The sequence below is a fragment of the Squalius cephalus genome (genome assembly GCF_949319135.1).
Source record: "Squalius cephalus genome assembly, chromosome: 2".
NCBI classification, from domain to species: domain Eukaryota; kingdom Metazoa; phylum Chordata; class Actinopteri; order Cypriniformes; family Leuciscidae; genus Squalius; species Squalius cephalus.
In genome coordinates, this window is record NC_137123.1 from 23,515,123 (window position 1) to 23,587,211 (window position 72,089).

Below are 72,089 nucleotides of genomic sequence, written 5' to 3' on the forward strand. Positions count from 1 at the left end.
AGGTGGCCATGGTGGAAAAGACCCTTCAGGTGGCCACGGTGGAGAAGACCCTTCAGGTGGCCATAATGGTGAGGACCCCTCAGGTGGCCATGGCCCCTCGAGTGGCCAGGACGGAGCCCTATGGCCCCCCCCAAAAAAATACTTGGGAAAAGTCCCGGGTACCAGAGAGGGCTCGGTGCTGGGCAGTGATGAGGGCTCGATGCTGGGCAGATCCAGCGACGAGGGCTCGGTACTGGGCAGATCCAGCGACGAGGGCTCGGTGCTGGGCAGATCCAGCGACGAGGGCTCGGTGCTGGGCAGATCCAGCGACGAGGGCTCGGTGCTGGGCAGATCCAGCGACGAGGGCTCGGTGCTGGGCAGATCCAGCGACGAGGGCTCGGTGCTGGGCAGATCCAGCGACGAGGGCTCGGTGCTGGGCAGATCCAGCGACGAGGGCTCGGTGCTGGGCAGATCCAGCGACGAGGGCTCTGTGCTGGGCAGATCCAGCGGTGAAGAAGGCTCGGTGCTGGACGGGACCAGCGGTGAAGAGGGCTCTGGGCTGGACGGGACCAGCGGTGAAGGCTCTGGGCTGGACGGGACCAGCGGTGAAGAAGGCTCTGTGCTGGATGGGACCAGCGGCGAAAAGGGCTTTAAGCTGGACGGAACCAGCTGTGAAGTGGGCTTTGAACTGGACGGAACCAGCTGTGAAGAGGGCTTTGAGCTGGACGGAACCAGCGGTGAAGAGGGCTTTGTGCTGGACGGGACCAGCGGTGAAGATGGCTTTGTGCTGGACAGGACCAGCGGCGAAGAAGGCTCTGAGCTGGGCAGGATCAGTGGCAAAGAAGGCTCTGAGCTGGGCAGGACCAGCGGCGAAGGCTCTGAGCTGGGCAGGACCAGCGGCGAAGAAGGCTCTGAGCTGGGCAGGACCAGCGGCGAAGAAGGCTCTGAGCTGGGCAGGACCAGCGGCGAAGAGGGCTCTGAGCTGGGCAGGACCAGCGGCGAAGAGGGCTCTGAGCTGGGCAGGACCAGCGGCGAAGAGGGCTCTGAGCTGGGCAGGACCAGCGGCGAAGGAAGCTCTGAAAAAAGGTCAATTAAGTCCTTCTCGTCCGGACTCTGGCTGAGGACAGGAACAGGAGACACTGGGCGGACAGTCTCTGGCTTGGCGGGCACGGCGCATACTGCTTTGGACTCGGCAGATCTAGCGTGAAGTGCGGGCTCGGCTGGACTGGCGTGAAGTGCTGGGTTGGGTGGTGTTCTGGACCGGGTCGCAACACTCTCCAGACACCGGGTTACCGTCTCCTTCCAACTCAGTCCGGTGGTGTCTGGGAGGTTGAGAGGACGATGGAAAGAGGCCCTGATCCAGAACAGGGTGCTGAGGGTTTCGTCCTTCAAAGAGCTTAAGAGGGCGAGCTGCCAAAACTCCTTGGCAAAGCTCAGGATGTCGTGGTTCTCCTGAGCCACGAGGATGAATTTGAGGTGTTCATCCATTACCTTGGTCGGTCAATCTGTCAGGCTTCCGGGTGGATGAAGTAGGAGACGAACACGAAGATGAAGGATTCCAAGGATTTAATTCTCAATATTAAACAGATACAAACAAAAGGGAGCGTGCGCTCAGAACAAGGATAACCTAACAATAAACATTGACCGACACAGAAGACTGAAAGACAGGAACTTAAATACACAGATGACAACGAGTGAAGACAGGTGACGGTGATGAAGAACAATGGCTAATAACTAAACACAGGTGATGCAGATGATGATGATGATGAAGACCAGGTGCAGGTGATGATGACTGGGAATTCTGGGAAGTGTAGTGCAGACAGGACGATGACAGACGGTGAATGTGACAATATCGATTAAGATCTAGTGATGTACTACTTTTTAATGTACCAAGAATGAGGACAGAAGCAGGAAAGAGGGGTCTGTCATTCTATGGTCCTTCGTCCTGGAATGAACTACAGTCTAGACTTAAGTTTGTTGCGCTAATTTCATTAGCTGCTTTTAAAAAAAGAATATCGGATATGCGGACGGACATGTGTAATTGCTTTAATTAATGGTGGGTGGATATTGACTTCTAGCCACTATTTTCGTTTGTTTATATATTTTAAACTCACTGCATCTTCACATGCAAATATTTTGTAAATTTTGTGTAAATCTGCATTGTATTTTATATTGTTCGTTAATTTATTGTCTTGTAACCTATGATTGAACGTGCTATACAGGACTCCCTTGTAAAACAGACTGTGTCTCAATGGGACTTTTCCTGTTTAAATAAAGGTTATATATATATATATATATATATATATATATATATATATATATATATATATATATATATATATATATATATAGTAAATAACTACTTACTGCCAGTGTTGGGGTAGTTACTCAAAAAAAGTAATTAGTTACTAGTTACTAGTTACTTCTGTAAATTGTAATGAGATTACTTTACTAGTTACTGCATTTGAAAAGTAACTTCACTACTTATTACTTTACCTTCCCGTTTCTTAATTTACCGTGTAGATACATGGACAAACATCATAGCCCTATCATCACTTAGCCTGTCCGCATAGTGTTTATAAATGTAGCCTATACAAAATGGCATGTAAAACCATATGAAAGAACAATATCCATGTCTGTATAGAAATATGCCTCACTGTAAAATCCACAAACAACTGGATAAAGGATAAATGTCCGCGGTGGTAGACACATAATCAGGGCTGGACTGGGACAAAAATAAATCGGCCCTGGCATTTTGGCCATAATAATAATAGCACACTAATAGACAAATATTGTAAAACAAATGCACTGAAAAATAAAGGAAACTTTCATAATTAGTTTTGCACTAATTTCTATACTTGAAAGAGATATAAGCACATGATCTTTTATTTTGACGGAAACTGCATCAAGCTTTTATTTTGGCGGAAAACATGGTTTATGCGTCTCATTAAATTTATAGTAAATTACGGTAATCGTCAACTATGCAGATGTGGAAATAATGCGTTACTGGGTAATGGGTTCCTACACTCATGACATAGCCTAAGTATTTTGAAAGTAACTGTTAGTTCTGCTTACCGCAGGCTCTACACTTTCTCATCTCTGTCCTGATCCTCCTCACTATCCTCATCATCAGCCACAGGAGCTGATGAAGGTCCTGCTGCTGCAGAAAACATTTTGACACATTTTACAGTGTCTGCTTGAAGGGCCTGTGTCTATTTTTCACACTATTTCTCTGCACATTCCTTGCGTTTCTTCTCCATATCTCAGACTATTTTGACAGATACACACTGACACACTGCACGCTCGCTCAAAGCCCAAAGGGGGAGGTGTTTAAAGATGTGATTGGACCAGCCCAGTGTCAATCAAGAAAAGATCCAATGGGCCAAGGTGTTTCATGGGCCGGTCAGCTAACTTATCAGGAAAAAAAACTGACGCAGACTTTTTTTTAACTAATTGATACTTTGCACGTGACGTCACAAGTACTGGCTGGCGGGCAAGAACGTCGTTCTCCAGCAACGAAACCCAGTAAACTAATCAAGGGTCGCCAGTTTTATTATACAAAAGTTGGTGTTTTGAGGTGTAAACGACATGCCAGATAGTTGTTGTGCAATTGGATGGACTAACCGCAGATGAGATAAGCAACCTTCACAGTAGCCTATACACACGTGTGTGCAAATTACCATCAAAGGTAATTTCAACATTTGTTTGAATACAATGGGTGTATGATCATGTAATTAATCGTGTCTTTAAGTTACTGTAGTTTTGTCAATCAACACCACCAGTATTCACCAGTTGGTTCGGCGAGTCAGCTGTTTGTGTTATGAGTCTAAGCTAGACTAACTGTAACGTTAACGTTACGTTCACACCGCCGCCGGCGAGAGCGGCAAAATTCTTTGAAAATGAATGATTTCCGGGCACTTTGACGCTCTCGCCGGTGGCGGAACAGTAACAGCTGTCGTCTTTTGCTAACAATAACAGAAGTGTGTGATAGGTTGTTTTGAGGTTTGCGATATCTATGATTTTCAATGAGAACCAGAGATGACCCAACAGTAGCGCTAGATTATTTATGGAGGAATTATTACTGCTCGATTATCTTTAAAAAAACTTGTCTGCTTTACACAATTTATACCTTGGAGTTAATCCTAGTCCATAGTTATGCAGCTAGCTCGCTAACAGACTTGATAGCTACTAGAAAGACCTGGAACTACAGGACTCAACGTTGAAAATACCCGTTTGTTGCCCGCCAGGTATCCGTGGTAGTCACGTGACTGCAAAGTATCAATAGCCTACATTACACCGGCACGCACTTAACCCAGCGCCGCCAATTAAGCAAAACGAATGGGCCGCCGATGTACGAGTTTTATGGTCCGTTAAGACAAAAAAACATAAAAAGAAAAAAAGAATGATATGTCGGCCCAAAAGGCACGTCAGCCCACTGAATCTCTCGGTAGTCCCGATGGCCAGTACTTGTTGCCTGGGCATAGAGTGCATTTCACGCGAATATTTTTGTCCTTTCGAGCAATAAACTGAAAGTAATGTGAACATCACACTGGCCGAAACCCCCTGTCTCCGTCTCCGTCTCCATTTCCCGCTCCCCTTCGCACCAGCAGCTACCGTCACTCAAATCGATCTCTATGACAACGGTGCCCAGGGAAGCACACACACACACAGGCATGCACGCACCACTTAAACAGATCAGGGGCCTCATTTATAAAGCTTGCGTACGCACAAAACGGGGCTGAAAACATGCGTACGCCAGTTCCTGCGCAAAAGGTGGGATTTATAAAGAAAAACTTGACGGGAAAATTTGCGCACCTGCACGCAAACTCTGACCCATGCGTACGAACGTTTTGGAGATGGAGCACTTTGGCGACACCGATGGTGAGCTGGAGTTAAATGTATTTTTGGTCACTTTAATACAGAAAATCTAAAGAAAATTAAACATGTACAGAAAGATTATACAAATACAATTTCAATCACCAAGCCTGTCACTTGAAGCAAATATCCATTCCTTCTTAAATGTCCGCGGCAGCGAGCGTGTTGAGCCGTTTAGTGAAACTGACGCAAATAACAGTTTAAATAAATAAAATACTTCTGATACATTTATATTAAATATGCCATTCAAATTAATGGAGTTAAACACTTAAACATGAAATCATTACTGAAGTTACAACATTTTTTTAAATTCAATCATTAGATATATTTGTTGTGGATGTGATTGTTTTTGAACACTTTTCCTGTGGCGTGCTTTAATGTTTTAACCACAGAGATCTTATCGATCTTATCATGATAATACCAGATTGTCTGAGAAAATAGTTTCGTGCAAATAATGCCCAAGGCCTATCTGTTTCCATTAAAAATATAAATCAATTAAAAATACAATTCGGCAAGTGGAAAAGATTGAGAAAAACTTTCTCTGAAATGTATTTTACACTTGATTTATGTAGGCTATTCAAAAACAAGGCAAGGATAGACAACTACTTGATTTGTATTAATGTAATGTTTCTTGTACCGTTTATATCATTTGCATATGATTATTCATCCACGTGATAACGTTTAAGTTATCACGTGGATGAATAATCATATGCAAATGATATGTAGATGAGGATCTGCATAGTAAAACTAGGCGTTGTAAGCTCCATATATGGTTATTTCGGGTGGAGACGCATGTACGCACAATCTTCCGCTGACTGGGATTTATAAAGTGAATTCTGCGCAGGTTCTGGCGTACGCACGGTTTTATAAGTCTGAATATTTTTTGCGTACGCCATTTTTGGCTTTCGGGCGCACGTACACTTTTAGTAAGGTTCCTACGCACAGTTTTATAAATGAGGCCCCAGAGCTTTACACGCAGGCAAACACGGCTTAGGTAATGCAGGAAAGCGCGTTCCTATAGTCTAGTAAAGTAGTGTAGTTACCTATATTTTTAGTGTAATGCGTTACTTTACTTCGTTACCCAAAAAAGTAATATCGTTACTGTAATCCGTTACTTTGTAACTCGTTACCCCCAACACTGCTTACCGCTTGCTGGAATATAGTTGAAATTGCCCCCTTCGTCAGTATGAAACGCTGAGAGAAGCCTGCTTGATATTATCCCAGGTTAGAAAAACAGTCCGTGGTGAAATAGCCAGAGCAAACTAACAACTTTGAATTAAACTTTTGCGGTATCCGATTATAGATAAACATCAACCACGCCTGTTGACATTTCGCCATCAATACGCCTGTATTCCTGTGGGCGGAGGTTAGTCAAAAAACGGTTCTAATGACGTCATTAAAGAAGGAAGTAGAGGGATGTAGTCCAAACTGGGCGTTCGATGTAGTCGACTTCTGTTAAATAAAATATCTCGCTTGGCATTGAACTTTGAGCTTTATAATTTTACAGATATTATTTATACTCTAACAACAACATTACACACTAACTAAAGTTTGAAACATGGGATTACGAAGAACGGGTCCTTTAAATAAAATGATTTAAAACACAGTAAAGATTTTATAAAATAAAAGATAAAATAAAACACACACACACCTGAATTTCACAGAGGAAATGCACCAATTCTGCGCCGCTGAGAAGAGAAGAGAGAACTGTTCTGGAGACTGGAGAGACTGGAGAGAGTTCAAACAGCCCGCTCTCACTCAACCATTGAGTTGTCATCATGTCAGAGGGTGGGGGAGGGGTGCATTGTTTTAATTGAGTAAATTGACTCTATTTCTTAAGAGCGTGTTAAATATATGAATAATATTGATTTGAATTAGCCTAAGTAATATTTGTGGTTCTTGAAACAGAGCAGTTTAATTATCCATTGTCAGATATTTTGATAGAAATTTCACAAATATATTAAGTGTATTATAAATAAATAATTGGTTAGTCAAATACTAAATTCCTTTAGTGAATTTTTTTATATAACTGTAAATTTTAGATAAAATTAACTGTTGAATTTTTTGTCAATTATTTTGGTATGGTTGTGCTCAGGGTTCTAAATTAACACCCGCCAACCCGCCAAATGCGGGTTAAAATTCATTTTGGCGGGTGTTAATAAAAACTTACTAGCCAGTTTGGCCGGTGATGTATGAGGCATGATACATATAAGGCTCTGTTCCGCTCTGTTCTCGGTCATTTATCCCCCTGGCAGTACTTCCTACATTTCCCATGAACACTGTGCCGTAATGCTACGTGATGACGTTTCATACGCCCATTGGTTTCGCGCAGTTTGCAGTGAAACCAGCGCGAGAAACCATGGAAACGAACGGACACAGAAAACACAAGAAATAAGACGAACGGAGTTGGTAGTAAAGTAGGTTAATATTAAACGAAATGCGGCGGTGGTTGGGACAGACTTCTGGGGGCGAGAAGAGGAACGAGGCAGGGGATGAGGAGGGTATCGACAGAGAAACTAAGAAAAGAACATTTAATGCCAAATGGCTGACGGGTCGTGAATCCAATACAGAAAAAAAAATATATTGAAATATATTTTAAAGTGTCAAAAATATATGTGGCATATATTCCAAATACATTGAAATATATTTGCATTGTTGTTCACTTATATTTATCATTTTGAAATATATTCTGAAATATAACTAAAATATATTTATTGGGCCAATTTCGAATATTTGTATTTATTCCAAAAATATATTTCAAATATATTGTGAAAACATATTTCAAATATATTTCTTTTGTGTATGGGATGGCTAGTGTTTGATCACAATAATATCGTCATGTATTGTCATATACGCAAAAGAAAAAAAACAAAAACATTTTCGTAGTAGGCCTAGGATCTAATAATTTTTAAGTAGAGGCAGTAAGGACCATGAGAGTTCCCGAAGTCATCAGGAGAGCCTAAGGATTAAAACTGCCAAGACAGATCGTATTGCCTTTCTGTGTATATTTTGTTGTATTGTACTTTGTGTTTTTTATGGAAGCCCGTTTCCGCCACGTTGAGTAAAAAAAAAAGATTCTTTAAGTCATAATAATGAGAAACTTTCTCATAATAATGACTTAACATCTCATAATAATGAGAAACTTTCTCATAATAATGACTTAACATCTCATAATAATGAGAAACTTTCTCATAATAATGAGAAACTTTCTCGTAATAATGACTTAACATCTCATAATAATGAGAAACTTTCTCGTAATTATGACTTAAACATCTCGTACCCAGATAGCACACGTACGTCGGGCCGACGTTGGCCCGATGTACAAAGTTCCATCGGCACGATGTCGCTCAGAGATCGTTTGCTCATCGGCAATATGTCTCCTCGACGTCGGCCTTTGATCGCAAATGATCTCCGGCCGATGTTTGAACGATGCAAAGCTGTAAATCTTTTGGCAGCTCTGCATGGGTTTTATAGGACCTTTATTTATAGGTCGGACCTTTCGGGCTACTCTTTACATTAGACACCATGCGCTGCTTTCATTGACGCACGCACTTACGAACACACACACACACACACACACACACACACACAGAGCGGAGATCGCGCTGCAACACTCACTCAGCAGCACATAAACTGTAGTCAACATTGCCCCGAGACTTAAATTGATAAAATAGCTTTGATACTGAACACATGCAACTTTCATCCCTCAAAATGGCCATATTCAAGAAAAAAAAGTGGAGTAGTTTTACACTTCCATCTTACCTCGCACTCTTTCAACGTTAAACTGATGAAATACATGCTCTGCTTCTGTGAACAGTAAACCCCGCCTTCTATGATTTGATTGGCTATCTATTTGGATGGTCTCTGTAAGGTAGACCAGCCTAAAATGTAACTTTTAAACCTTTTTGCCATCCTAAAAACAGAGCGGAGCAAGAATTTCCAATATTGAATTTCCAGTTTGGCCATTTCTAACTATTGACATACTATTGTTATTATTGACGTATAATTATACACTGCAAAAAATGCTTTTCTTACTTAGTATTTTTGTGTTGTTTCCAGTCCAAATATCTAAACATTCTTAAATCAAGAAGCATTTACTAGAGAAGTAAAATAACATAAGAAATTCTATTTTGTTTTCAGATAAACATAAAGTAATTTAAGTAATTTTTGCTTAAAACAAGATAAATTATCTGCCAGTGGGGTAAGAAAAAATAATCTTGTTTTCCAATTGAATCAAGATTATTTTTTCTTACCCCACTGGCAGATAATTTAGCTTGTTTTAAGCAAAAATTACTTAAATTACTCTGTTTATCTGAAAACAAAATAGAATTTCTTATGTTATTTTACTTCTCTAGTAAATGCTTCTTGATTTAAGAATTTTTAGATATTTGGACTGGAAACAACACAAAAATACAAAGTAAGAAAAGCATGTTTTGCAGTGTAGGACTTGTCCCCCTCAATGTCTATGTACATATATACAGCCCTGGAGTTACTTGACTATCCAATATGAAAAAAGTAGGCTATACTGACATTGAAAAATATCTTCTTAATTTTGTGTGTAACTGTCTCTAGTATAATGAACAGACACAATTCAAGTTAAGACATTTTAATGACACCAGAAAGAACTCCAGTAGAAAAGGGATCAAAAAGGAACAGCAACAATGTACAGAAGGATTCTTCCTGGCAACCTGTAACAGAGTGAAAAACATTGAGAAAAAGCAGTTAGGACTAAAGCTAAGAATAAAATTGTCATTACACTGGATAATATAATTAAAAATCTAACAACAATCAAAGGTACATCAGCTGGCAAACCATTTAATAGTTTAATAGGTTTAATAGTCTATTTAAAGGGAATGATTGTTGTGGGGAGTTTGCTCAAACTATGGCAGCGATACAGCGAATAGCTGTTCTAAAAGACGGCGCCGTCCGCGGAGTGCTTTCAAAGGCCAGTGAAAGCATACTGTCAGTTAAATTGTAAGTAGATGCTAACTGTTTCTCATGGGTTCGTATGGTATTTTAAACATTTACAGGGGTAAGTCTGTGATTTTATTGCCATCCGAATCCATAATGTCAGTGTTTATTTTCACCCAACCCGCGTACATTTCTTAATTGCTTTTATAAAGAACACCGCTTTCTCAGTTAACGCAGTGAAGCAGCCCCTGCACGAGAGAATAATTGATTCTCGAGCCATCGATATCAGCAGATTCAGCAGCATCGCCACGGGCAGCACTGGGTAACGTCACACGGAAGAAGGAATATCTTTAGCAGCTTTCTAAGGTATGGTTCGGGGAACACGCCTATAAATGGTATACCTTTAGTTAAGTTATACCTTAAAGGCCCGTTCACACCAAGCACGATAACTATAAAGATAACGATAAAGATAACTATATATGCGTCCACACCAACGACCGATAACGGTCTTTTTATTCTAAGCACATGCGCGCCCGGATGATCCAGATCCATTTTAAATGCGCGAGACCTTTAAGGGCCCTTTCACACCTACCTTGTTTGGTCCGGACTTTCGGACTTTTCAGTTTGGTCCGAATCAAAATTACAGGTGTGAAACCTCCCCCGGACCACGGTCCGGACCAAACAGACGAAATTTGGTCCGACGAAAAGAGGTGGTCTCGGTCCGGATCAAACTGTTAAAAGGTTTGGTTCGTTTCTAGCGTGAAAGCATTTTCTGTATGGTTCGGACTTTCGGACTATTTACAGGAAGTCCCGGTGGTTCCCGCGTGGCCTAAACAACTGAAGAAGAATATTTATGTGCAGATCTGTCAGTCCTGCCCACAGCGTTTCTTCCAGCTGATTCGCGTGCGCGCGCGCGCACACACACACACAAACACACATTTGTCCAGCGTCCTGTCGGCGATGATGAAATGTTCGCACAACGAGGACGTTCATTTGGATTTGAATTTGAACTAGCCTCGAGTATAGTTGGTGCTGCAGGGAGTAATGCCATAATAATAACAGTATAGTGGCAACGATATGCATCTGTTCATTCATTCTTGTCAAAGTTTCCCGCCGAATTGACAACACGCTGACGTCAGACGCACGTCCGTTTACAACCCAATCAATGTCAATATGCAGCCATGTAGATGATGACGACAGGACGCAAGTACGTCATGAAAAGTTCTTTATTGCGCTCGCATAATTGCAATGTGAAACCAAACCAAAACTAACCAAATGTATACAAAGTATCAAAACATGAACTCTGGTTCGGACCTTGGTGCGGACTTGCAGGTGTGAAAGGGCCCTCAATTAGAGTGGATTCTGATTGGCTGTCAGTGTTTTATCGTTTGACAGCTGGAAAAAAATCGTTCTGAAAGTGATCCCAACAATATCGTTCCTCATATCTTTATCGTTACAGTTGTGGTGTGAACTCTGTTATTCTTTAATATGGAGAACGATTTTTAGAATTATATCTTTATCGTTATCTTTATAGTTATCGTCCTTGGTGTGAACGGGCCTTAAGAGTCTTCGTAGCATGCTAAGAGACAACGCTATCGGGAAACCCAGCCCAGGTGTTTATGAATGAGACACTGAATTAATTGTTTTTAAAAGTGTTTGAATTAATGATTCAATTGAGTATCTTTTTTTAAGTAGACTGAAACATGTTATTCTGATGTATGTTATCGTGATCTCCATTTTAAACAAAACAAATATGATTTTAAACCAAATAGATTCTCAGTTTACCCTGAATTAGGGGCCGTTCACATATCACGTCTAAAAACGTGTGGAAAGCGCTCTCTCCTTTCTACAAGCTCTTGCGCTCCCGTGGCGTCTGTCGTTGCTATGCAACCATGAACTGCGCTCTCCATGATGACAAGGAAGTATCAGCAAAGGATTAATTGATTTCTAGCCCTTGCATTAGCTTTACTACTAGATATATTTATGGAGATGAGAAATAAAAACTCGCCCTGTACAGCTATGATCGGCTGTTCGGCCGAGTTTTCCATGTTGTTACGGAAAGGCCAAAGCTGATCGGTTGGTTTTTGTCACATGACCTGCGGTGCGCTTGTGGCATTCTGAAAAGTTGAGATGTTTTCATCTCGCTGTGGCATATGCGCGCCTGGAAAAACGAGCACGCTGCATCGCATGCGCGTCACTTCTATTATGGTATTACCGGTGTTGTCACACTTTGATTAACCGGTGGGGAAATATCCGAACGTATGACTTACAGAAGGTACAATTAACTAAGAACGTTTCGGGAAACACGTATTAACGATAAGGTACAGTTTAAGGTATAACTTAGGAATGACGTAGCGTTAAGAAGGTTTCGGGAAATCCAGCCCTTATCATAATTAAAAACGTGTTTCCTGAAACGTTCTTAGTGTTGCGCTTTTATTGAGCAGGTCATGCAATAACATAAATTAGTTATTTACACCAATAAGGTGATGCGGCTGCTGGGCAATCTGGTGAGTTTTGGAGGTGGAGCATTGAAGAGAGGGGTGTGTTTGTTTGGGTTCATTCCAAATATCAACAGTGTCCAACAGCGTTTTTGAAATATCGCTTACCCCACCTTAATATCTGGCAGTTTTGTGTCCATCTATAGTTGCCATCATCTGAAGTCTTCACAAGTGAGGCTGGATCCAAACTGGAGCTGCTGTAATCTCTAGTGAACTTGCTGAGCATCCTGAGATAGAAACAGGGAAGCAACAGGAGAAACATTAGCATAGCTGCAGTTCATATTATTTCAGGCAAAAGATGATCATGTGCACTTTTTACTACTTCATCACATATTAACTGTAAAACAAGATTATGAGATGTGTTAATTGAATGCTTGGCTAAAGAGTTGTGTCTTTAGTCTAGATTTAAATTGGGAGAGTGTGTCTGAGCCCCGAACATTATCAGGAAGGTTATTTATGAAAGTAAAAGAGTAGCAAAACTCAAGAGCATAAAGATGTGAATTTGAGAACTTGTCCCCTGTAAAATACCAAAGTTCAAAGTTGAATTTAGAGATTTGCACTTGCAGAACGTGACTTAACGCATAGACAGTGATATTAAAATAAATAAATGATAACTCTGTAAACACCATACTAATTAAAAATAGACTACTATGTACAGTTAAGCGTTTTCCTCACATAGAAAACTGGTATAAAACACTTAAAGGTTGCATGGTATGAAAATGTCACTTTATGAGGTTTTTTAACATTAATATGAGTTCCCCTAGCCTGCCTATGGTCCCCCAGTGGCTAGAAATTGTGATAGGTGTAAACCAAGCCCTGGGTATCCTGCTACGCCTTTGAGAAAATGAAAGCTGGTAATAATCATACATTTTTCTTGAGCGTCAAATCATCAAATTAGAATGATTTCTGAAAGATCATATGAAGCTGTGATGCTGAAAATTCAGTTTTGATCACAGGAATTAATTACATTTTACAATATATTCACATAGAAAACAGTTATTTAAAATTTGTTATATTATTTCACAATATTATTGTTTTTAATGCTGTCTTGGTGAACATAAGAGACTTCTTTCAAAACATAATTTTTTTACCAACACAATTAGTGCATGTTAGACATTAGTGTATGTTTGAAGTTTTACTTACTAATCATATGGTTCATAGCGCCTTAGAGATGATGATCCGCCCAACTTTGCTACGGTGGAGGCCAGGGCATCAACATTGAAGGATCTAGGAACACAACAAACCATTTGTCACAGAGCCAACAATATTATTATATAATGCCAGGTTTATTACAAGTAAGAAGCTATAGCTAAGCTATATTATATATAAGCTACAGCAGAGGTGAAATGCTTTTCTGAGATGAGTTTCTGAATCTATTTGACCTGCATCTGGGCATGGAGTACCTACGGCCTGAGGGAAGTAGCTTGAACTGGCAGGACAAAGGATGACTAGGGTCAGCTGCAATAGATAGTGCCTTCTTTGCCACTCTGTTGGAGTAGCTGCTAAATGTGTGAGAGAGGGGGAAAGTTAAAGCCTGCAATCTTGCTACACGTCCTAACAATACTCTCTAATCGTTTTTTGTAGACAAGGAACCAAACCAGCAGATAAAACTGAAGGTTAAACAGACTGAATAAAACAAGAATAAAACATTCTCATCAAAGTGGGGTCAATGTTAAAATTCCTCAGTCTTCGGTAAAAATACATTCGCTGCTGGGCTTTGGCACAAACAGCATCAGTGTGTGATTCAAAACATAGCTTACTATCAATTATTGTGCCAAGGTTGTATTCTTGTATTATCTCAATAGGTTATGATAGTGAGGGGAAGAGGGGGACTCTGTTTCCTAAAATCAGTAATTAATTCTTTAGTTTTGGATTTCCTAACGTTACCTACCTACCTGTATTTCCTACTTCTCCAGCAGTAGCTTTCTTCAGAAATGTTGAAGTCGTGGAGCTTTCCCTCTGTTATTTTGTTGCTGCTGAAATCACAGAACATTTTTTTTAATCAATATTTGTTTACCATTGAGCTAGTTTCAACCATGTAACTTAAGTGTAAGTTCTCCATGTAAGTGACGTCACCGATTACATACGTTTATGTTTACGTTTGTGTAAAATAAATTAGTTCACTTCCAAGTAAAACCTTTACAAAACCTCTCATATACACATAAGAGGTGATTAAAAGCCCAAACTTTCATAAACAAAAGCTCAACCGAGTCAACGTTAACTTAGCTTAACTCTTCTGAAAACGGTTGAGATGCTAACGGACTTTTTCCGAAGACACAAAGCCATGTCTATAAAAGTAAATATTCAACATAAGCGTATCAATTACAAGTAAGAGATGTGTCAAGAACAGTTGTGTGTATTATCCGTGTGATTTTAGAGACTAATATCACCTGAAAGCAGTGAATTTGAAAACAACAGCGAGAGAGGGAGTTTTCCTGCTTACCAGTCAACAGTGGTCCCGCGGCGTTTCCATGGCAACTCTGCGCCGCGGCCGCTCCAGTGTTTGAAAGCGACTTGAAAGTTCACAAGCACAACGCGACATCGGCCTCCCGTATAGTGGGCCGACCTAAAGCCGACGTAACGGAGCTGGGAAATAGAGCACTGACTGACAAGAGATCTGCCTACGCCTGGCCGACGCCTTTGCGATGTTATAGGGAGGGAGGCCGACGCTCGATGTTGGGCCAACGTCGGCCCGACGTACGTGTGCTATCTGGGTAATAATGAGAAACTTTCTCATAATAATGACTTAACATCTCGTAATAATGAGAAACTTTCTCATAATAATGACTTAACATCTCATAATAATGAGAAACTTTATCATAATAATGACTTAACATCTCGTAATAATGAGAAACTTTATCATAATGATGAGAAACTTTCTCGTAATAATGACTTAACATCTCATAATAATGAGAAACTTTCTCGTAATTATGACTTAAACATCTCGTAATAATGAGAAACTTTCTCATAATAATGACTTAACATCTCGTAATAATGAGAAACTTTCTCATAATAATGACTTAACATCTCGTAATAATGAGAAACTTTCTCGAAATAATGACTTAACATCTCGTAATAATGAGAAACTTTCTCATAATAATGACTTAACATCTCGTAATAATGAGAAACTTTCTCGAAATAATGACTTAACATCTCGTAATAATGAGAAACTTTCTCGTAATAATGACTTAACATCTCGTAATAATGAGAAACTTTCTCGTAATAATGACTTAACATCTCATAATAATGAGAAACTTTCTCGTAATAATGACTTATTTTCTCGCACTTCTACGCATGCGCAAAGCAGCGGAGCAGAAGGGCGTGCCACACTAGCGACATCCGCTGGTCAAAGCCGTGTAAATGCATCACAGCAAACTTGGCACGCTCTGCAAAACAGTTGTTTTCATTAAAGTCAGTTTGATCTACTAAGTGCAATCTGTAGTATCATTAAATAACATCATCAGTAGGCCTATCTTCCATACTTTTCCATGCGCACGATAAGGTGTAAAAGTGGAATGCAGAAGCAGGACGGTTACCATGGTAACGAAGGACGCCTGCTTGTGCACACCGATGGAAATTGTAAACATGAATTTACAAAACTATCAGATTAAAGTTGGAATATTACATTTATTCGTCAAGTTTAAGTGTAACACATATGTGTGTTAATATAACACGTATTTTGCAGATGCTTCTAGGATATTTGATGTGCAGGTTCATCTGGAAGATATCAATACAGAAATCACCTTTAAGATGTTTATGACTTTGGGGACATTTAAACATAAGTGGGCAGTGGAATGGGGGAAAACGCAAGGTCGAGACGTGTTTTTAAAAGCTGAACTTCTTTTCAATTTAGAACGCCGTGTCATGCGCAAGATTGCTGCAGAAGAGCGAGCGCAACGTCCGTCTAGTGCGCGTTTGCCTAGAAAAGCAATGAAAAAGCGCGTTCTGTATGAACGGACCCTTACACAGATTTCCAGATGAAGTGTTCTTAAACAGATTTGGAAAGGTGTGCTGTCATCCCTCCGTCTATTTGAAATCCATGGATCACCCTTGTATTGCTGCTTGTTCATACACAAAAATACAAATGAATATTACAAATGAATAAAAGACTATCTAGTATGGAAGCCTGTCTCATATACTGATCATTTATCTTTAATGTTATTCACTGCAGAGCGTGCCAAGTTTGCTGTGATGCATTTACACGGCTTTGACCAGCGGATGTCGCTAGTGTGGCACGCCCTTCTGCTCCGCTGCTTTGCGCATGCGTAGAAGTGCGAGAAAATAAGTCATTATTATGAGAAAGTTTCTCATTATTACGAGAAAGTTTCTCATTATTACGAGATGTTAAGTCATTATTATGAGAAAGTTTCTCATTATTACGAGATGTTAAGTCATTATTACGAGAAAGTTTCTCATTATTACGAGATGTTAAGTCATTATTATGAGAAAGTTTCTCATTATTACGAGATGTTAAGTCATTATTACGAGAAAGTTTCTCATTATTACGAGATGTTAAGTCATAATTATGAGAAAGTTTCTCATTATTACGAGATGTTAAGTCATTATTACGAGAAAGTTTCTCATTATTACGAGAAAGTTTCTCATTATTACGAGATGTTAAGTCATTATTACGAGAAAGTTTCTCATTATTATGAGAAAGTTTCTCATTATTACGAGATGTTAAGTCATTATTACGAGAAAGTTTCTCATTATTACGAGAAAGTTTCTCATTATTACGAGATGTTAAGTCATAATTATGAGAAAGTTTCTCATTATTACGAGATGTTAAGTCATTATTACGAGAAAGTTTCTCATTATTACGAGAAAGTTTCTCATTATTACGAGATGTTAAGTCATTATTACGAGAAAGTTTCTCATTATTATGAGAAAGTTTCTCATTATTACGAGATGTTAAGTCATTATTACGAGAAAGTTTCTCATTATTACGAGAAAGTTTCTCATTATTACGAGATGTTAAGTCATAATTATGAGAAAGTTTCTCATTATTATGACTTAAAGAATCTTTATTTTTTTACTCAATGTGGCGGAAACGGGCTTCCATAGTTTTTCATGCCAGCAATTCTAATAAAATAATTAAATACATTCAGTGGCACTTATAATTTCTCTTATTTTCACCGGAAAAAAATTTGGCTAGTGGATATTCAGATTGGCTGGTAACTTTAGAAATTACCAGCCACATTGGCTGGTGATCAAAAAAGTTAATTTAGAACCCTGGTTGTGCTATATAAATAATAGCTGACTTGACTGGACTTGAAACTGCCACTGAATTACAAAAAAAAAAAAAAAAAAAAAAAATACACAAAATGATGGATTTAAAGTTATTGTACAAACAGCTTTGCGTGTGTGGCCCCTTTAAGACTTGTTGCCCTTTTAATTGATGCCGCAAAGTTTTCTGTGAGGAAGAAATGCGAGCCGATCCGAGTCGGAGTGTTATATGTGTGCGTGCATCCTATAAAGTGAGTCGATTCTTGTTAATATACACTTTAGAGAAAGTTCATGTTGTGATCTTGCATATAATTCTTGATTATTGAAGTTATAACTAAATTCAAATGTGTTTGATCGTGTCTGAATAACGATCGTTACATGCATGATCATATTCACATCTGCCGTCGAATCATGCAATCATTTGTTATAATGCTCTCATATTTTATGTTGAGAGAGATCGTTTTGCATGTTTAAGATGTCGTTAGTAAATTGCCAGTATAAGTGTGAGTTGATTTAGTTAAATTAGTTAGAGATTATAGTTAAATGTCCTATTCAGATGCTAATATGGCGAATAGAGAAGCAACATACAGATTGTACTATTGTTTACTATATTAGAATGTTAAATAATTGGATCTTAAATATGTATTTACTTATTGTAATTTTTATTTATCTTTGTACAGACCACACACAAACATGCTTCAGTAAAGACATCAAAGGAAATAACTGTGGTTGACTGAGTTTCTGGGTTCTGATAGGCCCTTCCAGGGCGAGTGTTGCCTATCCTACAGTCCTTAAAGGGGCATTCCACCCATTTGAACATTGTTTTTTATTTAAAGTGGGTCATATATGTAGTCGAAATGTAAAATAAATTTTGAATTTGGTGCCTTCGTGACCGAGGAAAGACAAAAAATAACTTCAGGACGCATTTGTATGAAAGACAACAACTCCCACAATGCACCGCATTGCACAGCTCCGCAAGCCACTCCCACTAATCCAGAAAGCGCATATCTGCCTATAAGAGAAATCACTCTTCCGTCTACAAGGCTAGCTACCACCAGAGCTTGAAATTCATTTCACATTCACACAAAATGTCTAGTTAGTTGGCGAACTCATTAGTGCATTACTCCTCGTTTGTATTTCTTTCGAAAAGGTGAATTATTGCATGGTACCTGGATGTTCAGTCAGAACATATGCGGTGCGAAACTAGGATAGTTCTCAACACAAACGTCCGTGTCCTCGTCTGATTCAGAGATTTCGTCCAGGAGAAATTGTCATAGTTGAAATTCTTTGCCGCAGACGGACTCTATCTCTGTGTTCGTAGTTGCATCTTACTGTCACAGTGTCTGGTTTATGTTCCTTGGGTCACCACTAGATGTCCTCCTTCCTCACGGTGTCCAGCACACTCTTGAACTACATTCCCCATGATCCTTGTCTTTTCATTGCACTCAGCTGTCCCTTATCACTGATCATTGCACTCAGCCTGTTTCCCATTATCATTGTCATTTCCCTGTGTATAAATACCCTGCCTGTTTAGTGTTTGTTACGGAGTCCTTGTCTTAGATCACACCACTTTTGAGTACTGCCTTCCTGCCTGTCTGGTATTGTTCTTGTTTTTGGATTGCTTCTCTGGTTTTGACCCCTGCATGGACTGTTTGTGAGTACGGATTCCCCAATAAATCAACTGCTTTTGGATCTTTAATTCCCTGTGTGTGTCGTGACAGAAGGACTCCGTCACAAACATAGATCCAGCAGTATGGGGTTTCATATCCTTCCCCCCAAGACTGAGAAGGAGAGGAGGGGACGGGTCCAAAACTTAATGGACCTACGCCAGCAGGGCCAGCCGATGGGATGTCTGGCCCAAAGGTTTTGGACCCTCTCTAGAGGGTTGGGGTACAACGACTCGGCATTGAAGGAATTCTTCAATGTCTGTTTGGATGACCCATTGCCTGGGTGGGAGATGAAGGGGCTGGAGATCCTGGATTTTTGGGGATTTACCAGCTATCTTCAGCATCGGAGCCAGTGGGATACTCCAGTCCCGCCTCCGGTGGTCCCAGTTCCGGTGGTCCCGAGTCCGATGGTCCCGAGTCCGGTGGTCCCGAAATGGAGGAGGAGAAGGAAGACTCCCTCCGTGACAGTGCCGGTGATCTCAGTGCCGGTGATCTCAGTGCCGGTGGTCCCAAATCCAGTGGTCCCAGTTCAGGTGGTCCCGAGTCCGGTGGTCCAGAGTTTGGTGGCTCATAACACTGAGACCATCCCGGAGGTGACTACCGTCCCTGAAGCACCGCCCAGGCGTCTTGCTCTGCCCGCACCGCCCAGGCTTCTTGCTCTGCCCGCGCCGCCCAGGCGTCTTGCTCTGCCCGCACCGCCCAGGCGTCCTGCTCTGCCGCCCCCGCCCGAGCTGCTCGCACTGCCTGCGCCAACCCAGCGATCCATCACGTCTGCCCAGCCAGAGACTGTTCACGTCACGTCTGCCCAGCCAGAGACTGTTCACGTCACGTCTGCCCAGCCAGAGACTGTTCACGTCACGTCTGCCCAGCCAGAGACTGTTCACGTCACGTCTGCCCAGCCAGAGACTGTTCACGTCACGTCTGCCCAGCCAGAGACTGTTCACGTCACGTCTGCCCAGCCAGAGACTGTTCCTGAGCCTATGTCTTTGGACAAGATGGTCGTCGCTGCCACCGAGCCTGTTCACGTCACGCCTGCCGAGCCTGTGTCCCCGGACAAGATGGCCGCCGTCGCGCCTGTGCCTGAGCCGGTGGTGTCTGTTCCTGAGCCTGAGCTGGTGGTGTCTGTTCCTGAGCCTGAGCCCTCAGTGACCGCGACACTGGCCATTATGGCCACAGCCATGTGGTGTGTGTGTGGGCTACGCAGACACTTGAGCCGGTGGTGTCTGTGCCTGTGTCTGTTCCTGAGCCTGTGTCTGTCCCTGAGCCTGCGTCTGTTCCTGAGCCGGAGCCAGTGTCGTCGGTTCCTGAGCCGGAGCCAGTGTCGTCGGTTCCTGAGCCGGAGCCAGTGTCGTCGGTTCCTGAGCCGGAGCCAGTGTCGTCGGTTCCTGAGCCGGAGCCAGTGTCGTCGGTTCCTGAGCCGGAGCCAGTGTCGTCGGTTCCTGAGCCGGAGCCAGTGTCGTCGGTTCCTGAGCCGGAGCCAGTGTCGTCGGTTCCTGAGCCGGAGCCAGTGTCGTCGGTTCCTGAGCCGGAGCCAGTGTCGTCGGTTCCTGAGCCGGAGCCAGTGTCGTCGGTTCCTGAGCCGGAGCCAGTGTCGTCGGTTCCTGAGCCGGAGCCAGTGTCGTCGGTTCCTGAGCCGGAGCCAGTGTCGTCGGTTCCTGAGCCGGAGCCAGTGTCGTCGGTTCCTGAGCCGGAGCCAGTGTCGTCGGTTCCTGAGCCGGAGCCAGTGTCGTCGGTTCCTGAGCCGGAGCCAGTGTCGTCGGTTCCTGAGCCGGAGCCAGTGTCGTCGGTTCCTGAGCCGGAGCCAGTGTCGTCGGTTCCTGAGCCGGAGCCAGTGTCGTCGGTTCCTGAGCCGGAGCCAGTGTCGTCGGTTCCTGAGCCGGAGCCAGTGTCGTCGGTTCCTGAGCCGGAGCCAGTGTCGTCGGTTCCTGAGCCGGAGCCAGTGTCGTCGGTTCCTGAGCCGGAGCCAGTGTCGTCGGTTCCTGAGCCGGAGCCAGTGTCGTCGGTTCCTGAGCCGGAGCCAGTGTCGTCGGTTCCTGAGCCGGAGCCAGTGTCGTCGGTTCCTGAGCCGGAGCCAGTGTCGTCGGTTCCTGAGCCGGAGTCTGTGTCTGTTCCAGTTCCTGAGCCGGAGTCTGTGTCTGTTCCAGTTCCTGAGCCGGTGGAGTCTGTTCCGGAGTCTGTGTCTGTTCCAGTTCCTGAGCCGGTGGAGTCTGTTCCAGTTCCTGAGCCGGTGGAGTCTGTTCCGGAGTCTGTGTCTGTTCCAGTTCCTGAGCCGGTGGAGTCTGTTCCAGTTCCTGAGCCGGTGGAGTCTGTTCCAGTTCCTGAGCCGGTGGAGTCTGTTCCAGTTCCTGAGCCGGTGGAGTCTGTTCCAGTTCCTGAGCCGGTGGAGTCTGTTCCAGTTCCTGAGCCGGTGGAGTCTGTTCCAGTTCCTGAGCCGGTGGAGTCTCCGCCGTGGCCGCCCGAGGGGTCGTCTCCGCCGTGGCCGCCCGAGGGGTCGTCTCCGCCGTGGCCGCCCGAGGGGTCGTCTCCTCCCTGGCTGCCCGATGGACTGTCTACTCCGCCCTGGCCGCCCGAGGGGAGGTCTCCGCCGTGGCCGCTCGATGGACTATTTGCTCCGCCCTGGCCGCCCGAGGGAAAGTCTCCGCCCTGGCCGCCCGAGGGAAAGTCTCCGCCCTGGCCGCCCGATGGACTCTCTGCTTCGCCCCGGTCGCCGGCTAAGCTGTCAGCTCCTGTTCCCCTCCATGGACCTGGCCCCCCATCCCTCCCCCTGATCCTCCACCGTTGCACCTTCATCCTGGACTTTTGTTGGGTTTTTGTTTTTTGTTATGTCTTGGAGCGTCTGGTAGCCGCTCCGTAGAGGGGGGGTTATGTCACAGTGTCTGGTTTATGTTCCTTGGGTCACCACTAGATGTCCTCCTTCCTCACGGTGTCCAGCACACTCTTGAACTACATTCCCCATGATCCTTGTCTTTTCATTGCACTCAGCTGTCCCTTATCACTGATCATTGCACTCAGCCTGTTTCCCATTATCATTGTCATTTCCCTGTGTATAAATACCCTGCCTGTTTAGTGTTTGTTACGGAGTCCTTGTCTTAGATCACACCACTTTTGAGTACTGCCTTCCTGCCTGTCTGGTATTGTTCTTGTTTTTGGATTGCTTCTCTGGTTTTGACCCCTGCATGGACTGTTTGTGAGTACGGATTCCCCAATAAATCAACTGCTTTTGGATCTTTAATTCCCTGTGTGTGTGTCGTGACACTTACAGTCTATGAGTTGCATAGTGAGATCCCCGGCGCCACCAGTCCGCCCTAACTCGAGCCAGTCCGGGCTCCTCGTCCGCGGCAGGCAGGTCTTCTGCCTCGGCTGCTCTTCGCTATAATGCGGCTTGTAAAGGTAGCCACAAACACCTGATTCAAGCATCAGACTTCCGAAATCCTCTTCTTCTATATCATATTGAGCACTCTCCTCCGCTATTGTCATTACTTTACATCTGTCTCCACAGCGCCTGTTAGCTTAGCTTCAAACAAGATGGAGGATATTGCTTTCAGTTTCAGCAGAGAATGTCTAATATATCCGTAGACGGGCTCTGGTTTCAGAGAGTAAAGTCCCACCCACTGATCTGTAATAGGTCTGTAGCGTGAGCGGGTCCCGCCCCCTGGGAAAGATGAGGAACTAGTGCTTGTAGTCTCAACAGAAATCCCCCCCTCTTACACTTCCTCCTACAATGACGCAAAATGACGATTTTTGCGTCATTGTAGGAGGAAGTGTAAAAGGTAAATAACGGATTTCTCCCATCTCAGGGGAAAATGAGATAGTGTTGCACGACCATTCAATAGTATGACTGGGTTTCTAACAATGCAAAGCTTAATGCAAATGGGTGGAGTGTCCCTTTAAGAGATAAAATTCGAATTCTCAATTCCAAACCCAACAGTCATCACAGAGGACTGTAAAGATATTTCACTGGAACTTGGTCTTCACATCTTCTTTCTGTTTCTATTTTGTTTTGGTTCTTTACGTAGGCCTATTCATGTTCAGTGTCATTTGTCTTTTATAATGTATTCAGCTAATAACTTGTTACAGCACTGTCATTTTTGCTACAATTTCACTTGTCAATAAAACAAGTACCTAATTGAAAACATGCGGTTGAGTTTTTATTTAAATTGAGGCTACAAGATCAGGCAGATATAGGGGTAAAACGTAATTTAATTAATATATATATATATATATATATATATATATATATATATATATATATATATATATATATATATATATATATATATATGTGTGTGTGTATGTGTGTACATAACATAATATAAATGAAAAAAATACTATTATTAAAAAGGTTATTTATAATCGAGCACAGCGTCAGTTCAGACAGGCCACGTAGGCATAAGGTGTGTTCGACATCGGCTGCGGCTGGATGCACCCGATCGGCAAGAGTAGCCGCGTGCAGGCGGGAAGGAGCTGCAAACGGAGACGTGAAGTCGGACACTTTCTGGTTCCCGTAGTGACCGCTCACGTGGTGTTTGCATACTTTACCACAGCTGAAGTGAAATAAATGCAATGTTTGCCAAATAATAGATGTTTAAGAGACATTTTCATTCAATACTTTATGTACTGCTTCATACAGCGTCTGTTTGAACAAGAATAAAGTTCAACATAAGCTACTATCAATGAAGTGGAGTCTACGTTTTTTAATCAGTTTTAATTTGATAAACATGACACAATATAACATCGCAACGACATGAAAAGAGTGTTTACTGTTATAAAAAAACTGTTTTGAGAGCTTTAGAGGAACTAAAGGTGTTCGAATAAACACGAAACACACGTGATCGTTGTCATGCATTGAATCCGGCCAATCATGGAACAGCTGTGTCGTCATCAGCCCTCGTGCAGCCGCTCTTGAGAAGCTGCGCTGGCTGATTTCTCCGGCTACTCTCGAATCGCTCTCGCGGTACTTTGATGGCATACGTCACAGTCACGTGGTGTCGGCGCTGTATCAAGTCGGACAAAATTTCTAACCGGCATGCACTGCTTCAAGTCAGCCGCCGATCGGTCTGCGCAGAGCTGCATGAAGTCGAACAAGCCTATAGGCTGCGATCAGCTGACGCGGTCAGCTGTCAAATCGCTCCAATCACTACCGGGTTAATGCTAAAAGCTAGTATGTCATTAATTATGGAGCAATGCTGCGTTCCAGTCCACTTTTAGACACGCACTTGCGAACTTCCCTAAGCACTTCCCCTTGGGGGAATCCCTGCCGCCATTTTGAAGTGCGTTCCACTTGTGAAGTGGATGAGGGAAGTTTATATGGACAGACCTATATGTCCCACAATGCAGTATGATTGTGACGTCCCCACAGATCTCATCTAATCATCACCACAACAAACAACTCTATGATATATTAATTATATATATTTTTTTATCTAAAACAACCCAAACACACCTATAAACATTTGTATGCTGCATTACACAAATTCTTAAAGGAAAAAAAATGCAAATAATAATCAACTCCATAGCTGATTCGTGATCAAGGGCTTGACGTTACAGTTCAGCCCGCCGCAGTTTCCGCCAGTAGTGGGCACTCGTGCAACGTAAGCAATGATGTACATCCGAGTGAACGAGACGGAGGGAAGTTAGCGAGTGAAGGGCATGACAATTTTGGACTGGAACGCAGCCCAAGAACCCCCATAAGGAACCATAACGCCAAAGATAAATTGTGTTCAATAAACTCAAGTAAACTTGCCAAAGTGGTCTCGTCTGAAACACTATTAAGGTCCTATATTGCACTTTCAAAGCATGGTTCTTTATTAAATCTTATAAAAATTGTTTTATTTAGAACCAAAACGGGTTCTGCTATTATTAAAAGCTGAAGAACTGGTACTGTTTAGAACAATTTTTCTTAAGGGTGCAGTCCTTTTCTTTTTATGTAGGTAGGCTACGTTTCATTATCAGATGACCTGTTTTAAAATGTGGCAACCAAGCTTATGTTGATATGGCGATTTACTGTTTATTCGTATAGCAACTTTAACCGCAGTCTCACTCCACTTAAACTGCTACCATGAAAGCTGGTCAAACTGGTTTAGTTTATTCTGCATAAAAAAAACCAAAAAAAAAACCAGTCTTTCAAAAAACAGTCGGCATCTAGTCATAGCTGGGGGCGTGGCGAGGGTGGAGTCGGCGTGGGAGGAAACACTGCGAACATCGTGTGTATTTGAATGACAAAAATGTGGTATTGCGAGTCATTGAGGCCTGCCGACCGGCAACGGTACATTGTAAAATTAACTGCAATAGGTTATGATAGCCCTTATTTAATTAAAAACTGGGTCAATGACCCAACCAAATGGCCGGAGGTGTCGTTTCCAGACATATTTTGTTATCTGGTTGAATCTCCAAGACATCGCGGTAGCTGTAGCGGTAACATTAGCCTATAACTCAATCAACGTATGTTGCATACTATAACTCCATAAAACCTTGTCACTTACCAATTGTACGTATGCTTCACTCCAAACTATTAATCCTTTTGTAAAACGGCGATCAGTAGTACGAAGTTGCCGAGGGACTGTGCTGACAGTTATCCCTAAAGTTGCTGCTAATCTCTAGCTGCTATAGTAACTCACAGACTGCGTGTCATGAGCCTTCAGCTGAAAACGCTAATGTGAATGAGACATCCCTTATGAAAAACAACTATGGGAATCTTGTAGTATTTTGGGACAAAATATTATTGTAATCCGAATACTATAGTATTTTGGGACATAGAGGTATTACAAAACATCACATAATTATTATACACTACTATAGAAATCTTATAGGATTAGTTCTTTTTCGTAAGGGATGTAGACAAAACTAGCCCACCACTGTCTAATACGAGTTTAACACCCACTACTATATCACACAGGGATCTACTCACACAGTAATCTAAAAAAAGAAAGCTCAAAAGCCATTTTATCCTCCTTTCCGGTTCTGTGTGTTTATTAGGGAGGATGTAGAACTTCAATTCATAATTTGTTTGTTTATTGGCGGTACAGAAAACGACACAGCAACTCTTCGGCATGATTGCCCCGTGTATTTCAATCGATTTCAATGAGCGCCAAGGCATTGGCAATGTTTTCCCCCACGGGCTAAATTCACATCACGTGACGGGGCGTTCCCAGACCAACCGTCTGTATCTATGGAAGGGCGCTGACTGACGTCTTTGCTTCAGGCATGTTTTTTTTTTTTTTTTTTGTTGTTGTTGTTGAGCCAATCACTAATTATAGTTTTATTCATAATGTAAGTAATATATAGTAAATAATATTATATTACTTATATTAAATTATAAATGAACAATAATAATTAGACAAATTTCATATTGACAGCTGTATAATCTAATAAAAGGAGTGAACCTGCAACTAATGCTAAATCTTTGCACTTGGCCCATCCCAAGTGAGATATTTGTACTCAGGGCAGTCTACACCCTCTTTAGAGGTAAGCAACGTTTTGATTGAAGTTTGACATCATAGGAAAAGAATAGTCATTTTTTGTGTGTGTGTGAACTGAATAGTCTGCATGTCCACAAACAGTGAATAAGCAAATATAGTAGCCAAGTGAATGAACCTGTGTAGCAGTAAATGGTAAACAATTTGACTAAATGGTTTACATTTGTAAGTTTAGATGATTATTTTTATGTTTAGGCTACACATCAACACAAAATGTCTTGTAAATTATGCTCAGTTAATAATGATAATAATAATAATTCTTTACATTTATATAGCGCTTTTCTAGGTAGGCTACTCAAAGCGCTTTAGCCTACATGGAAGGGGGAATCTCCTCAACCACCACCAATAGTCTATCAGCTGGCTTTACTTTACAAGCCGTTCAATAGAAGGCAGGTTATAATAACCTTTATAGCACGTGAACAAGCGGTGCAAACAGTTAGCCTAAGACTGTTGATTCAGAAGTGATTAAAATGACAGAAAAGCAATTATTAGTTAAATCTTTAATAGCGCTTGCATTAGGTTACAAGTCAGTTGATACACTGTTGTATTGTTGTACTTATAAATAGTCTAAATAAAATTAGGGCTAGTGATTGTTCATTCTAAATAGCCTTCTGTTTAAGGTGCTGTGTGTGCGTGTGTGTGTGTGTGTGTGCGCACTTTGTTGAACATTCCAAGACACACCTTATACCAGTATGAGAACAAAACATGAGAGCAATTCCATTTTTATCTGATAGACGTCCATCTGTGCGTATGCATGAAAGAAACATTGAGACTCACCCTAAATCTATAATTATAAGAGAGAATTGTCTTTTTTTTTTTTTTTTTTTTTGTAATGAGATTTATTATTATTATTATTATTATTATTTTTTTTTATTATTATTTTTTTAAATAGAATCAATATACTGTTCACAAAATTATTAAATTAACATATTACACATGATATCACTCCTTAGCCTATAGGCCTAAAGGGAGTTTGGCAGAAAGTCCTATACAATATAATGATTTAATTGTACATATGAGGATTATCATTTTACATTTGATGATTATCACCTCCTCTCTTCTAGCAAATCTAGGCAGAAGGCTGTCCCTTGGCAGGGAGGTGGGGGTCGGGTCTACTCTTTGGGCTCAGGGGAGAGGGTACCCACAATTTTAGAAACAGCCTAGTGCTTTATCAAATGTATCTAAATCATTCATAGTATCACCATGATCGTACTATTCAAATAAAAAAATATTAGTAATAAATAAATTACCCCCCCCCCCCTTTTTTTTTAAATTAAATCATTTTTACTGACAATATATTTAAATTTTCTCTGTTAAAACATCATTTTATAACTTTGAAACAAACTTCAAAACTTTATATAATGAAACATTTATAGGCTTCTACAACAATTAGGACCACTGATTATGAAATGTGTGTAGCAAATAAAATCGGATTAATTCTGGTTTATTGTTCATCTATTTCAGAAATTCTTTTATAGATTTTATTTGATATTTTATTTATTTATCTTTCATCAAAATTGACACATTGTTGTCACCAAAACACCTTTTATCATCCTGACAGAAATGAATTCTTGACATTCACATTAGCAGTAATCAGCATTGTATTTACACCCTTCATTGTGGGAATGATACCATCAGTATGCTTCTGTATTGCGTACTACAGGGTTTGGTAACCGAACTACACTTTTTACCACGCCCTACACACGTCAGTCTGCCTTTGATATAGTATCACCCAAAATTGCACTATTCAGTTTTTCACTTTTGAACTAAGAAGACAAATCACATAGAGCGCTGCAATACCGTTTGGTATACATGGTTATGACTTTGAACAGCATATGGAGGTAGGAAATTCTTACATATGAATGGATTGACATAATGTAGCTTATAATACTATATAATACTTTATTCAATTTATACTATGTAAATATGTTATATGATTAAATTAGCCCCTGTATCTGCTTGTATGATTTGTTGTCAACTTGTATCAACTTTATGTCAAAGGAGGGTTGTGCACCATTCAAAATTGAATTTGGAATGCCTTTTAAATTTATTTATTTTTTAATATGAATTGAAAGTGAATTGGGGTACCAAGGAAGCAGAATTAAAGTGAATTGAAAACATTGGATCACATTTTTTAACTAGAAAAGCAAAGTTTGTCAAGACCTTAACTACTATGTACTAACATTTACATTAATAATTTGATACAATGCACTTATTGTGTACATGCATCAAAGTTTTTACTTTGTACTTATATTTAAAAAAAAATACCTGCACGTATTTACAGCTGTAATTAATTTCTGTAATTGCATATGTAATAATACTGTAATTCTGTAATTACATCTATGATTACACTGTTGAGCCTGTATCCATCAATAGCAGCAAAAGTGTTTTGCAATACAATATGAACACGATAAGTACATTGTAGACTACTTATTTTTTGATGTAAGTACATAGTAGTTAAAGACACCTAATATAAAGTGTGCCCAAAGTCTTAAAATTTTAAGATTTATAGGCATTATGAACAGAAAGATAGAACGATAGACAGACAGATACACAGAGATAGATATATAAATAAATAAATAATCATGAATAAATCAATAGTTAAAAGTCTATTAAAATCCTATTTATTTTACTAAAATACCCAACATATAACATGAAAACAGATAACATCACCATACAACACTTGAAGCTAACAGCTTGAAGCACTTTAAGCTTTTTAATTTATTTTGTATTTAACCCCCTGTAAATTCACGGCTATGACTCTTCATTGAGATAATTCAAGTTTGTAAAATACAAGATGTAATTGAAGGAAACATAGACTACAGGCAGCAACAAGCAGCAGCATATGTTTAATGTTAAACAACAAACATGTTGAAAGAAGTCCAAACTACTAAAATGAACAAACTAGTAAAGGAAGCATACACCACTAGTGTTAACATCAGCAAGCAGAGGCAGCCAACCCTTTGGGAAATTATCATGTTGCTAGTGACCACTTCGCCTGAAGTTAACTAAAGTCCAACAAATGCGATGCAGTGGTATTTGTAACATTTGGCATATACTGTAGGTTGTTGGGTATAGTCCACTGTATTTGGCAAGTGTGCATTGAGGCTATATATTTGGTTACCAAAAGAGGGCGCACATGAGCAGCCTTTTGAAACCTAAAATGACAAATAGAAAAACCGATGGACTTCAAAGACAATAGCATTTGACAGTCATAGCAAGGCCATGAGTAAACATCAAATGTATAATTTGCATCAGGGCCTGATTAGTCTAAAAAGAAAAAAGCATTTAAGAACCAAATCACTTTTTTCATCGTCATCTGGATCAGTAATTTTCTCTGTGTTAATTGGGAACAGCTTTCATCTAAATTCAGGGCATACATGCTGAGAGTTGTGTGACTAATTCAAAGTTTAGCTCTTCTGAGTAATGACTAGTTACTTTATTATACAGAACTACTGCAAAATATATCATGAATCTGAAACTCATACAGTTACATTGTGATGTGCTTGACATCTACTAAGTATTAATGTAATACGTATTGGGATGGCATCGCAGTGCCTTGTGTCTTATTATCTGCAATCTGTTTCAATGTTTGTTTGAAAGCTCTGTGCATTCCTGTGTCGCACAAACAATATAACTTGATATCAAGGTCATGGGTTTGATTCCCAGGGAATGCAAGAACCAATAGAACTGTATACATTTTAAATGCCAAATGAGCTGCTTCAGACAATAACATGCAAGTATATGTCATGAGAAATATTTCAAAATAGAAGGACATTTTGAGACATAAGCATGCAAAATTGATCAAATAGTGCTTTGAAAACTTGTCCATGTAGTTTGACCTGGCTTTTTAGAATGATAAAAGCATGTTTGTCATAGATGCCTCAGTTTAAACCTTTTCAAATCTACTGTGTTTGTGACAGAATTAATAGGTAAAATGTTTCAGTTTCTCTGAAAACCTGACAATTGTTCATGATTTTGGTTCTTTAAATCTTCTCTAGAGGAAAGTTTAGATTTATTACTACAAAGATTTAACATTTGTAGATCGGTAATTCTGCAACAGAAACAATATAGCTCATAACTCATAAAGCTCTTTGAATGTAAATGTTCTGAAATTGCTTTAAGACATAATATAAATGATTTTTTCTTTTCTTCCATTTTAGGGGGTGTTTCATTTCAAAAAATGCCAGATGGACAGTTTTTCTCACCATATGTAAGTATACTCTACATTATGGATATTATGTGCTGAGAAATTGATAAATATAGAAAATAACAAATGTAATCAAAAGCTATTAAATAATGTTCATCCATATCAAAAATAGTCTAAATTGAATTTTGAAAGATCAAGGTAATCATGACATATGTTTGTTTCTTTTTTCTTGACAGTATGTGTATGGTGTACCATTTGTGGAGGTACATCCTCCCCAACTACAACTGCACCAACAACACCGGATTCACAAACAACCAGTGAAGTTTGTATAATAAAAACTAAAGCGTCCATTACCACAGCCATGACCCCCGAATCAAATAAAAAATGTACAGCTGTGACTTTCACAACTACACCTCCTACAACTACGGATTCAACATCAACGGTATCTTCAAGAACAAATGAAGATTCTACAGAATTTCCAACAACAGCTACAGGTTCAAACACAGTGTCATCTTTAATGACAACAGAAACTGAATCTTCAACAACCACAGATTCAGCCGCTTCAACATCAACAAAGGAAGAATCTACAAACACAGCTATGACACTCCCAACCACAGTCACATCCTCACCAACTACATCAGCGACAAATGCTGCTGAAACAACAACTGAAGCTTCAACAACCACAGCTGTGAACCCCATAACCATGCCTGTATTCCCAGAACCTACAACTGCACCTCCAGCCACAGAAAATCCTGCTCCAACAGAGACACCATCTTCAACAATAACAATTGAATCTTATACAACCACAGCTGTGACTCCCACAAATATGCCCATATTCTCATCACCTATAACTGCACCTCCAGCAACAGATGCTCCAACCACAGCACTATCTTCTTCACTTTTCACAACAACCAGACCTGCTACAACATTTTTCACTCCCACAACCATGCCAATTTTCTCAGAAATTACAACATTAATGACAACAACATCTTTACAAAATGCAACTCAAAATTCAGTGACACACAATCCAGCTCCAAATACATTTGAAGCTCATAGCACTATGTCTTTAGCAACCACTGCAACCAGTGCACCGACACTCATAATTGTTACTCAAGAAACCACTATGTCATTGTCAATGTCAACAACTGGTGACTCCCCAACTACAATTGTGACTCCAATGACTGAATCTGAAGCTGCAACAACTGCAAACAATGCAACAACTCAAACAACAGCAGTGGTCACAAGCAAGCTGCTGTTCAACTCCTCATCTCCAGTCCCCAGTGAAGCTCTGGTACTCAGTGCTGTCAACACTCTTCTGAAATCCAGACAGTCACAGCTCAATGAATCAGTGAAGGTGGTGAATGTCAATTATCAGAGTAAGTTTCATCATCTTGAATTGAAAAGTATTTCAGATACAAATTTTCAACCAGTGATGTGATGTCAAGCTTTGACTGAATAAAAATGTGTGATTGTTTGCCAACAGAAATCTCAGAAACCTCCTATGCCGTCGTCATTACGTTTAATCTGAGTAATATCAGCATGTCTGAAGTCCCTGAGCTCAGAAACAACACTTACACGCAAGTGCAGGATGTTGTCAATAATGCGGTAAAGATTTATCATTAAAAAATACAGAAGTCTGAATCTGATATAAAGCTTCTTCAGAGTTGAATGAAGTATTTGATTTTCTTTTGCAGCTGAACACTCTTCTGAATGAACCTAACAGTCCAACATTGAAGTCCAATTCATCCAACTTCACGTAAGATGCAAACTGACTTTGCAATCTTCACTTTGTCTCCGCATATTTTAGCTTATTAAAGCAATCCGAAATGAAAAATACTTTTTCTAGGTAATTTTAAAATAAATAAATTGTTTTGCAAAATGGATTGAAGTCCTTAAACAATATCTTCTGATTTTCCCACAGGAGCTCTTCAAACCAGATTGATGGCAGTATGGAATACACCTTCCAGGATGGAGATGTCATTCAACCAGTCAGCTTCCTAAATGAGCTTCGTTCACAATTGGGTACGTCAATAATGATGATCTATGGCTATACACAATTCTAAAAGGTAAACAAACAAAAAAATGTTTCTGTAAATCACAAAAGACTAATTGTTTGTTTTTACAATTAATTGTAGATGTGATCACTACAACAGTGTTTCCAGAATCAACAACTGGTTCCTCTGTGGCTCCTTCAAACCTAATGTTAGTGTTGACTTACCATTTTGAGAGCTCATTATCATTCATGGAGTACTTTCATTGTAAAGATGTGAAATATATTAAACAAAAGAGGTTATCTTTACAGATCTGGTTCAGCAGTGGTCACGAGCAAGCTGCTGTTCAACTCCTCATCTCCAGTCCCCAGTGAAGCTCTGGTCCTCAGTGCTGTCAACACTCTTCTGAAATCCAGACAGACACAGCTCAATGAATCAGTGAAGGTGGTGAATGTCACTTATCAAAGTAAGTTTCATCATTTAAGGTCAAAATGCTTTTGAAATGGTATTTAGTCAAACATTCATGAATGGAAATCTTTTAACCAAAAAAATGTCACATTTCTCTCCAAACAGAAATCTCAGAAACTTCTTATGCTGTCGTCTTTACATTTAACCTGATTAACATCAGCATGCCAGCAGATTCTGATATCAGAGGCAACACCGACCAGAGATTGCAGGATATTATCAATAATGTGGTAAATATATAAAAATGAACACTGTAAATAGATTTAGTTCCAATTCCAATTTTCTGCAAAGTTTGATGAATGGTTTGATTTTTTTTCCTGCAGCTGAACACTCTTCTGAATGAACCTGGGAAACAAGTTTTTGTACCCAAGTCCTCCAATTTCACGTGAGATGCAATCTTACTTCTATCTTGGAATCTAATTATTGATTCGTTATGTTCAGTTTTCGATTTCAGGACATTAAAAAAGCAAAAAATAGAAATATTTACATTTGCTTGAAAATTTCAATAAATCTGTATTGCACAAATGAATTGAAACTCGTTCTAAACATCTGTTTGATTTTTCCTGCAGAAGCTCTTCAAACCAGATTGATGGCAGGATGGAATACACCTTCCAGGATGGAGATGCCATACAACCAGTCAGCTTCCTAAATGAGCTCCGTTCACAGATGGGTATGTCAATACTCACGATATCTATATGAATAATAATTAATAAAAAAAACCTTTTTGCTCTGAATCTGAGTTTTATTGTGTTTCTGCCTTTCATTGTAGAACTGACCACTACAACAGTGTCTCCAGACACAATAACCAGTTTCCCCTCGACTTCTCCAAGCCCAATGCAAGTGTTTATTTTCTATTTGCAAATATTGCAACCTTTTATGGAGTCCTAAATTCATTACAAAAAAGGGAACTGTATTAATGAAAAGCGGTGCTCTTTACAGATCTGGTTCAGCAGTGGTCACGAGCAAGCTGCTGTTCAACTCCTCATCTCCAGTCCCCAGTGAAGCTCTGGTCCTCAGTGCTGTCAACACTCTTCTGAAATCCAGACAGACACAGCTCAATGAATCAGTGAAGGTGGTGAATGTCAATTATCAGAGTAAGTTTCATCATCTTGAATTGAAAAGTATTTCAGCTACACATTTTCAACCAGTGATTTAATGTCAAGCTTTGACTGAATAAAAATGTGTGATTGTTTGCCAACAGAAATCTCAGAAACCTCCTATGCCGTCGTCATTACGTTTAATCTGAGTAATATCAGCATGTCTGAAGTCCCTGAGCTCAGAAACAGCACTTACACGCAAGTGCAGGATGTTGTCAATAATGCGGTAAAGATTTATCATTAAAAAATACAGAAGTCTGAATCTGATATAAAGCTTCTTCAGAGTTGAATGAAGTATTTGATTTTCTTTTGCAGCTGAACACTCTTCTGAATGAACCTAACAGTCCAACATTGAAGTCCAATTCATCCAACTTCACGTAAGATGCAAACTGACTTTGCAATCTTCACTTTGTCTCTGCATATTTTAGCTTATTAAAGCAATCCGAAATGAAAAATACTTTTTCTAGGTAATTTTCATAAATTGTTTTGCAAAATGGATTGAAGTCCTTAAACAATATCTTCTGATTTTCCCACAGGAGCTCTTCAAACCAGATTGATGGCAGGATGGAATACACCTTCCAGGATGGAGATGTCATTCAACCAGTCAGCTTCCTAAATGAGCTTCGTTCACAATTGGGTACGTCAATAATGATAATCTATGGCTATACACAATTCTAAAAGGTAAACAAACAAAAATGTTTCTGTAAATCACAAAAGACTAATTGTTTGTTTTTACAATTAATTGTAGATGTGATCACTACAACAGTGTTTCCAGAATCAACAACCGGTTCCTCTGTGGCTCCTTCAAACCTAATGTTAGTGTTGACTTACCATTTCGAGAGCTCACTATCATTCATGGAGTACTTTCATTGTAAAGATGTGAAATATTTTAAACAAAAGAGGTTATCTTTACAGATCTGGTTCAGCAGTGGTCACGAGCAAGCTGCTGTTCAACTCCTCATCTCCAGTCCCCAGTGAAGCTCTGGTCCTCAGTGCTGTCAACACTCTTCTGAAATCCAGACAGACACAGCTCAATGAATCAGTGAAGGTGGTGAATGTCACTTATCAAAGTAAGTTTCATCATTTAAGGTCAAAATGCTTTTGAAATGGTATTTAGTCAAACATTCATGAATGGAAATCTTTTAACCAAAAAAATGTCACATTTCTCTCCAAACAGAAATCTCAGAAACTTCTTATGCTGTCGTCTTTACATTTAACCTGATTAACATCAGCATGCCAGCAGATTCTGATATCAGAGGCAACACCGACCAGAGATTGCAGGATATTATCAATAATGTGGTAAATATATAAAAATGAACACTGTAAATAGATTTAGTTCCAATTCCAATTTTCTGCAAAGTTTGATGAATGGTTTGATTTTTTTTCCTGCAGCTGAACACTCTTCTGAATGAACCTGGGAAACAAGTTTTTGTACCCAAGTCCTCCAATTTCACGTGAGATGCAATCTTACTTCTATCTTGGAATCTAATTATTGATTCGTTATGTTCAGTTTTCGATTTCAGGACATTAAAAAAGCAAAAAATAGAAATATTTACATTTGCTTGAAAATTTCAATAAATCTGTATTGCACAAATGAATTGAAACTCGTTCTAAACATCTGTTTGATTTTTCCTGCAGAAGCTCTTCAAACCAGATTGATGGCAGGATGGAATACACCTTCCAGGATGGAGATGCCATACAACCAGTCAGCTTCCTAAATGAGCTCCGTTCACAGATGGGTATGTCAATACTCACGATATCTATATGAATAATAAAAAAAAAAAAAAAAAAAAAAAGATTTTACTCTGAATCTGAGTTTTATTGTGTTTCTGCCTTTCATTGTAGAACTGACCACTACAACAGTGTCTCCAGACACAATAACCAGTTTCCCCTCAACTTCACCAAGCCCAATGCAAGTGTTTATTTTCTATTTGCAAACATTGCAACCTTTTATGGAGTCCTAAATTCATTACAAAAAAGGGAACTGTATTAATGAAAAGAGGTGCTCTTTACAGATCTGGTTCAGCAGTGGTCAAGAGCAAGCTGCTGTTCAACTCCTCATCTCCAGTCCCCAGTGAAGCTCTGGTCCTCAGTGCTGTCAACACTCTTCTGAAATCCAGACAGACACAGCTCAATGAATCAGTGAAGGTGGTGAATGTCACATATCAAAGTAAGTTTCATCATTTAAGGTCAAAATGCTTTTGAAATGGTATTTAGTCAAACATTCATGAATGGAAATCTTTTTAACCAAAAAAATGTCACATTTCTCTCCAAACAGAAATCTCAGAAACTTCTTATGCTGTCGTCTTTACATTTAACCTGATTAACATCAGCATGCCAGCAGATTCTGATATCAGAGGCAACACCGACCAGAGATTGCAGGATATTATCAATAATGTGGTAAATATATACAAATGAACACTGTAAATAGATTTAGTTCCAATTCCAATTTTCTGCAAAGTTTGATGAATGGTTTGATTTTTCTCCTGCAGCTGAACACTCTTCTGAATGAACCTGGGAAACAAGTTTTTGTACCCAAGTCCTCCAATTTCACGTGAGATGCAATCTTACTTCTATCTTGGAATCTAATTATTGATTCATTATGTTCAGTTTTAGATTTCAGGACATTAAAAAAGCAAAAAATAAAAATATTTACATTTGCTTGAAAATTTCAATAAATCTGTATTGCACAAATGAATTGAAACTCGTTCTAAACATCTGTTTGATTTTTCCTGCAGAAGCTCTTCAAACCAGATTGATGGCAGGATGGAATACACCTTCCAGGATGGAGATGCCATACAACCAGTCAGCTTCCTAAATGAGCTCCGTTCACAGATGGGTATGTCAATACTCACGATATCTATATGAATAATAATTTAAAAAAAAAACTTTTTGCTCTGAATCTGAGTTTTATTGTGTTTCTGCCTTTCATTGTAGAACTGACCACTACAACAGTGTCTCCAGACACAATAACCAGTTTCCCCTCGACTTCTCCAAGCCCAATGCAAGTGTTTATTTTCTATTTGCAAATATTGCAACCTTTTATGGAGTCCTAAATTCATTACAAAAAAGGGAACTGTATTAATGAAAAGCGGTGCTCTTTACAGATCTGGTTCAGCAGTGGTCACGAGCAAGCTGCTGTTCAACTCCTCATCTCCAGTCCCCAGTGAAGCTCTGGTCCTCAGTGCTGTCAACACTCTTCTGAAATCCAGACAGACACAGCTCAATGAATCAGTGAAGGTGGTGAATGTCACATATCAAAGTAAGTTTCATCATTTAAGGTCAAAATGCTTTTAAAATGGTATTTAGTCAAACATTCATGAATGGAAATCTTTTAACCAAAAAAATGTCACATTTCTCTCCAAACAGAAATCTCAGAAACTTCTTATGCTGTCGTCTTTACATTTAACCTGATTAACATCAGCATGCCAGCAGATTCTGATATCAGAGGCAACACCGACCAGAGATTGCAGGATATTATCAATAATGTGGTAAATATATACAAATGAACACTGTAAATAGATTTAGTTCCAATTCCAATTTTCTGCAAAGTTTGATGAATGGTTTGATTTTTTTTCCTGCAGCTGAACACTCTTCTGAATGAACCTGGGAAACAAGTTTTTGTACCCAAGTCCTCCAATTTCACGTGAGATGCAATCTTACTTCTATCTTGGAATCTAATTATTGATTCGTTATGTTCAGTTTTCGATTTCAGGACATTAAAAAAGCAAAAAATAAATATATTTACATTTGCTTGAAAATTTCAATAAATCTGTATTGCACAAATGAATTGAAACTCATTCTAAACATCTGTTTGATTTTTCCTGCAGAAGCTCTTCAAACCAGATTGATGGCAGGATGGAATACACCTTCCAGGATGGAGATGCCATACAACCAGTCAGCTTCCTAAATGAGCTCCGTTCACAGATGGGTATGTCAATACTCACGATATCTATATGAATAATAATAATAAAAAAAACCTTTTTGCTCTGAATCTGAGTTTTATTGTGTTTCTGCCTTTCATTGTAGAACTGACCACTACAACAGTGTCTCCAGACACAATAACCAGTTTCCCCTCGACTTCTCCAAGCCCAATGCAAGTGTTTATTTTCTATTTGCAAATATTGCAACCTTTTATGGAGTCCTAAATTCATTACAAAAAAGGGAACTGTATTAATGAAAAGCGGTGCTCTTTACAGATCTGGTTCAGCAGTGGTCACGAGCAAGCTGCTGTTCAACTCCTCATCTCCAGTCCCCAGTGAAGCTCTGGTCCTCAGTGCTGTCAACACTCTTCTGAAATCCAGACAGACACAGCTCAATGAATCAGTGAAGGTGGTGAATGTCAATTATCAGAGTAAGTTTCATCATCTTGAATTGAAAAGTATTTCAGCTACACATTTTCAACCAGTGATTTAATGTCAAGCTTTGACTGAATAAAAATGTGTGATTGTTTGCCAACAGAAATCTCAGAAACCTCCTATGCCGTCGTCATTACGTTTAATCTGAGTAATATCAGCATGTCTGAAGTCCCTGAGCTCAGAAACAGCACTTACACGCAAGTGCAGGATGTTGTCAATAATGCGGTAAAGATTTATCATTAAAAAATACAGAAGTCTGAATCTGATATAAAGCTTCTTCAGAGTTGAATGAAGTATTTGATTTTCTTTTGCAGCTGAACACTCTTCTGAATGAACCTAACAGTCCAACATTGAAGTCCAGTTCATCCAACTTCACGTAAGATGCAAACTGACTTTGCAATCTTCACTTTGTCTCTGCATATTTTAGCTTATTAAAGCAATCCGAAATGAAAAATACTTTTTCTAGGTAATTTTCATAAATTGTTTTGCAAAATGGATTGAAGTCCTTAAACAATATCTTCTGATTTTCCCACAGGAGCTCTTCAAACCAGATTGATGGCAGGATGGAATACACCTTCCAGGATGGAGATGTCATTCAACCAGTCAGCTTCCTAAATGAGCTTCGTTCACAATTGGGTACGTCAATAATGATAATCTATGGCTATACACAATTCTAAAAGGTAAACAAACAAAAATGTTTCTGTAAATCACAAAAGACTAATTGTTTGTTTTTACAATTAATTGTAGATGTGATCACTACAACAGTGTTTCCAGAATCAACAACCGGTTCCTCTGTGGCTCCTTCAAACCTAATGTTAGTGTTGACTTACCATTTCGAGAGCTCACTATCATTCATGGAGTACTTTCATTGTAAAGATGTGAAATATTTTAAACAAAAGAGGTTATCTTTACAGATCTGGTTCAGCAGTGGTCACGAGCAAGCTGCTGTTCAACTCCTCATCTCCAGTCCCCAGTGAAGCTCTGGTCCTCAGTGCTGTCAACACTCTTCTGAAATCCAGACAGTCACAGCTCAATGAATCAGTGAAGGTGGTGAATGTCACATATCAAAGTAAGTTTCATCATTTAAGGTCAAAATGCTTTTGAAATGGTATTTAGTCAAACATTCATGAATGGAAATCTTTTAACCAAAAAAATGTCACATTTCTCTCCAAACAGAAATCTCAGAAACTTCTTATGCTGTCGTCTTTACATTTAACCTGATTAACATCAGCATGCCAGCAGATTCTGATATCAGAGGCAACACCGACCAGAGATTGCAGGATATTATCAATAATGTGGTAAATATATAAAAATGAACACTGTAAATAGATTTAGTTCCAATTCCAATTTTCTGCAGAGTTTGAAGAATGGTTTGATTTTTCTCCTGCAGCTGAACACTCTTCTGAATGAACCTGGGAAACAAGTTTTTGTACCCAAGTCCTCCAATTTCACGTGAGATGCAATCTTACTTCTATCTTGGAATCTAATTATTGATTCGTTATGTTCAGTTTTCGATTTCAGGACATTAAAAAAGCAAAAAATAAAAATATTTACATTTGCTTGAAAATTTCAATAAATCTGTATTGCACAAATGAATTGAAACTCGTTCTAAACATCTGTTTGATTTTTCCTGCAGAAGCTCTTCAAACCAGATTGATGGCAGGATGGAATACACCTTCCAGGATGGAGATGCCATACAACCAGTCAGCTTCCTAAATGAGCTCCGTTCACAGATGGGTATGTCAATACTCACGACATCTATATGAATAATAATAATAAAAAAAAACCTTTTTGCTCTGAATCTGAGTTTTATTGTGTTTCTGCCTTTCATTGTAGAACTGACCACTACAACAGTGTCTCCAGACACAATAACCAGTTTCCCCTCGACTTCTCCAAGCCCAATGCAAGTGTTTATTTTCTATTTGCAAATATTGCAACCTTTTATGGAGTCCTAAATTCATTACAAAAAAGGGAACTGTATTAATGAAAAGCGGTGCTCTTTACAGATCTGGTTCAGCAGTGGTCACGAGCAAGCTGCTGTTCAACTCCTCATCTCCAGTCCCCAGTGAAGCTCTGGTCCTCAGTGCTGTCAACACTCTTCTGAAATCCAGACAGTCACAGCTCAATGAATCAGTGAAGGTGGTGAATGTCACATATCAAAGTAAGTTTCATCATTTAAGGTCAAAATGCTTTTGAAATGGTATTTAGTCAAACATTCATGAATGGAAATCTTTTTAACCAAAAAAATGTCACATTTCTCTCCAAACAGAAATCTCAGAAACTTCTTATGCTGTCGTCTTTACATTTAACCTGATTAACATCAGCATGCCAGCAGATTCTGATATCAGAGGCAACACCGACCAGAGATTGCAGGATATTATCAATAATGTGGTAAATATATACAAATGAACACTGTAAATAGATTTAGTTCCAATTCCAATTTTCTGCAAAGTTTGATGAATGGTTTGATTTTTCTCCTGCAGCTGAACACTCTTCTGAATGAACCTGGGAAACAAGTTTTTGTACCCAAGTCCTCCAATTTCACGTGAGATGCAATCTTACTTCTATCTTGGAATCTAATTATTGATTCATTATGTTCAGTTTTAGATTTCAGGACATTAAAAAAGCAAAAAATAAAAATATTTACATTTGCTTGAAAATTTCAATAAATCTGTATTGCACAAATGAATTGAAACTCGTTCTAAACATCTGTTTGATTTTTCCTGCAGAAGCTCTTCAAACCAGATTGATGGCAGGATGGAATACACCTTCCAGGATGGAGATGCCATACAACCAGTCAGCTTCCTAAATGAGCTCCGTTCACAGATGGGTATGTCAATACTCACGATATCTATATGAATAATAATTTAAAAAAAAAACTTTTTGCTCTGAATCTGAGTTTTATTGTGTTTCTGCCTTTCATTGTAGAACTGACCACTACAACAGTGTCTCCAGACACAATAACCAGTTTCCCCTCGACTTCTCCAAGCCCAATGCAAGTGTTTATTTTCTATTTGCAAATATTGCAACCTTTTATGGAGTCCTAAATTCATTACAAAAAAGGGAACTGTATTAATGAAAAGCGGTGCTCTTTACAGATCTGGTTCAGCAGTGGTCACGAGCAAGCTGCTGTTCAACTCCTCATCTCCAGTCCCCAGTGAAGCTCTGGTCCTCAGTGCTGTCAACACTCTTCTGAAATCCAGACAGACACAGCTCAATGAATCAGTGAAGGTGGTGAATGTCACATATCAAAGTAAGTTTCATCATTTAAGGTCAAAATGCTTTTAAAATGGTATTTAGTCAAACATTCATGAATGGAAATCTTTTAACCAAAAAAATGTCACATTTCTCTCCAAACAGAAATCTCAGAAACTTCTTATGCTGTCGTCTTTACATTTAACCTGATTAACATCAGCATGCCAGCAGATTCTGATGTCAGAGGCAACACCGACAAGAGATTGCAGGATATTATCAATAATGCGGTAAATATATAAAAATGAACACTGTAAATAGATTTAGTTCCAATTCCAATTTTCTGCAAAGTTTGAAGAATGGTTTGATTTTTCTCCTGCAGCTGAACACTCTTCTGAATGAACCTGGGAAACAAGTTTTTGTACCCAAGTCCTCCAATTTCACGTGAGATGCAATCTTACTTCTATCTTGGAATCTAATTATTGATCTATTATGTTCAGTTTTCGATTTCAGGACATTAAAATAGCAAAAAAATAAAAATATTTACATTTGCTTGAAAATGTCAATAAATCTGTATTGCACAAATGAATTGAAACTCGTTCTAAACATCTGTTTGATTTTTCCTGCAGAAGCTCTTCAAACCAGATTGATGGCAGGATGGAATACACCTTCCAGGATGGAGATGCCATACAACCAGTCAGCTTCCTAAATGAGCTCCGTTCACAGATGGGTATGTCAATACTCACGATATCTATATGAATAATAATTTAAAAAAAAAACTTTTTGCTCTGAATCTGAGTTTTATTGTGTTTCTGCCTTTCATTGTAGAACTGACCACTACAACAGTGTCTCCAGACACAATAACCAGTTTCCCCTCGACTTCTCCAAGCCCAATGCAAGTGTTTATTTTCTATTTGCAAATATTGCAACCTTTTATGGAGTCCTAAATTCATTACAAAAAAGGGAACTGTATTAATGAAAAGCGGTGCTCTTTACAGATCTGGTTCAGCAGTGGTCACGAGCAAGCTGCTGTTCAACTCCTCATCTCCAGTCCCCAGTGAAGCTCTGGTCCTCAGTGCTGTCAACACTCTTCTGAAATCCAGACAGACACAGCTCAATGAATCAGTGAAGGTGGTGAATGTCACATATCAAAGTAAGTTTCATCATTTAAGGTCAAAATGCTTTTAAAATGGTATTTAGTCAAACATTCATGAATGGAAATCTTTTAACCAAAAAAATGTCACATTTCTCTCCAAACAGAAATCTCAGAAACTTCTTATGCTGTCGTCTTTACATTTAACCTGATTAACATCAGCATGCCAGCAGATTCTGATGTCAGAGGCAACACCGACAAGAGATTGCAGGATATTATCAATAATGCGGTAAATATATAAAAATGAACACTGTAAATAGATTTAGTTCCAATTCCAATTTTCTGCAAAGTTTGAAGAATGGTTTGATTTTTCTCCTGCAGCTGAACACTCTTCTGAATGAACCTGGGAAACAAGTTTTTGTACCCAAGTCCTCCAATTTCACGTGAGATGCAATCTTACTTCTATCTTGGAATCTAATTATTGATCTATTATGTTCAGTTTTCGATTTCAGGACATTAAAATAGCAAAAAAATAAAAATATTTACATTTGCTTGAAAATGTCAATAAATCTGTATTGCACAAATGAATTGAAACTCGTTCTAAACATCTGTTTGATTTTTCATGCAGAAGCTCTTCAAACCAGATTGATGGCAGGATGGAATACACCTTCCAGGATGGAGATGCCATACAACCAGTCAGCTTCCTAAATGAGCTCCGTTTACAGATGGGTATGTCAATACTCACGATATCTATATGAATAATAAAAAAATAAAAAATAAAAAAAAGATTTTACTCTGAATCTGAGTTTTATTGTGTTTCTGCCTTTCATTGTAGAACTGACCACTACAACAGTGTCTCCAGACACAATAACCAGTTTCCCCTCAACTTCACCAAGCCCAATGCAAGTGTTTATTTTCTATTTGCAAACATTGCAACCTTTTATGGAGTCCTAAATTCATTACAAAAAAGGGAACTGTATTAATGAAAAGAGGTGCTCTTTACAGATCTGGTTCAGCAGTGGTCAAGAGCAAGCTGCTGTTCAACTCCTCATCTCCAGTCCCCAGTGAAGCTCTGGTCCTCAGTGCTGTCAACACTCTTCTGAAATCCAGACAGTCACAGCTCAATGAATCAGTGAAGGTGGTGAATGTCACATATCAAAGTAAGTTTCATCATTTAAGGTCAAAATGCTTTTGAAATGGTATTTAGTCAAACATTCATGAATGGAAATCTTTTTAACCAAAAAAATGTCACATTTCTCTCCAAACAGAAATCTCAGAAACTTCTTATGCTGTCGTCTTTACATTTAACCTGATTAACATCAGCATGCCAGCAGATTCTGATATCAGAGGCAACACCGACCAGAGATTGCAGGATATTATCAATAATGTGGTAAATATATACAAATGAACACTGTAAATAGATTTAGTTCCAATTCCAATTTTCTGCAAAGTTTGATGAATGGTTTGATTTTTCTCCTGCAGCTGAACACTCTTCTGAATGAACCTGGGAAACAAGTTTTTGTACCCAAGTCCTCCAATTTCACGTGAGATGCAATCTTACTTCTATCTTGGAATCTAATTATTGATTCATTATGTTCAGTTTTAGATTTCAGGACATTAAAAAAGCAAAAAATAAAAATATTTACATTTGCTTGAAAATTTCAATAAATCTGTATTGCACAAATGAATTGAAACTCGTTCTAAACATCTGTTTGATTTTTCCTGCAGAAGCTCTTCAAACCAGATTGATGGCAGGATGGAATACACCTTCCAGGATGGAGATGCCATACAACCAGTCAGCTTCCTAAATGAGCTCCGTTCACAGATGGGTATGTCAATACTCACGATATCTATATGAATAATAATTTAAAAAAAAAACTTTTTGCTCTGAATCTGAGTTTTATTGTGTTTCTGCCTTTCATTGTAGAACTGACCACTACAACAGTGTCTCCAGACACAATAACCAGTTTCCCCTCGACTTCTCCAAGCCCAATGCAAGTGTTTATTTTCTATTTGCAAATATTGCAACCTTTTATGGAGTCCTAAATTCATTACAAAAAAGGGAACTGTATTAATGAAAAGCGGTGCTCTTTACAGATCTGGTTCAGCAGTGGTCACGAGCAAGCTGCTGTTCAACTCCTCATCTCCAGTCCCCAGTGAAGCTCTGGTCCTCAGTGCTGTCAACACTCTTCTGAAATCCAGACAGACACAGCTCAATGAATCAGTGAAGGTGGTGAATGTCACATATCAAAGTAAGTTTCATCATTTAAGGTCAAAATGCTTTTAAAATGGTATTTAGTCAAACATTCATGAATGGAAATCTTTTAACCAAAAAAATGTCACATTTCTCTCCAAACAGAAATCTCAGAAACTTCTTATGCTGTCGTCTTTACATTTAACCTGATTAACATCAGCATGCCAGCAGATTCTGATGTCAGAGGCAACACCGACAAGAGATTGCAGGATATTATCAATAATGCGGTAAATATATAAAAATGAACACTGTAAATAGATTTAGTTCCAATTCCAATTTTCTGCAAAGTTTGAAGAATGGTTTGATTTTTCTCCTGCAGCTGAACACTCTTCTGAATGAACCTGGGAAACAAGTTTTTGTACCCAAGTCCTCCAATTTCACGTGAGATGCAATCTTACTTCTATCTTGGAATCTAATTATTGATCTATTATGTTCAGTTTTCGATTTCAGGACATTAAAATAGCAAAAAAATAAAAATATTTACATTTGCTTGAAAATGTCAATAAATCTGTATTGCACAAATGAATTGAAACTCGTTCTAAACATCTGTTTGATTTTTCCTGCAGAAGCTCTTCAAACCAGATTGATGGCAGGATGGAATACACCTTCCAGGATGGAGATGCCATACAACCAGTCAGCTTCCTAAATGAGCTCCGTTTACAGATGGGTATGTCAATACTCACGATATCTATATGAATAATAAAAAAAAAAATAAAAAAAAAAAGATTTTACTCTGAATCTGAGTTTTATTGTGTTTCTGCCTTTCATTGTAGAACTGACCACTACAACAGTGTCTCCAGACACAATAACCAGTTTCCCCTCAACTTCACCAAGCCCAATGCAAGTGTTTATTTTCTATTTGCAAACATTGCAACCTTTTATGGAGTCCTAAATTCATTACAAAAAAGGGAACTGTATTAATGAAAAGAGGTTATCTTTACAGATCTGGTTCAGCAGTGGTCAAGAGCAAGCTGCTGTTCAACTCCTCATCTCCAGTCCCCAGTGAAGCTCTGGTCCTCAGTGCTGTCAACACTCTCCTGAAATCCAGACAGTCACAGCTCAATGAATCAGTGAAGGTGGTGAATGTCACTTATCAGAGTAAGTTTCATCTTCTTGAATTGAAAAACTTTTGAAATGAGAATAAGTCAAACAGTCAAGACTGGCAAGGTCTGGACAAATAGAAATATATCTTTATTTCCAAACAGAAATCTCTGAAACTTCCTATGCTGTCGTCATTACGTTTAATCTGAGTAACATCAGCATGTCTGAAGTCCCTGAGTTCAGAAACAGCACTTACGTCCTAGTGCAAGATGTCATCAATAATGCGGTAAGAAATCAGAATTAAAGGAATAAATGTTTTTGTGCCCAATATAAATCTTCTCCAGAATTTAATGAAAGATTTGATCTTCACCCGCAGCTGAACACTCTTCTGAATGAACATAGTAGTCCCACATTGAAAGCCAATTCATCCAACTTTGTGTAAGATGCAAACTGACATCCCAATCTTTATTTTATCTGTTGTCACATTTTAATTTATTAAAGCAATGGAAAATTAAAAACAAACAAAAAAGTCAAAACCTTTTGAATCTGAATTGAACAGATATCTTCTGTTTGTCCCACAGGAGCTCTTCAAACCAGATTGATGGCAGGATGGAATCCACCTTCCAGGATGGAGATGTCATTCAACCAGTCAGCTTCCTAAATGAGCTTCGTTCACAGACAGGTTTGTCAAAACTGACAATGAATTACTCCACTGACTCCAAATACCGCAAGCATCCTCCACTAATCATTGCTTTATTATACAGTCTCAACAACAGCCAGCACTTTGACAACAAGCACAACTTCTCCACCGACTTTGTAAGAGCAATGATTTCAGTCTGATCTTTAAAATTTTCATTTTCTTTTTCTATCTTAATGTGTATTATCTATCATCTTTGTAGGCTTGGCACAGTGATAATATATATTCGCCTGGTGTTCGTCATACTTGGCCCCCTACCAAATGAAAAGGATATTATTCAGGTGGCCAACACTCTGCTGTACTCGCGTCTCGCAACTAAACTAGACACCAGAACACAAACCTTTAGTGATCCTGTGAGCTTTGTGAATGTCACATATACAAGTGAGTTTTTATTTCCTCCTTTGGGTTCTTTTTGTTGTGAATTATGTAATTTTTGAATGCTAATGGTGCACATCATGTAGATCTGTAGTAAGCTAATATAGCTGATGTTGAAGGAAAATAGTCAATTTGGTCATTTAATAACCTTAAAAAATGCGTGAAAATGAAGTGAAATTTTATACTATGCACATATACTACCACACCACTAATTATTTCTCTTATGTATTTTTAAGAAATTAATGAGACCGCCTATGCTCTCAACTTCGGATTTGAAATCAGCAATGTAACCATGTCTGAGAAACCTGAATTCAGGAATGGCACCTACCTGTCAGTACAAGACTCTGTAAATTCATTGGTGAGTTGGACACATTTCAATACAGTAGTCTTCTACAAAAAGTCATTATTTTAACCACGTTAATCTCAAACTAATTAATCAAAAAATTTTGCTGCACTTTTCAGCTGAACAAGATCCTAAATAATCCCTCAGCTCCTGTAGTTAATTTCCAACCAGGCGATTTCACAGCATTCGTGTAAGTTCTGAATTTTGAGTAAATATATGAAAAATAACAAACAAAAAACATCTTCTTTGGTATTAGTTGGGTAGTTTTTGTAAATGAGTAGGTGTCTAAACATAATTTTTCATTTATTGACTTTCATTTCTAATTGTACATTTTAATTTCCCAACAGGAGTAATTCCACCACAATTCAGGCCAATGTTACTTATGTTTTCTCAAACCGTAACATCTCGGAACCTAGCCTCTTTATCCAGCAACTTCTCCAGGTTAACGAAGGTATTGTCATATACACCCTACAGTCTGAAACAATCATTTAAAGGGCACCTATTAAGCAAAATTCATTTTTACATGGTGTTTGAACATGAGGTTTTACATGGCGTTTGGACACAACCACTCTAATGATAAAAAATCCACTCAGTGCTTTTTTTTAAATGCCCATAAATCATAAGCACTGTCTCAGAACAAGCTGTTCTCAGATTCGGGGCAGTGTGACGTACTTTTGCACAAGCCCCTCCCACGACTGTTGATTGACACTGCCGTTTTAGCATAGACCCGCCCTGAGTGAGCCGTACACTCACTGTCCGCCATTGGTTCGTCGCCGGAGCAGCTGTAGACAAGAATGTCTTCTAAGCGATTGAGGTGTTTTGTTGTTGGATGTAAGAATGAACATAGCAGTCTTCATTTACTCCTGTTGTTACTCGACGATGAATCTGTACCAACTGTTCATGATCCAGCTTACAGTCTCTGGAACGATAGGCCTAACGTTAACGTTACTGATCATGGCAGATAATTAAACTAAACTATACCTATTCTATATATTCTCTGGCTCTGTAGGCATTATTATCCAACTCCGGGTCAAAATAAACACTGCTGAGAGTTTCTGTTTTGATATTATCATTCTGTGAGATGAAATTGTCCTGACAGAGGGAGCTTGTGAGGCTCCGCCCTCGGAGCGGCAGCAACAGCTCATTTGCATTTAAAGGAATATACACTAAAACAGCATATTTTTTCAAGAAGTCCTCGCTGCAGCCTGTAGCTCGATGAAAGCATTGATATCAAAAACGTAGTTGACGTTTTAACACGCATGTGCTGTAGTAGGTTTCGATTACGTTATGAAAGTTTCAAACACACACGAGCGTGATTACCTATTACACAGAGGTGGGATGTCTCTGCTGGCCCTGCCAAAATCTAAAATGTATTTTTTCATTTTTACGATTATACTTCCAGAAAGAATATGGTTATTTTTTGTGAGGCTGAGCTGGATTTTCATCTAAACGCATCACAGCTCCGTGGACCAGCACTAGAAGTATAGCTAGCCTTCTGTTGAAGCTGCCATTTTCCATTTGATCATAACTTTGACTGATGTGTATCATTAGCCAATCAAATTTTGATGCACAGTGACAGAACGCTTCAGGGGCCCAGCGATGTGTCGGCGCTAGCTCCCGCTGATGTCATCAACCGTTTGAAATGTTGGCGGGTTGTGAGCGATGTCAGTGAACTGAGCTATGGCCGCTGCCTTCACACCTCTTACCGATCCTGTTTTCCATCTCCTTCGTGTGCCTTTTTCAAGGCGTTCGTTTGGAGAGAAGAAAGAGATAATTTCAAAAGGAAGATCTACACCTAGGCTGGATGGGCTGACCAAGACTGGAAAAGGTTTTGTGCGGCACTTCACTGAGAGTAACTACGACCGCTGTGACAATGAGAGAGTGAAGAAAAACCGGGACATACTGAAGCGCCTCATTGATTGTGTCATCTTTTTTGGGACAGCAAGAATTGTCTTTCATGGGACATGACGAGGGGTATGAGTCCCTGAATCGAAGTAATTACTTGGAGTTACTGTCTCTGCTATCAGAATACGATGCTGACTTGCGACACCACCTTGCCACGACCACCGTTTTTATGGGAACATTGGGGGAAATTCAGAACTGCTGAGGTGCTAAATGATTCCATCAAAAAAGAGATTAACAACACCAAGTTTGTCGCAGTTATGGTGGATGAGACCACCGATTGCAGCAACACTGCACAGCTGTCTTTTGTAATCCGGTATGTTACTGACATCGGAGTAAAAAAAGAGTTTGAGGATGTCACAGAAAAAAAACGAGCTCATGATGTCTCACTGAATGTCTCGATGAACACTTGAAGTGTTGGGCAGCTACGATTGCAAAACAAAGTCAGTGGCACAGTGTTATGACGGAGCCGCTGTGAAACAGGCACGCGTAAAAGAAGACATTCCTCAAGCTCTTTTTGTGCACTGTTATGCACACACATTAAATCTTGTGATGTCTCAGGGAGCATAAAAAAATAAGAATTGCAAGATTTTTTTTGCGAATCTGGATGATTGTCGGCATTTTTTACACGTTCTCCCAAGTAATAGTATTAAGGGTCCTACACACCGGGACGAATATCGGCGCGCGTTATTCGGCAGCGTTTTTCAACGCGTTTTTTGTGTTCACACCCAAGCGATTTTCGCTGACGATGAGCCGGTGAACATGCAAATTCATTCCCTGACATTAGATGGCGCTTAATGTAAAACAGAAACCACTCCATAACAGTTCTCTTTTATCAAGATTTTTGTAGTCGCTGTCGCGTTTGTCATATAGTTCTTTATGTTCCGACACCAACGAGACCAGCAGCTCTACAATCATCTTGCCTTGCATCTTCCTCGTCTTATTTCTTCCCGGCAGTGTAGACGCTACTTGGCGTATATCTTCTTCGCCGTTACGTATGTGTGCACGGCAAGACCGTTTTGTGTTTGAGCGCCCCCAAGTTGTGTTTTACTGTAACTTCAGAAGCTCCAGACACGTGAACAAAAGCGCCAATCTCATTGGTCGGATAGTTTTTGACGCGGCGCGTCAAACCAAAAAAACGAACCCGAGGCGTTTTTTAAAAAATGACGCTTTTACGCGTGCCGTTTTTTGCGCCGGTGTGCACACTCACATTGGCGCCCTTTATTTAGTCACGAGGCGTTAAACGTCGGCGAATATCGCGCGCGAAATTCGTCCCGGTGTGAACAGGCCTTTAGCCTACATTATCCACAAATTATATTATTTTATAAAATCTGTATGACATAGCCTATGCCATAATGGATGAATTTAAACATTAAAGTTTTTACATTATGGCCCATAACATGTTTTTCTCCCTATACTGGCAGCTTCAAAGATTTGCAATACTACTGGATATGCATTTTGTAGCCTAATGACACTGCCCAAATTAGTGCTATTATCATCCATTATAGTATTATTGTAATCCATAACTTTACATGAAGCACTGTTACATGATAGATATGCAGAAGTTGCAATAACTATTAGGATATCCATCACTCTGAGTTAGTTGAGTTTAAAAATGTCTCGTTTTGGCTGTTTTTATCCGTCATGTAATTTCCCATGGACTTAATGCCATTACATTTTGTGTAGGCCTATATTGATTTTTATGCAATTCTAATAGCCAAGATAAATATTTTCATCAATAAAAATAATGAAAGAAAAGAAAGTTCACATGACTAATAACGCCTCAGTCAAGTCAAATAAATGTTTATTCATTATAGTTGTTTTTCATAAATGTCTAAAAATCTCAAAACAACATCAGAGATCATAAGTTTAACTGTAGGCTATACACTCAATTTCAAAATATTTAGAAGGAAAAAGTCTGCCTAGATCTTTGGAGCTCTTTGGATAATGGCATAGCGCTATTTTTCATGCAAAGTAATATGTAGGGTAATTAATAATATAATTTGTTATCAACTTATAATTAGTATTTGTAAAGCATTCAACGCTATATGAATATAAAATGTCTTTATTCATTAGAACATTGATCTATCTGAATGTAGCATGAACGAATAAATGCTACATTACAATATGAAACAAAAAACACAGAAGACTATAAAACAGACTATGAGTGGAAAAAATGAAGACAATAGTTATAGATATTTTCAGTATATTTGTATTCCATAAAGGACCAAATTAAACAAATAATAATAATAATACATAGGTTATAGGCTATTCAAAACACTATGCCCTTGTTGCCTAAATAACATTTAAATACTCTATAGTATAGTTAGTAGTGTCTAATGAAACAACCATTTGTATCTATTTATTCTATCTTTAACTCGGCATTACGGTTTAAATTAGGCTACATTAAATACGAGATTAATACATCCGTGTTAAAAACTATTCCTATTCATGTGCATGTGTGTCGAACATCAACTACGTATTTGATTAATCAAGTACGTCATCGCGCTACAGGCTGCAGCGAGGACAGTCTCTGTTTTTCTGAGCCCCAAAAATGACAATTTAAACATGCTGTAAAAAATTATCTGCTGGGTGTTTTGAGCTAAAACTTCACATACACACTCTGAGGACATCAGACTTATTTTACATCTTGTGAAAAGGGTCATAATAGGTGCCCTTTAAATGGACAAACTGACAGTCAGATATAACATTAACATTTTTTTTTAAAAAGATGTCATGTTTTATGTCTTGCACCAAAAACACCTGATACTGTAATTGAAAGTCTGATCTCCTCCTTTACTTGTTATTTTCTTTTACAGCAAACGCTTTGACAACAGCTCCAACACCGTAAGTCCAATGAGTCCAATCATTAATTTTGTGAAATCCAGTTGTTTTCATTTTCTATGTTTACATTTTCAATTATTTATCATCTTTTTTTTCTTCTTTTTTTTTTAGTATTAGTATTAGTAGAGTGGTTATTAAGATTCGCCTTGTGTTTGTCACAATGGGCCCAAGACCAAGTAAGAGTAACGTTCTGCTGGTAATTAATTCTCTGCTGGCCTCAAATCTCACAACTAAACAAACCACCAAAACAAGAGTAATCCCAAGTGACCCTGTGATCATGGCGGATGTCACCTATTTGGGTAAGTTTTTCTTTCTTCTTTATGTGCTATTTTTGTGTGTGTGAATATAACATTTGAATGCAAATAGTGTAAATCTGGCAGACCTGTAGTAAGCTTTTATGGCTTCTTTAGAAGGAAAGTAATCAATAATTGTGGATAATTATGAATGAGAATGGATAATGACATTTTTTCCACCCACACATACAACTAATTTTTTTTTTTTATATATTTCTTTAAGGTATTAATGAGACTGCCTATGCTCTCGACTTTGAATTTGAACTCAGCGGTTTATCTGTGAATGATACACAGAAGAATCAAGCCTTTATTGAAATACAAAACAAGATAAATAAGTTGGTGAGTTGGAGAGGCTTGGATATTGCGGTCCTTCAAAAAAAAAAAAAAAAAAAACCTGAAATTAAAATTGCCTTATTTTAATCACATTAACTGCTATTCTCTATATTTATTGCTGCACTCTTCAGGTGGCGCAGATCCTACATAATCCCTCAGCAGCTCTTACATTTATGCCAGCCAATTTCACGTGAGTTCAGATCCACTATTTAATTTGTTGAGCAGAAATGTCTAAATGACATTTCTGCTTTTGCCAGTGGGATGATTTTGATACATGTGTGAATGACAAAATAATGTTCAGTTATGTCCTTTTTGTTTCTCATTGTACGTTTTAATCTCCCCACAGTGATTCAGCGGGTTCCTCTGTGCTTGTGGCCAATGTTGCCTATGTTTTCTCAGAACGTGACGGTGGATTTGCAGCTTTTGGTAGCTTGGTCACACAGCTTTTCGTGACCTTTCCCACATCTCCAAAACTGTAAGTCCAACGAGTCCAATCATTAATTTTGTGAAATCCAGTTGGTTTCATTTTCTATGTTTACATTTTCAATTATTTATCATCCTTTTTTTTTTTTTTTTTTTTTTTTTTTTTTAGTATTAGTGGCGTGGTTATTAAGATTCGCCTTGTGTTTGTCACACTGGGCCCAAGACCAAGTGAGAGTAACGTTCTGCTGATAGTTAATTCTCTGCTGGCCTCAAATCTTACAACTAAACAAACCACCAAAACAAGAGTAATCACAAGTGACCCTGTGATCAAGGCGAATGTCATCTATTCGAGTAAGTTTTTCTTTCTTCTTTATGTGCCATTTTTGTGTGTGTGAATATAACATTTGAATGCAAATAGTGTAAATCTGGCAGACCTGTAGTAAGCTTCTATGGCTTCTTTAGAAGGCAAATAATCAATAATTATGAATAAGAATGGATAATGAAATTTTTTTCCACCCACACATACAACTAATTCTTTTTGTTATATGTCTTTAAGGTATTAATGAGACTGCCTATGCTCTCAACTTTGAATTTGAACTCAGCGGTTTATCTGTGAATGATACACAGAAGAATCAAGCCTATATTGAAATACAAAACAAGATAAATAAGTTGGTGAGTTGGAGAGGCTTAGATATTGCAGTTCTTCAAAAAAAACAAAAAACAAAAAAACAACACCTGAAATTAAAATTGCCTTATTTTAATCACATTAACTGCTATTCTCTATATTTATTGCTGCACTCTTCAGGTGACGCAGATCCTACAGAATCCCTCAGCAGCTCTTACATTTATTCCAGCCAATTTCACGTGAGTTCAGATCCACTATTTAATTTGTTGAGCAGAAATGTCTAAATGACATTTCTGCTTTTGCCAGTGGGATGATTTTGATACATGTGTGTGAATGACAAAATAATGTTTAATTTATGTCCTTTCTGTTTCTCATTGTACGTTTTAATCTCCCCACAGTGATTCAGCGGGTTCCTCTGTGCTTGAGGCCAATGTTACCTATGTTTTCTCAGAACGTGACGGTGGATTTGCAGCTTTTGGTAGCTTGGTCACACAACTTTTCCTGACCTTTACCACACCTGCTCCAACCACCATTAACACTACAACCTCAAATAACAGCACAAACGTAGCATGGATTGTGGCGATCATTGTCCCTGTGGCTATTGTCCTCGGGCTTATACCTTGCTGGATTCTCCTTTGCGTAAGTTTTATGATGATTGAATGTCAAATATGTGCATAGGTAGTGAAGAGATTCATGACAGCAGGGATGTGTTATCCATAGATCTGCCTTTTAAATGAGGTTTATAATTGTATAGCTGAATAAAAATGTTTTAAAGTGTAAAGTGTTCTCTCTCAGGATGGTAACTCTCATTTTGTCTGTTTATGTCTTTAGTGTTTACTCTGTGGATGCTGTGCAGCAGTCAGAAGACGTTGGCACAGAAGACAGTCGTACAACGTACAATACACCACTCGAAACAGCCTCTTCTAGAGATATTCAAGATCAAAACATTGATGCTTAAAAGATACATTATTTTTCCTGTATTGCTGGGCATACAGGACCTTTGCAACTGTGTTTTTAAAACTGTTATTTATGCTATTTTATTTATTTGAAAATTCTGTCATATAAAGTGATGATGATCTTGTTTTTCAAATAAACAATTTATTTGATCGTACATTTAATGTTAAGGGAAAAATGTAGAATGTGTTGATCACGTTTTTATTTACACTCCATGTACTTTATCTTCATCTAATATAATATATTGCTCCCTACTGAAAAATTTACACAAATTCACTGTGAATGTTTTAAACTGTAGTTAAAAAAATAAATAAAAGCAATTGTTCATTATAAGAATGTTGTTGTATCCATCACTGGAATATACAATGCAGAGCTTTACAGGCAATATTTAAAGACAGAAAGGTTATGATGATTATAAAGCATTTTCATCATTGACACTCATCACACTCCATTTCCTAATGGGGTGTCAGCCATTTTGTAGTGCCGTCTGACTTCTTTGTTTTAACAGACACATCTGGTAACAAGAGTAAGAACTAGCTAATATTTTTTAGAATGTTCTGGGAATGTTAGGTTTTGGTTCCCAGAATGTTCCCAGAACATTAATAGTAAATCAATATGAGCACACAATTTGCATGTTTGTTGATCCATTGTTTGATTGTTAACATAAGTCATGAATCACATGAATTTCAAAATAGTATTATTAGAATTTAGGAACAGTAGGCCTAATTATAATTTAAAAGGGGTAAGCAGGGCACAACCTAACGCGGGGCTAGTTGTAACACACTTGTTTGAAATACTTCCACACATGCTAGCATGATGAAACTTAGTGTAGTTACTAGTTGCCATATCAAAACTATATAGAGAAAAATAATTAACCAAAATTCCTAAATCTTTGGAAAATATCACTGAACATTTATTTAACCATAGCAAAAGTATATATTTTTAAACCCTTTATTTAAAATTAGACAAATCTGATATTATTTTAATCTTATATCTGTTATTTAACAGTTCAGATAGTTCTTTAAAGGGGTGGTAATGCCCTTTTCACAAGATGTAAAATAAGTCTTTGATGTCCCCAGAGTGTGTATGTGAAGTTTTAGCTCAAAATACCCCAGATATTTTTATAATGCATGTTAAAATTGAACTTTGAGCGTGGTTGGAACTTTGCAGATGTTGTTTATGCTCAAACAGCAACATTACACTAACTAAAGTTAGAATAGAAAAGTGAAATCATATTCAACCACCCCTTTAATGCTGATCTATAGCCGAAAACTCTAGCGGGGTTTAAAAGTTGCGCATGTTGTAACCCTACATTACAATGTGCCCCTATTAGAACTATGCTATTCTATTCTATACCTTTATGAAAAATCATGAAAAAATTAAAATAAAAATGTTTTGAACTATGCGGCATAGCTGTGTTTTCCGGTGTGTTTGTTGTCAAACTCAAACATTTGTTTATTTTTAATTATTAAAAAATGCCATTATTTTACATAAAAAAAAGTTAATAATTGTATTTTATTGAGAAAATATTTTAGTTTGCTTTGTATATTTTTCTGATTAGATAATAGATCAGATAACATTTAAACTGTCATGTTACAATGTACCCCACCTATGGGGCATGTTGTCACATTTCACTTCCATTCTTTCGGGGTAGGCTACAGTATATCAAGAAAAAAACTATACACTGAACTACATAATTGTACTTGACATGTGTGAGATTAATATGGGAACAAATAAATACTCTGACTCTGAGTCTGAACCCTAAGTAGGTTTACACAAACTTAATAGGCTAAGTCAAAAAGCGTTAGGTAGTGCCCCGCTATCCCCTTCTAAAAAAACATGAGAGGGGGTTCAGCGAAAAATCGGCAGCTGGCAGCAGGAAGTAGCTGCCACTGGCAGCAGGAAGTAGCTGCCGTTGACAGCCGGAAACCCTGCCATATTAGGAGGGACCTGCCATTTCGTGGCAGCCAATCAGTATCGTCCAACGTAGTAGCAACCAATCACATTTACCTGGAAGTCAAGCGACAGCAGCCAATGGTGAATCTTCAGTAATGGCGGCGGTATTTGGCTCGGTAAATTCGTATATTATCAGATTAATAAATAATTGTTGCTCTGTACGTTGGAGTTTAACTTTTATGTTAGAGACAGTGTATCTGTGACTACTTAAGTTGAATTGGTTAATTTAATCATTTGTAGAAACGCAGCTTGTGCACCGTGTGCTCCTGGTTTGTGAGGGGCTATCATTAACTTCAAATACTAACTTACCTTACCATTATCATTAAATATTAGCGTTTGTTAACATGTTAACTTAATCTATTGATTAGATAAAGCTCATGCTGATTTATTGGAATTGACAAGCTCAGCCTTGATGATACACGTGCAACGCTAACAAAACATATCCCAAATGATCTAACTTATGTTTTAATACAAAACACCATTTTAATCAACATTACTTCACCATATTCTAAACTTCTGTTTTTTTGTAGTTTCACCAAGTTCACCACAGCCTGACACAGATTGCTGGGGATGGACAAACATATGTGCCAGGAAGGAAACCCCAGATTTCCAGTTGCAAAACCATATACTGGAACTGTTCACTTTTTCCATATAACTTTCACCCCCAGTTTCACAGACAAGGCTCAAACTAGTCCCAGACTAAAATGCATGTTTAACTGAAAGCAAATTACACTTGTGTATCTTAAAATATCAGTACCATTGTTTCTTTTAAGATTCACAACAGTAATGTTTTTTTCTAAGGCATATTTATAAAAGTCCTAATTGCACTAAGGCCTAATCCTGGCATAATCTAAACCCTATCTGTGAAACCGGCTTCAAAGTTTTACATATTAGTCCAGTGGTTCAGTTCAACACTTTGTTCTCTGGCTTTAGATAGGCATAGACAGTGGCATTTAAAAAATAAATTACACCTGCTCCCTAGTTCAGGTATGCTACTGTCTACTGCTGCAACATGGCTAAGTGGTTCAACACGGAGTTCATCTCTCTCTTTCTCTTTTTCTCGTGTGTATAAAATAACTAACTTTTTCCCCCCTTCTTTTTAAGCTCAATTGCAGTAAAGATGGATCCGGGAATGGATCTTGGAAGCTTGTTAAAAATAAGGTATTGATTTCATGTTACAACAATTTTGATTTCTTTGCTATCTTTAGTGTATAAATAAAATGTTAGTTTTTCCATTTAGATTTATTTTTTCCAGGATGTTCCAGCTCAGTTGGGATCTGTGGACTGCAGTGTATTCATGCTAATGGTAAGTTATTACGGTGGTTTTGTTTCCCCATAACATTTATTTTACGGATAACCCAACATCCATAATAATTATCAAAAGACATCATGGCTGATCCCAATGAATTTTGTTTTTCAGGTGTGTGTGTTAAGGTTAGTGATGTCACTAGCCCAGGAGGAAGCTTGTGTCCCCACCAGTTGTTTGTTGTAGTCCTTAAAGTGATTTCTGTTAAAAAAAAAAGAAAAAAAAAAGTCTCCCTTTGCTTTGAACTTTTATCGTTGTAACTTATTCATATTGCAGATATCGTTTATGCTCTGACAGCAACATTACTCTAAAGTTTCTTTCTTTCTTTTTCTAACATCTGTCTGTCTTTATTTTCTTTCTTTCTTTTTCTAATGTCTGTCTGTCTGTCTGTCTGTCTGTCTTTTATTTCTTTCTAACTTATCTATCTTTTTCTAACATCTGTCTTTCTTACTAATCTTAAGGTTACAGGGGTTAAACACTATGTGATCTGATTCACAGAATTGTACTTTTATGTGTATTTCTTTAAAGTGAACATTATCTGTACTACTTTTGGAGGAACTGCGATTCCATTGTGTTTTTGTGTGTGTTGAATGTTCTGTGCAGGTCTTGTGATATGCAGCAGCTGACCCCAAGACGCCTTTCTACGACCTCCGAGGTCATCACCGGACCATCTTGGACTCGACTTACCCTCCTATCTATCCATAAGTGTAGAATTGTTTTAACTTTGTTCTTTTGCCAATGAGAAGTAGCCAACCTGTATGTACTGATGTCAATCATGCCCTTGGAAATGGTATAACTGGTGTGAGATTTTGTGTACAGTAGAGTCTCTGGCTTGCGACCCTGTGAGACTTTGACGCCTGGCTCTACCGATGAAACTATTCTTCAGTAAATTTTTACTTATTTGATTGAACCTCACGACTCCTGGTCTTCTTTCATCATATCTGGTCCTGGGTCTTTAAGCTGTTATTCCCTAACACTAGAAACATTGTAAATCATGTTAAACCATGCTAGAACATTGTAAAACGTTTTCAAACTTTCTTTTTCAAGCCAACTTAGTTTTTTATGAACTTTAACATCTAGTTCAGAATTGTTGTTCATTCCGATTTCAGAACAATAAATATCAAGCCTGTTTTCAAAGTTACAGCTGTTTTATAAAACAAAGACAAGAATGTATTGAAATACTAAAAATGTAAAACTGAACTTAAATGATAGCAAAATATGATTTTTAAATAAAGGTCATTGAGAAAATGTTTTTTTTCTTCTTCTTTTAGACATGACTTTCATTATTTGTTTAATGAATGTTTATGTACGTTTTATATATACAATATTATTATATAGGCATTCATTTATGTATATATTTCATTATTTGACAAACATGTACACAAATTATATTTATATATACGTACAAATTCATAATTTCAAGTGTAGCTTAATGTTTGTTTTTTTGTACTATGTCTATGATCTTCGTTACTTAATTTATGTTTGATAAACCTTTTTAAACCAATTACAAAATAATTACAAATTTAAGTAATTTATTTAAATAAGTACTAAAATTATATATATACATTGATATAATAATTTATTTGCCTTGCTAAAAGCGGCATCCACAAAAAAAAAAAAAAAAAAAAAAAAAAAAAAAAAAAAAAAAACCGGCATCCACCTCCGACTTCCGGTTATTAGTGGCAGCTACTTCCTGCTGCCAGCTGCCGATTTTTCGCTGAACCCCTACTGGAAAACATTCCAGTACGAAGGTTAGAATATAACGTTCTTGTTTGGCTCCCAAAATAATAACAAAACAATGATCAAATTGTAATGATAAAACGATGCTGATAAAACGATAATCTCGCATTCTCTTTTTTTTGAAAAGTAAAACGTTGGTAAATATTTTTCACATGCAGAAGCCATTACCCGTGTTGATTAAAAGTGCTTATTTTCTTTATTTATTTTCTTTATTTTTTTTGGAGTGAAATGGCAGTCCGGAAGACACGAGACCGTGCTGGGTTAAGCTGTTTTCGTCTTTCAAAAAATAAGAAAAAAAAAGAAAGAAAAGGAAGCTAGAGAGAGAGAGAAGAGAGAGAGAGAGAGAGAGAGGAGAGAGATGAGAGAGAGAGAGAGAGAGAGAGAGAGAGAGAGAGAGAGAGAGAGAGAGAGAGAGAGAGAGAGAGAGAGAGAGAGAGAGAGAGAGAGAGAGAGAGAGAAGAGAAGAGAAGAGAAGAGAAGAGAAGAGAAGAGAGAGAGAGAGAGAGAGAGAGAGAGAGAGAGAGAGAGAGAGAGAGAGAGAGAGAGAGAGAGAGAGAGAGAGCACGAGCACTTAAAAACAGACTACAAGATTGCCTTGCTTGACAGGTAAATTACTTTACGCCAATGTGGGGGTTTTAAGCAGAGTGTTTGATTCGTTGACTCTGGTGGCTAATATGGCTTAGGGGGAGACCGGAGATGATTGTAACATTTTTGACATTTCTGTCTGTATCTCGGAGTTCTTTTAAGCCAGTGTGTTCAAAATGAGGACACTAATGGCTGTTAAAAACTGTTCTTTTAATCAACATTGCTGTTTTTACTGACTTTTTGCAGTAAATGCAGCCTTTGTAAGCAGGGGGGAAAAGATGTATTTCAAAAACATTAAACATCTTTCAAAAACATTACTTATTCCTAACTTTTGACATGTATAAAATAAGATATAAAATAAATATAAAATGTTGATTGCGTTTTGTACACATGTGTAAGTCTTGGTAGGCTGTATTATTTTCCATTTTGTACAGTTTTATATTGCACTCAGCGAGAATGTTTGGATGTATTGATTAAAAAGATGTTTTGCAAACGATTTATTAAGGATATTGTAGGCTATATTAGCTTAGCTCATTTGTTTGAATCTTTCCATAATGCTGCTATAGCAGATGTCCTCAGCGTGCAGTCTTCAAAAACCATGGTCATTTTTGGGGGGGGGAAAGAAAAGAAAGATTAATCTCTCCTATCACTATTAAAAACAACTTTTACATTCACACAGAAAAGAACATCTCAGAATGTTTTGTAATGCTGTGACCAAATCAGACTAGAAAACACATAGGCTACTTTTTTGTTTCTCTGATGGAACAAAGGGTAAGAAGTTTATGTGCAAACAATTAATTATTTTCTGCTTTTTTTTATTTATTTTTTTAACAATGGACCCTTTTCACAAACTATTGACATGTTTCCAGTTATTAACAAACAACAGTGAGTTGAAACAGTTAGTAATACAATAAAAAAGAAGAAAATTACAAGAACTAAATAAAAATTCTATTACTCACTTAAAGCCCAATTTAAACCGCTCCCTGCAACCCTTCGGCCATAGCTACGTCATAGGCTTTGTGTAGCACGCGCACCCTTGGGCGTCCCCTGACGTGCACCTCTCCAAAAAATGTAACAATGCTACGCAGACGCAAGCGCTGTGATTGGTCTGTTTGAACCGCTCCCTCGGTTTCACATGCTCCCTCTGCATGTGTAATTGCGCGTCAACGCGGACAACAACGCAGGAGTATGAAAACCAACGCGTAGTCTACAGCGTAGAGGCGCAGGTCCGACGCAGCGGCACAAGTAGTAGGCTAAATCAGCCTTTAGCCCTAGTCAAATTAAATCATATTTGAATGCAAGGGGGCCGTCTGGTGGTTCGGCAGCCCTACACAACTTTGCTATAGGGAGGACCGCAGTGGTGTAGTCTACGTGATACGCAGGTATACGCCGTATACCCACTAGAAAAGGCCAAGGATTTGCGTATACCCACTTAAAAAAAGCGTGAGGATACGTATCAACTTCGTTTTGTGTCAGAACTTTCACAGTTTCATTCATAAATTCACCCCGTCTGTGTTTGCGAAGCGACGGATCGAATCGCGGAATCCAGTCACAAATGGAACTTGCTATATAAAGCAGAACGTCACGGATTTTGGCTATTTTTGAATGAATAAATAATAGACACTAGTCCATATCGAGATTTGATTCATTGTACAGCAGCTACTTTTGATTTATTCATTCAAAAATAGCCAAAATCCGTGACGTTCTGCTTTATATAGCAAGTTCCATTTGTGACTCTGCACTGTGTGTGTGTGTGTGTGTGTGTGTGTGTGTGTGTGTGTGTGTGTGTGTTGGAGCACACACTGAGCGCTCATTCCCAGAGACGCGTAGAACAATTGCAGTCTCTTTTAGCATCTCTGGGAATGAGCGCTCAGTGTGTGCTCCAACACACACACACACACACACACACACACACACACACAGAAGCACGCGTGACTCACGCTCGTGGTGTTTTCAGCGTTTCACTGTATTGAGACATGATGTAGGCTACACATGTGCATTTCATCGCAGAGCTGCTATTAGAGTCACTTGATGAGAATTTCACCATTTCATTTGATCGTCATTCATTCGTTTCATATACACACAGAAACTGTTATGTCTTTACGACAACCTGTCAAAATAAAAGTTCTGTATAACTTGAAGAAATTATAACAGAAATATATTACTATTGCACAGAGTATACTTCAGGCCTAATAATAATAATAATAATAGTTTATTAAAACACACAGAAACTCAAATGTCTAAAACCCACCAAAATAAAAGTTCGGTCTAACTCAAATTAATTAGAAAGGAATTGCACAGTAAAATGTATTTTAAAATATATATTTTTTCAAAAACACCATTTCTAAAAGTAAATTAGTATTTGTGCCTATAATTTATTTATTGGGGGGTTGGTATTATATTAGAGTATACTCACTACAAAAAACTAGACTACACCACTGGAGGACCGGCTCTGTCTCTCTCTCTCTCTCTCTCTCTATATATATTGTGTTATCACCTTGGCATGAAATATTGAACTCCTGTGTGGGTGTTTCTAATACACTGGCTGAGACTACCATAATCAATCTCTCAATATTTTTTATTTTTCTGGAAAGTCTTATAAAAGCTGTCTTGGATCTTCTTTTTGCAAGTGGTGGAAATGGGAATGCAAAAAAATAATTTGTTGTAGTTTCCATTCGCCACTATTGAAGTTTACCCAACGACTTCCGCTTTAGAGAACTCTGTAAACGTGAATGCCAAGCAGCACCCCAGGGATGTTGTATTTTTTTGCTCCTTCTTTTAAAAAAATCAGGACTATTAGGGATTAAATGTAGGCTATTATTTTAAGAATCAAACATTGAAAAAATAACTATATCTTAATGTGTAAATTTAATATTTTTTGTCCAATTTCTAAGGGACAGATCACCAAAAATAAGTATTGGTATGGGATTAGAATTGATGCATTATTCCAAATAAATAGATTGAGATTCACAAACAAATGTAAAGAGATTCACAAAAATGTATCAAATTCACAAATAAATAGATTAAGATCCACAAATAAATGTAAATAGTTTTACAAAAATTCATAAAACTCACAAATAAATAATAAAATGAGATTTGCAAAAAAAAAAAAAAAAAAAAATTATTATTATTTTTTTTCTTTTCAAATTACAAATGTGTTTTGTCACAAACACAACAGCCTGATATTTAGGGAGAGATAAGAATACCCGTTAGTATACTTAGATTTAAACTTAGATTCTATAGGCTACTCCACATAAAAATGTGAAGAAATCTAAATGTGAAGATTGTTTGATGTGTAGACACATAATATTAACATTACCTCTGTAGGCCTCTCTGTGGCAGCAGAAACTCTTTATCCCCATCGTCCTGTGAAGATGAGCATTTGGTTGAGTACACTTTATAACACTATTTGTCATAATTTCTGGTGTATTGAGTAGGCGACTTACAACTGCCTGGGGTTCTGTTGGGACAGGAGGCTCCAAAAGACAGATATCACCATCAGAATCTGTTGGGACCAACAACAAACATAACCCAAAGTAAAATAAATGAAAATATCAAAAACAGCCTATATAAAAAAATAACACATGTAAACCTCTTGCATTTTATTAAAGCCATTGGTTGTTCGGGAGTGACTGCTATGCTTATGTCAAATGTTTGTAAAGTCAGGTAGCCTGCACCCATGCTCAAGCCTTACCTGATTAAATTATGTTTTTATATTTCATTTTCAGCTGCTGCCATGTTCTTTTAATGCCTGCAGGATTGCATCTACATGAACATTAGAATTAGGTTGAATAACATACTGTTCTTCCAGTTTCACCTCTGATATAACAGTTGGGTAAGTTACATGTATTACTAACTACAAATGACATCTTCAGCAGTGTAATTAGATTAATATAATAATGACTATCTTTAGAAAGTATTGGTCTACTTATTACTAATTACTAAATCCCATATCAACCTCAACCACTTGAACAATACAAGGAGAGATAAGAAACTGCTCTTTTAATGCTTTGAAATAAACAATATACAATTGCATGAATTATTCTTGAACTGACCAAAGAGTGTAGAGGGAGAAGGTTACATTAAAAATATACCTTTTAAAAATGTATGTTAAATATAGTATGCAGTATTTAATGCAATTACATCAGATTTTACTTTAAATTACAGAAGAATTAAGAGTAATCCCTTTAATTAAATTACAGTATTTAGATTACTTGTTAATTAATTACACCCATCACTGTATAACAGTAATTAAAATGTAAACTTACGCATTGACTCGAGCAACTATTTTCTCTCTAGCTAACTCTGTCCTTCGCTGCTGCAGCCGATATTTAAAAAATAATAATAATATGTGTTTGTACTCTCCATATGTTTGCAGAAGCTCATCCAGTTCTGCTGGTGAGAAATATGCAGACCTCTTTTTGTCTGGCGCTGTTGTCATGGTGACTCATAATATCTGCACTCCATTGATAATGGCTTTTTATAGTTGTGGTGCACGCGCTTAACTCAGAGTCAGTCAACTCAGAGTTGATTGAACTAACTCATTTCAGCTGTTCTGAAACTGAAAACTCAGAGTTTCCCATCTCAGGGTAAGTCAACTCAGAGTTCAAGTTTTAACTCAGAGTTGGTTGAACCTGAAACAGGCCCCTGGTGGACGATGAAGAGCAAACTGGTAAACATTAAACAGCCATTGTCACTCAAGGACAAAACAGCGAAATCTGTAACTGTTTTTGACGTTTTATTATGATCAAGAGGCAGACGATTTTGTAAAAGATGCTGTAGGATTCCTAAGGAGTGGTTTCACGTGAGATACCTGTCCTAACTGAGTTACATGTGCATCAGATACCTGTGTGTGTTTACAGGGGTTTCACGTGAGATACCTGTCCTAACTGAATTACATATGCATCAGATACCTGTGTGTGTTTACAGGGGTTCTCTTTCGAGAGGTCTCTCGTACTGCGTAATATCTTACGCTAGGGGAAAATCTCTTTTCCGCGAGATATTGAAGCCAAAAATTATCCTTAATTTTGAAATAATGTAAAACGCGTTGCAGCAGCATGCAGACATAGGCGAGACTGCTCGTGCGCCCATTGGCTGCCCTGCGGCAACTGCAGCAGCCTATCGAGAGAGGCCTCTCGTGACATCCGATCCAATTGGGGCGCTTTGCGCCCACTACGTCACGTCCCGCCAAAACGGACGTGGCTTGGGCCTATAAATATAGCTCAACAGGCTGATAGAATCTGATTTTTCATCTCTTCAGCGAAGCTCTCGCATCGCTGGATCCGGAGAGGAAGAAGCCGCACCGTTTGAGAAAGCCTTCTGCGGGACGAGCCTTCGCATCTGAAGCCGCTGGCCAACAACTCGCTGCCTTGAGTCACCGTTCCTGCTACGCTATCCGGCGTATAATATCCTTTTTCTCTGCTAGTGTGTGTTCGCCGCTGCGACGCACACTCCTTTCTAAAAGAGCCGAGCGTCTTTTTCAAAATGCCTCGCACCTTCTGTGGCTCGTGCCGAGCCCCACTCAGCGACGGGGACCGCCATGTCATCTGCGTTTCCTGCCTGGGTGAAGATCATGCAGCTCTCGCGCTCGCTGACGGCGGCTGCCCTCACTGCGAGCTATTGCCCATGGTGACTCTGAGGAATCGCCTGGCATCCTTCACCGAGTCTGCACCTCTGCCCGCTGCGGTGCCGCGTCGTAAAAAGCGGCGTGCTCAGCGGGTCCCGGAACCTCCTCCAACCCGTGGAAGCTCGCCGGTTCGCGCCTGCTTCGCCTGAGTCTCTCACTGCCGGACAGCGGCCGCCATCTGCCGCCGCTTCCGCCATCGTGACGACGAAGAAGCCGCGTCTGTGGAGGATGACAGCTGCTCTATCCTGGCGTCAGGCAGTGAGGATTGGTCGAGCTCTGTGGATCTCGCCCCCTCTGCTCGCGAGCCTTCTGGGAAAAGGGCCAGCATTGAAGCAGAGCTGATGCGTCTGCTCACGCAGGCCGTAGCGAGCCTCGGCCTTGAGTGGTCGGTGCCCGCGGAACCTGTGCACAACCGGCTGGATCAATGTTTCCTGCAAAAGGACCGCATCTCGCAGTCTTCAAGACCCGTGCCTTTTCTTCCTGAGCTTCACGAAGTCGCGAAGTCCTGGAACGCCCCCTTCTCAGCCAGGGTCCGTACCTCTGTTTCAGCAGCATTCTCCTTGGTGGACGATGCTAAACACAGAGGGTATCTTTCTCTTCCTCCGGTGGAAGAAGCTGTAGCGGCCCATCTTTGCCCGCCCTCTGCTGGACGGCGTGCCAAGACGGCGCTTCCTTCTAAAGCTTGCCGCACGACTTCAGCCATGCACAGTCGCGCTTACACAGCCGCTGGACAGGCTGCATCTGCGTTGCACTCGATGGCCATTTTTGAGATCTTCCAGGCCGACCTTCTCCGTAAGCTGGATGAGGAAGGACCGGAAGCTATCAGCGTGCCGGACTTAAGAAGCACCATGGACCTGGCTCTTCGCACCACTAAGTACGCTGCACAGGCCATAGGGCGGATCATGGCTTCTCTCACAGTAGCGGAGAGACACTTATGGCTCAAGTTCTCTGAGATGCCGGACTCTGAGCGCTCCACATTCCTCGACGCCCCCATCTCTTCTGCCGGCCTCTTTGGATCATCCGTCAAAGATTTCGCGGATAGATTCGCTGAGGTGCAGAAAACATCACAGGCCATGAAGCACTTTTTGCCTAAGCGCTCCAGCTCCGCAGCAGGCTGCTCTAGACAGCCGTCTGCTCGAAGCTCCCAGCCGCAGCCGCAGCCCGCCGCCGCTTCACAGCGTCGACAGGCCGGGACCCAAGACCACGCTCTCGCTCCCTCCGCCGCGTGGGCCCCGGCCTAAGATTGAGGTAAAGCCCGAGGCCTCAAAGTCTTCCTAGCCAGCCTAGGAAAACGACGGTGTTCAAGTCCCACCAGACTTTCACCAAAACTTCTCGCTCGTTCAGTTCCAGAAAATGCGACTGTTCCAGTGTATTCTGCAGTAAACAAGCCGGTACCACAGCCCGTTTGCCTGCACACAAACGCCATTTTTACGGCGACCCAGATAAATCCCATAAAGAGTGTATTTTCTGGTATTCCGGCCACGGACGATGGTGTTATGAGTGTAGTAAAAATGCCCACAACCCAGTGTTCATTCCTACACACAAGCACAGCCCGCCACACTCCAGGGCTCGCACACATAAAATCGACTCATGTCGATTGTGCATTAAATGTAGTGAATGTGCCCATGACCCAGTGCCCACAAACACTACACACTGCATGTCCCACGGTTTCTGTAAAAACGAAACCAACACACATAGAGTCAGCTCAAGCCGACGGTGTTTTCAGTGTAGTAAATGTGCCCGCTGTCCCGCGCCCACATTCACTCACAGACATGACAAGCCCTACGGGGTTCCCCCCGCTCGGTCTCCCACGGCAACCCGCTATAGGATAGTCGAGCGCGGGCAGGCTGCCCGCTGTGATCAGCGCGCCCCCCGCCTCGAGCAAATTCGCCAAGGGGACTGGTTTATGTCAATAGATCTGAAGGACGCGTATTTCCAAATACAAATAGCGTCACGTCACAGGCGATTTTTGAGATTCGCCTTCGAGGGCCAGGCATATCAATACACAGTCCTCCCGTTTGGCCTGTCCCTAGCACCCCGTACATTCACGATGTGCATGGACGCGGCGCTTGCACCCCTGAAACTTCGGGGCATGCGAGTTTTGAATTATTTGGACGATTGGGTGATTCTAGCTCGATCACACTCAGAGCTCATAGAACACAGGACCATATTACTCGAACATCTAGGTCTCAAAGTCAATTGGGCGAAGAGTTCACTGTCTCCCAGTCAGAGAATATCTTTTCTGGGCACAGAACTGGACTCGCTGTCTATGACAGCACAGCTATCGCCACAGCACAGACTGAACATTCAGCGAATGACGAAATCCTTCTGCTGAGGCACTATAGTCCCTCTCAGAAGGTTTCAGTAAATGCTAGGTCTCATGGACTCAGCATCATCAGTACTCCAGTTGGGTCTGCTTCGCATGCGCCCACTGCAGTTCTGGCTAAAAGCGCGAGTACTGCCTCGAGCGTGGGCCTCCGGTCTGTTTCGCCTCAAGGTCGATCAAAGATGCATCTCAGCTCTGAAATCTTGGAGAGCGACCGATTGGTACCGGTCAGGTGTAAGCCTGGGGACTTCCTCGAGTGTGAAGGTGGTGTCTACGGATGCCTCCACCTCGGGATGGGGAGCGCTGCTCGAAGGCAGACCGTTCTTCGGCCAGTGGTCAGAACGGGAAAGGCTTCTACACATAAACTGCCTGGAAATGATGGCAGTCGACAACGCGCTGAGGTGCTTTTGTCCCCAGATAAAAGGACACCACGTCTTGGTCCGTTCGGACAACATGTCGGTGGTGGCCTATATAAATCGCCAAGGAGGTATCAGGTCCCGAAACCTTTACAGGCTGACGGAGCGCCTCCTGGTTTGGGCTCAGCACAATCTGCACTAGCTGAGAGCAACGCACGTGCCAGACCACCTGAATCTGGGACCAGACAGACTGTCCAGAAACAATGTTCCGGCAGGAGAATGGTCCCTACACCCACAGACAGTCCAACTGCTGTGGAAGACATTCGGCAGAGCAAAGACAGATCTGTTTGCGTCTCAAGAAAACGCTCACTGTCTGGAGTTTTTCTCCAAGACCAGGGATGCGCTGAACCATGTCTAGCCCTGCTGCCCGCTCTATGCTTTTCCCCCTGTCACGGTCCTGTCTCAGGTATTAGAGCGAATCAGGGAAAACGGATGCTCAGTGCTACTTGTGGCTCCGTTCTGGAAGAACCAGGCTTGGTTCCCAGTTCTGATGCAACTGACAAGCACTGCCCCATGGCCAATACCAGTGAGGAAGGTCCTCCTCTCTCAGGCCAAGGGCTCGATCTGGCATCCTCGCCCAGAGCTGTGGTCCCTACATGTGTGGGCCATCAACGGGTACCCGCTAACCTCCCGGTGGGAGTGTTAAACACGATCACGCAGGCTAGGGCCCCGTCTACTAGACAGCTCTATTCCTCGAAATGGTCTGTGTTTTCTAACTGGTGCACAGCTCGTGGTATATCACCACCGGACTGCGGGGTGACGGAGGTTCTCTCCTTCCTGCAGGAGCTACTGGATAAGGGCAGGACCCCATCCACGCTCAAGGTCTACGTGGCGGCTATAGCGGCATTTTCTAAACCGACGTTTGGCCAGTCACTTGGGAGAAACGATCTGGTCATCTGCTTCCTTAGAGGAGCTAGGAGGATGAATCCTCCCAGACCTCCCTCAGTCCCCATGTGGGACCTTTCTACGGTTTTGGAAGCCATGAAAGGTGCCCCATTCGAGCCAATCCATTCAATAGATATCAAACACTTGTCTTTCAAGACAGTGTTTCTTATTGCTCTCGCTTCGGTAAAGCATGTAGGGGACTTGCAAGCGCTCTCAGTGAGCGCGACGTGCATGGAATTTGGGCCAAATGACTCGAAAGTCATACTCAAACCAAGGCACGGGTACGTTCCTAAATCCCTCAACACACCGTTTAGGGCTCAGGTCATTTCCCTGTCAGCCCTGCCGGTCTATAATGAGGAAAAGGACGTGAGCTTCCTTTGCTCGGTCAGGGCATTAAGGGCTTATGTGTCTCACTCGACTGTCTTCAAACAGACAGAGCAGCTCTTTGTTTCGTTCAGCGGACATTCTAAGGGACTAGCTGCGTCGAAACAGAGTCTATCCAGGTGGATAGTTGACGCTATAGCGCTGGCTTACACTTCTAAGGGCCTGCAGTGCCCGTCGGGTGTCAGAGCGCACTCCACGAGAGGCATGGCCTCGTCATGGGCTTGGTCTAGTGGGATTGCCTTGCAGGATATCTGTATGGCGGCAGGCTGGGCCTCCCCATTTACATTTATAAGGTTTTATAACCTAGAGGTTCCTGCTTTGCAGGCTAAGCTGCTTTCAGTCTAGTAAATCAGTAGTGTCTGCCCCGATGCTATCGGCCCAGAATACTGAAACTGCTTGAGCGTCGCTCGCTGATCGATTAAATAACTCTATGGGCAGGGTTTAAGACCCATAATATTCTTCAGTCCAGGCTGAGTTTTTCGCCCTGACTGCGTGGAACACTGTTTATATGATTAGCTCCTTATAGAATGCTACTTATTACGGGAATGATGCTATTCTAGCCCCTCTTCCCGGACTCTCTGCGAGTCCCTGGTGATTCTGCACTATATGAGCCCTGGGCACCTGCGCTTGGGACTTTGGTGACGGATCTCAGCACGCACGGCGTTTTACACTGTGTTCCCCTAGCGTAAGATATTACGCAGTACGAGAGACCTCTCGTAAGAGAACGTACTCGGTTACTAACGTAACCTCGGTTCTCTTTAGAAGAGGGAACGAGTACTGCGTATCTTTGCCGTGCCTGCAACACGCTCTGGTTCGCTTCGGCGATGAAAAACCACATTCTATCAGCCTGTCGAGCTATATTTATAGGCCCAAGCCACGTCCGTTTCGGCGGGACATGACATAGTGGGCGCGAAGCGCCCCCATTGGATCTGACGACACGAGGGGCCTCTCTCGATAGGCTGCTGCAGTTGCCGCAGGGCAGCCAATGGGCGCGCGAGCCGCCTCGCCTATGTCTGCATGCTGCTGCAACGCGTTTTACATTATTTCAAAATTAAGGATAATTTTTGGATTCAATATCTCGCGGAAAAGAGATTTTCCCCTAGCGTAAGATATTACGCAGTACTCGTTCCCTCTTCTAGAACCGAGTATGTTTCACATGAGATACCTGTCCTAACTGAGTTACATTTGCATCAGATAGAATGAATGAACAATAAAGAAGGACAATGTAGACTAAAGTACTAAACTACTTAAGGAATATTACTCCGTTTGCTGTTTCCCACCAGACTGGCTTTCATCATATTTTCAAATATGTTCATCTTCAGAAGAGTACATCACAGGCATAGTTTCTTCAGATGAAGACCTGAAACAACTTCTGGAAAACCACAAACAGGCAACTGGCACATTTTACACTGTTTGGTAATTTATCAGTTTCTAAATTAACTGCATGTTTATTTGATTGTTTATTTATGACCTTATGGAAAGTATTGCTATGAAGAACATTTGTTGCGTTTTATAGACATGCATTTAAGACCGCTACTTTCATTAAACAAATCTTTATTTACAGTTTTCTCATAACTGAACCATATTTGCATGAAATATGAGCAAGTAAAAGAAAGGGAATGTGCTATGAAAAGGATAAAATGCATTTTTCTTTTATTTACCTCCTGGTGACAGGTCGGGTGACAGTCAAAAAAATAAAATAAAATAAAATATTACCCCCCCCCCCCCGATTTCTCTGGAAATTGGAAGACTATTCAAAACACATTCCTCTCTCTGTGAAAAGGTGAGTGATATATGCTTGTCA

The 72,089-nt window shown here is 39.7% G+C and overlaps 2 protein-coding genes across 2 annotated transcripts; both read left to right on the forward strand.

Moving 5' to 3' along the window:
- Positions 1 to 28,383: 28,383 nt before the first annotated feature.
- LOC307150078 (uncharacterized protein) lies at positions 28,384 to 34,466 on the forward strand. Its single transcript, XM_079856856.1, has 13 exons — positions 28,384 to 28,472; positions 30,795 to 30,844; positions 31,018 to 32,157; positions 32,265 to 32,386; positions 32,476 to 32,537; positions 32,703 to 32,803; positions 32,917 to 32,983; positions 33,084 to 33,238; positions 33,346 to 33,467; positions 33,561 to 33,622; positions 33,807 to 33,907; positions 34,007 to 34,073; positions 34,177 to 34,466. Exons 1-13 carry the CDS (start codon positions 28,444 to 28,446, stop codon positions 34,391 to 34,393), a joined length of 2,295 nt encoding a protein of 764 aa, XP_079712982.1. The 5' UTR covers positions 28,384 to 28,443; the 3' UTR covers positions 34,394 to 34,466.
- Positions 34,467 to 34,992: 526 nt separating this feature from the next.
- On the forward strand, positions 34,993 to 55,393 carry LOC307154757 (uncharacterized protein; the record flags this gene model as incomplete). The annotated part of the gene is made up of 70 exons (XM_079864846.1): positions 34,993 to 35,015; positions 35,250 to 35,404; positions 35,512 to 35,633; positions 35,727 to 35,788; positions 35,973 to 36,073; positions 36,180 to 36,246; positions 36,350 to 36,504; positions 36,613 to 36,734; positions 36,827 to 36,888; positions 37,073 to 37,173; positions 37,272 to 37,338; positions 37,442 to 37,596; positions 37,704 to 37,825; positions 37,919 to 37,980; positions 38,165 to 38,265; positions 38,364 to 38,430; positions 38,534 to 38,688; positions 38,796 to 38,917; positions 39,007 to 39,068; positions 39,228 to 39,328; positions 39,440 to 39,506; positions 39,607 to 39,761; positions 39,869 to 39,990; positions 40,083 to 40,144; positions 40,329 to 40,429; positions 40,529 to 40,595; positions 40,699 to 40,853; positions 40,962 to 41,083; positions 41,176 to 41,237; positions 41,422 to 41,522; positions 41,621 to 41,687; positions 41,791 to 41,945; positions 42,053 to 42,174; positions 42,267 to 42,328; positions 42,514 to 42,614; positions 42,713 to 42,779; positions 42,883 to 43,037; positions 43,145 to 43,266; positions 43,359 to 43,420; positions 43,606 to 43,706; positions 43,813 to 43,879; positions 43,983 to 44,137; positions 44,246 to 44,367; positions 44,460 to 44,521; positions 44,706 to 44,806; positions 44,905 to 44,971; positions 45,075 to 45,229; positions 45,337 to 45,458; positions 45,551 to 45,612; positions 45,798 to 45,898; positions 46,005 to 46,071; positions 46,175 to 46,329; positions 46,437 to 46,558; positions 46,649 to 46,710; positions 46,854 to 46,954; positions 47,037 to 47,088; positions 47,172 to 47,350; positions 47,581 to 47,702; positions 47,807 to 47,877; positions 48,035 to 48,138; positions 52,409 to 52,436; positions 52,545 to 52,732; positions 52,950 to 53,065; positions 53,191 to 53,249; positions 53,406 to 53,534; positions 53,652 to 53,833; positions 54,039 to 54,154; positions 54,288 to 54,346; positions 54,506 to 54,746; positions 54,939 to 55,393. 70 exons carry the CDS (start codon positions 34,993 to 34,995, stop codon positions 55,032 to 55,034), a joined length of 7,275 nt encoding a protein of 2,424 aa, XP_079720972.1. The 3' UTR covers positions 55,035 to 55,393.
- Positions 55,394 to 72,089: the final 16,696 nt, after the last annotated feature.

Bases quoted from the DNA above. Each gene is read 5' to 3' on its own strand.
- LOC307150078 (XM_079856856.1), top strand. From the start codon at position 28,444: ATGGTTATGACTTTGAACAGCATATGGAG. The intron at 32,984-33,083 runs GTTAGTGTTGAC...TTATCTTTACAG, and splicing joins GTGGCTCCTTCAAACCTAAT to ATCTGGTTCAGCAGTGGTCA. The intron at 34,074-34,176 runs GCAAGTGTTTAT...TGCTCTTTACAG, and splicing joins TCGACTTCTCCAAGCCCAAT to ATCTGGTTCAGCAGTGGTCA.